Source organism: Acipenser ruthenus, chromosome 12, assembly GCF_902713425.1.
Source record: "Acipenser ruthenus chromosome 12, fAciRut3.2 maternal haplotype, whole genome shotgun sequence".
Lineage (NCBI taxonomy): Eukaryota > Metazoa > Chordata > Actinopteri > Acipenseriformes > Acipenseridae > Acipenser > Acipenser ruthenus.
Window position 1 is genome coordinate 6,816,454 of NC_081200.1, and position 72,089 is coordinate 6,888,542.

At 36.5% G+C, this 72,089-nt stretch overlaps 4 protein-coding genes and 1 long non-coding RNA gene across 6 annotated transcripts in view; 4 read left to right on the plus strand and 1 right to left on the minus strand.

Moving 5' to 3' along the window:
- Positions 1 to 622: 622 nt before the first annotated feature.
- LOC117416783 (succinate receptor 1-like) lies at positions 623 to 6,383 on the plus strand. Its single transcript, XM_059034202.1, has 2 exons — positions 623 to 785; positions 5,536 to 6,383. Exons 1-2 carry the CDS (start codon positions 623 to 625, stop codon positions 6,381 to 6,383), a joined length of 1,011 nt encoding a protein of 336 aa, XP_058890185.1.
- A 2,131-nt stretch (positions 6,384 to 8,514) lies between these two features.
- LOC117416449 (succinate receptor 1-like) lies at positions 8,515 to 10,985 on the plus strand. Its single transcript, XM_034027515.3, has 2 exons — positions 8,515 to 8,573; positions 9,003 to 10,985. The coding sequence occupies exons 1-2, from the start codon at positions 8,571 to 8,573 to the stop codon at positions 9,957 to 9,959; spliced, it is 960 nt and encodes a 319-aa protein (XP_033883406.1). The 5' UTR covers positions 8,515 to 8,570; the 3' UTR covers positions 9,960 to 10,985.
- An 8,938-nt stretch (positions 10,986 to 19,923) lies between these two features.
- Positions 19,924 to 49,764, minus strand: LOC117417401 (arylacetamide deacetylase-like). 2 transcript variants are annotated; one of them, XM_059034450.1, is made up of 5 exons: positions 49,697 to 49,764; positions 27,517 to 27,742; positions 25,670 to 25,739; positions 23,527 to 23,698; positions 19,924 to 22,924 (listed from the first exon to the last, which is right to left on the minus strand). In XM_059034450.1, the coding sequence occupies exons 2-5, from the start codon at positions 27,704 to 27,706 to the stop codon at positions 22,316 to 22,318; spliced, it is 1,041 nt and encodes a 346-aa protein (XP_058890433.1). In that variant the 5' UTR covers positions 27,707 to 27,742; positions 49,697 to 49,764; the 3' UTR covers positions 19,924 to 22,315. The 2 variants fall into 2 exon arrangements, with proteins under 2 accessions (XP_058890433.1, XP_033885434.1); XM_034029543.2 differs by lacking the exon at positions 49,697 to 49,764 and adding an exon at positions 31,022 to 31,305.
- Positions 31,334 to 33,013, plus strand: LOC131740051 (uncharacterized). The gene is made up of 2 exons (XR_009330671.1): positions 31,334 to 31,449; positions 32,347 to 33,013. It is a non-coding gene; the product is annotated as an uncharacterized LOC131740051 (long non-coding RNA).
- Positions 49,765 to 63,129: 13,365 nt separating the features above from the next.
- Positions 63,130 to 72,089, plus strand: part of LOC117416782 (immunoglobulin superfamily member 10-like) — a 13,694-nt gene continuing 4,734 nt past the window's right edge. Inside the window, exons 1-6 of the mRNA XM_034028171.3 lie at positions 63,130 to 63,252; positions 64,017 to 64,282; positions 64,991 to 65,120; positions 65,822 to 66,212; positions 66,676 to 71,478; positions 71,756 to 72,089. The exon at positions 71,756 to 72,089 is cut by the window's right edge and continues 570 nt beyond it. Of these exons, the coding sequence (XP_033884062.3) occupies positions 64,080 to 64,282; positions 64,991 to 65,120; positions 65,822 to 66,212; positions 66,676 to 71,478; positions 71,756 to 72,089 (5,861 nt within the window). The 5' untranslated portion in view covers positions 63,130 to 63,252; positions 64,017 to 64,079. The remainder of the gene's footprint in view (positions 63,253 to 64,016; positions 64,283 to 64,990; positions 65,121 to 65,821; positions 66,213 to 66,675; positions 71,479 to 71,755) is intronic.

A 72,089-nucleotide genomic window follows, 5' to 3' on the forward strand; every position in this document is an offset into this window, starting at 1 on the left:
CTATTAACAGAAACTGTTTGACAATGTGTGAATACTATAAATCACACATTAAATGTCACTCATATGCAAAATCTGATCTTTTGATTTGTATAATGCATATTACATAAGCAAAAGTTGTTAATAAAATCTGCTACCAAATTGTTATACATTACGGACAACTGGAGCAGGGTATAGTATCCAAAGCAGTGGGCTCGTACCTCTAGTGGTTGTAGTGCTTCAATATGTACTGAATACCTAGTGTACAAGACAGTGTAAGAGAAGTGCTATGGTAGAATATGTTTGAAACATACTAAATATATACTAACACTAAGAATTTTAATTTCGGAAACAGCACCGTCCACCCCTCTTGAAATGTTTATGGTGACAAATAGCTATGGCTTTGGAAGCGCTGGGGGTGGGGGGGGGGGGGGGGCTAAATGAGAAATACGAGCCATTGATAAATGTGATCGCAGTACGGTTGATCAAATATGTGATTTGTTGGTGGAACTGTATGGGGATAAAGTACCAACTGTGACTTTGCACCAGGTTTTTCAGTAGTACTCAAGAACACAAATCTGTACAAGCTTTTTCTCTTCGGCTTAGAGAACTGTTTTCCAGGTTGCAGCGCCGGGACCCTAAGGGAATGGATTACAAAGATGAGTTGCTGAGGGACCAGTTCATCAGTGGTTTACGGGAAGGGAGCCTCCGACAAGAACTACGTCGACAAGTAAGGCAGCGACCAACCATGATCTTTGCACAGGTCAAGGGGGGAACCGTTCCATGTGGTAGAGCAAGAGATGGAACAGGTAGGGATTTCAGCTTGCCAGGCTATTGCACACTATATACAGTACTGTGCAAAAGTTTTAGGCAGGTGTGAAAAAATGATGTAAAGTAAGAATGCTTTCAAAAATAGACATGTTAATAGATTATATTTATCAATTAACTAAATGCAAAGTGAGTGAACAGAAGAAAAATCTAAATCAAATCCATATTTGGTGTGACCACCCATTGCCTTCAAAACAGCATCAGTTCTTCTAGGTACACTTGCACAAAGTCAGGGATTTTGTAAGCATATAGTCAGGTGTCTGATTAAACAATTATACCAAACAGGTGCTAATGATCATCAATTCAATATGTAGGTTGGAACACAATCATTAACTGAAACAGCTGTGTAGGAGGAATAAAACTGGGTGAGGAACAGCCAAACTCAGCAAACAAGGTGAGGTTGCTGAAGACAGTTTACTGTCAAAAGTCATACACCATGGCAAGACTGAGCACAGCAACAAGACACAAGGTAGTTATACTGCATCAGCAAGGTCTCTCCCAGGCAGAAATTTCAAGGCAGACAGGGGTTTCCAGAATTGCTGTCCAAGCTCTTTTGAAGAAGCACAAAGAAACGGGCAATGTTGAGGACCGTAGACGCAGTGGTCAGCCAAGGAAACTTACTGCAGCAGATGAAAGACACATCATGCTTACTTCCCTTCGCAATCAGAAGATGTCCAGCAGTGCCATCAGCTCAGAATTGGCAGAAAACAGTGGGACCCTGGTACACCCATCTACTGTCCGGAGAAGTCTGGTCAGAAGTGGCCTTCATGGAAGACTTGCGGCCAAAAAGCCATACCTCCGACATGGAAACAAGGCCAAGCGACTCAACCATGCACGAAAACACAGGAACTGGGGTGCAGAAAAATGGCAGCAGGTGCTCTGGACTGATGAGTCAAAATTTGAAATATTTGGCTGTAGCAGAAGGCAGTTTGTTCGCCGAAGGGCTGGAGAGCGGTACACGAATGAGTGTCTGCAGGCAACAGTGAAGCATGGTGGAGGTTCCTTGCAAGTTTGGGGCTGCATTTCTGCAAATGGAGTTGGGGATTTGGTCAGAATTAATGGTCTCCTCAATGCTGAGAAGTACAGGCAGATACTTATCCATCATGCAGTACCATCAGGGAGGCATCTGATTGGCCCCAAATTTATTCTGCAGCATGACAACGACCCCAAACATACAGCGAAAGTCATTAAGAACTATCTTCAGCGTAAAGAAGAACAAGGAGTCCTGGAAGTGATGGTATGGCCCCCACAGAGCCCTGATCTCAACATCATCGAGTCTGTCTGGGATTACATGAAGAGAGAGAAGCAACTGAGGCTGCCTAAATCCACAGAAGAACTGTGGTTTGTTGATGTTTGGGCCAACCTACCTGCCGAGTTCCTTCAAAAACTGTGTGCAAGTGTACCTAGAAGAATTGATGCTGTTTTGAAGGCAAAGGGTGGTCACACCAAATATTGATTTGATGTAGATTTTTCTTCTGTTCACTCACTTTGCATTTTGTTAATTGATAAATATAAACTATTAACATGTCTATTTTTGAAGGCATTCTTATTTTACAGCATTTTTTCACACCTGCCTAAAACATTTGCACAGTACTGTATATATATACTGTACATAGTAGGGTGCTTTTTAACTAGGACAAGTAACTTTAATTTCTACACACAAAGAGCATATGAACCAGAAAAATACATAACTCAACACGCTTTATACAGCTGCTGAAATACGGCAGCGACCAAGAGCTTGCTTCGATAGATCTCAGCTGCAATCTCTTCATTCCTTTTTCACCATCAGCTTTCTCTTGCCCTGTCTGTGTCCGTTCTCCCTCTGTGGGTCTCTTTGCTCCAGTTTGTCTTTCTGTTCGTTTTCCTTTACATTTTTTTTCAGTTTGTTTTCCTTCCCCATTCGCTTTCCTTTCATTGGTTTAGTTTTTTGTTTTTTTGCTTCTCTCTCTCTGTTGACCTCTGATCTCTTGTCTTTTTAAGGTGATCGTCACTGCATACCTGTCAATTAACTCAAATGGCTAAATTGCCTGTTGGTGCATAGACTAGCTGGCACAAATGAAAATGCTGCTGCTGACACGAAACACAAATCGTGCACATGAAAAATAATTAAATCAATTTTGTAACATTAACACGTTTTTTTCCTCCTTTCATAAAATAGGAAATAGGTGGCTAATGAAAGAATGGTGGAAACACTTTGAAAGTAAGGCGCAAATACAAGGCTTGCAACTCTTGCAACTACTGTCACATAACTAGGAGCCTGCTGAATCCATCTTCTGAGAGTTGGACCACAAAACTATTCTAAATGTGTATAGATGCACAGTACATAATTCCAGCTATAGGATAAGGTGACCCAAACATAAGTCTAATATAATTACTTTTAATACAAGAATATTCTCTGAAACTGTCCGTTTTGATTTGTCGATTCACAGCGATTCATTTCTGAGGCGTAAATAACACATGCCGTGATTCACAGTGATAAGAGTGTAAGGGTGCAATGCAGTTCACTTTTCAAGTACCATGTTGTCTACGTGTTTCAGCTACCCTGTGCTCCCTGGCTAATTAACAAATGAACTGTTCCAGAAACATGCACTGCTCTCTTAAGGAAACATCCAATTATTTGTATCTATCAATTGAACATGACATTTTTGACATCTACAGTATGTAACAAACCAGGAAGTATAAAAACAACCTTTTCCAGCTTTTGTTTCAATAGATTTGCCAAAAACAGACATTGAAATAACAAGCTCCATTTAAAGGGTAAGTGCTCTTTTTTTTTGTTGTAAATGAAACAAACAAATAACAAAGTTTACTTCAGCAAATACTTTACTTTAATACAACATTACATTTGGTTTTAATTGCAAATTCTATCTTGAGAAAGAAAACAGTCATTTTAGTTAATAAAATACAGTATGTGACACTCCATTGTTTGTTTCCGGGCAACTTGTATATTTTTTATTTATATAAAACATTCATTTATCAAACCAGACTGTCTTTAAATAACTAATTAATGAGTTACATTTGACTGAACTGTGATAACTGTCACCTGTTGTTTCCTGGAATTATATATTTTTTGAATACTGTACTTATTGTTGCTAAGTAAGTCACAATGATATTGTACAATTTAATCTGTAGTTGATAACTTGTATGTAAATGACTGATAAGTTTAAACGATTTTAACATTTTGGGTAGCATTATTATTATTAAGAAAATGTAATTGACCTGTTATGTTATATTGAACTATATTTATTATTGCTATACTGTAGGTTTCATTTCTACTGATCCCATGGAACAATATATATAGTGCTTTGCCTCCCAGCATGACAGCCATCACAAGAAACGTTATACCGATCAAGTAAAATTAGTGTCAGCAATTGTTTTGTTGTTGAACTTAAATGAATCAATCGCAGCCTTTGGTTTTTTAATTGCCTTTAAACTTTTAGAAACCTGACTTGTATTCAAAGATAATAAAAGCTTAAACAAAAATAGTTGTTTCCCGAGTTTAGGGTTAACTTGTGAAAGGGTCTATGGGAAAAGTTAATAGATGCTCAATGGGATTTTTTGCATGCATCCCTTTAAAAGCAAACCTCTTATTGTGGTCATTGTGGATGCTTGACTTTTTCTCCTGTTATTTTCAGTATACTGTAGATGCCAAAGACAATTACTGTATGTAAGGTCTGCATAGTCAAAAATAATAATCAGTGTCAGACAAAAGGCTTTCTTTGGAGGTCTCACTTAGTGGGCTTAAATAATGGACTGTAGTTCATCTTAAACTGAAGGCCATTTGTATATTTGCTCTTTTTAATTATGAGCGCTAATGTTTGCAGTGTTTGCTTTGATAGAAATAAGAGTCCATTTAAATATGTTATTTGGCTTTACTGCTGCAGTATGGGCTAAGCTAATGGCACAAATGTACTGTAGTTTATGAATTTGTATACAGGACATTTTAAATTCGTAATATACCAGTACCTGGTCATTTTTGTGATCATTTATAGTAAATAAGATCCATGCAAACCAACATGCGTAAAAGTGCCTGGATGTTGTTATATTTTTGTCTTTAAAAGTCTATAAAGCAACAGGAATTACTCTACTGTGATAGAAATCGGTCATTGTTGATGAACAATGAGATGATGATCTGTGTATATTATATTAAGGACAATACACACTTGCATAAATAAAGTAACGCACTGTATGGAGTGTGGAGTAGTGGTTAGGGCTCTGGACTCTTGACTGGAGGGTTGTGGGTTCAATCCCAGGTGGGGGACACTGCTGCTGTACCCTTGAGCAAGGTACTTTACCTAGATTGCTCCAGTAAAAACCCAACTGTATAAATGGGTAATTGTATGTAAAAATAATGTGTAAAAAAAAAAAAATAATAATTATGTAATTGTATGTAAAAATAATGTGATATCTTATAACAATTGTAAGTTGCCCTGGATAAGAGCATCTGCTAAGAAATAAATAATAATAATATATCAACCTCTGTTGTACACATTTCTTTTTGAATTACCAATGCTGTAATGTTCTTTTTTTTGCAGGCTCCTTGGTAAATAATGCAGCTGAATTACTCTGATGCTTGGAATCACACAAATGCAACCAGCAGTGTAGAACCCTGCACAACTATTGATATCGTACTCAATGCCTATTATGTTCCATTTATTTACGGTACTACATTTGTATTGGGTTCCAGTCTTAACACAGTTGCTATTGTAGTGTATGTATTTGCCATGAAAGAGTGGAACCGAAGCAATATCTTTCTTTTCAATTTGCTCCTGGCTGATCTCCTTTATATCTTTAACTTGCCATTTTTAGTCTCTGTTTACATGAACAACGGCGTCTGGTACTATGGGCCATTGTATTGCAAAATAATGAGGTACCTCTACCATGCCAATCTTTACACCAGCATTCTGTTTCTCAGCTGCGTCAGCATGGATCGATACCTACTTATTGCACACCCAGTGAAGTCAGCCCAGCTGTTCAAGAAATGGCACGCAGTGCTTATAAGCATGCTAATATGGGTCATTGTCACCCTGGAGCTTTTGCCCATGTTTTTCTTAATCACTGTAGAAGGTATTTCAAACTCTACAGAATTAAAATGTCTCGACTATGCCAGTTCTGGGGACGTAGGAACCACTTTCATATTCAGTATGACGATGACTTTTACTGGCTTCCTAATTCCTTTTGGCATCCTTGTATATAGCTATGTCCTGGTAGTCCGCGTCCTAAAAGATATGCAGCAGAGGTTAAAAAAAACCTCAGAAAAGGCAGGCAAGCCTTTAACTCTGATTGTTTTTGCAATGGTTCTGTTTTCTGCCTCCTTCTTTCCATACCACGTCATGCGGAATGCCCGCATTGCCACCCGGATGTTCTACGAGCCTACGAGCTGCCCTCTCATCATCTGCAGAGTACTTTACAACATCACCAGGCCCCTGAGCAGCCTCAACAGCTGTCTGAATCCGGTCTTCTATTTTCTGGTTGGGGACAGTTTTAGAGATAAGTTACTGTTCTTTTTCAAAAGGAAACCAAAGAACAAAAAGCCTGAATCAATAACCTCAGTTAGCACCCCAGCAGAGCCCATATGAGTTTTAGTTCCATTGCTATTGGTTCACATCAGCTCAGATATAATAGCTGATGAAATGCACAGGTGTCATTATAGTGAGGGGTGGTATAGCAAGAGTACTGTGTTTTAATCCTCTATAAAATTGCTTTTAAATGATTTTAAATGTTAACATGTGAGTTCTTTTTATAAAAACATTTGTAAGTAATAAGCCGTATGTACTCTATGAGAAAATTAATCTTCAAAAATGAAAAATGGTTAGTGCTTTGACCATCCCTTTTCCTTACTTCTTTAGTAGGTGTAAAACAGCTGTGTGATTTGCATTAAACTGATTTCAGTATGCATACATATGTGGTATTTTACAGGAAATATGTTTTGAATGTAACAGATGTTCTCAAGAAAAAACGGATTCAATGATATTTTGTAATTATGTAAGACGACGCTGTGAGATAAGAAATAAAGTCATGCAGTTAATGTTCTGTAATTAGAACTGTGGTTTGGCTCCGTTTTCTGCAGTGTTTTCTGTTGTGTTTTATAACCATTGAATGCATAGATTTAAATGTGACTCAGTCGGCTTGCCTTTAACACCTAGAGGGTGGAATAACAGATCAGCAAAAATAACCAAGCATTTAGTATCAGCCATTACAGGCATTATCCTGTTGCTATGCGGAGATGTCATTGCCAAAAACACCACAACTGTATGGGTAAAAGAACTTGCAATTTGGGATTCATGAATGACCTGTAAGTGTGCAGTGATGGTAGCTTTATCAAGCCCAATCCACCACACCCATACCAGATTCTTCTGCCACATTTAGACTTTGCGTCTCTGGAATGACTACAGTTACAAAATGGTGCCAATTGACAACATCACAAATACCCAATTACACGGTTCCTCTCACTGACAGATGAGACCTTGTGGTTTTCATTTGAGAAGCAGACTTCAATATGCAACGCAATACTGTAAAAATCTGGTGTCACCTGAATTTTAAAAGGGGCCTCGTTTTTTCATAGTCGTACATCTTGATTTTACCTTTTAAATTCATTTCACATGCTTGCAGTATGATTGTGATAGTGTGCCAGTCAGCTTGTGGAAAGATGAGTATCTCAACTTACCAATATCCCATTTCAACATAAAAGCATTTCATCAAAGCATTTCATAACAGCAACAATATTACTACTACTGCGACTACTACTACTACTACTACTACTACTACTACTACTACTAATAATAATAATAATAATAATAATAATAATAATAATAATAATAATTCATATTTAAACAAAATCTGCACACATTTTTTTTAAAATTATTATTATTATTGGCTATCTGGTCTAAAGTGACGGATGAAACAGTCACCATTAGCAATCCAAAAAGACAGGGAAATGACAAAAGCAAATGGCGTTTTAAAAGCAGTTACAAACTAAAAGGGTATTATAATGAAATACTAAACAGCATGCTGAATTCCCCCTAGTCTCGTCCCTCAATCCACTAGCCTATACAGTACAGCTATGGACAAAAGTTTTGCATCACCCTATAGAATTAACTAATTTTGCTTCATAAAGTCAAGTGAAACCTGCTGAATAATGTTAAGTTAACATATTGAATTACATACTGCTTTGTAGTTTTCCATATAACAGACAAAATGTGACACTTTGAAACCTAACATGAAACACTGTACTACTATTAAGGCTCCTGATATCATTTTGTAGTTGCTTTGATTACATGATAATTAAATCAAATAAATTATGATCATATAGTTTTAAAAACAAATGATGTCTCAATCCTAAAATTCTATGTGATTCAAAATTCAGCTCCATTTAGCATTATTTCTGTTCCTATTCTGAAATCTTTGTGTGACACTTGACATCTGATTTTCACAGCTCTTTCTAGTGCCAGACACAGAGACATTTACAGGGAGGAATGGCTGTCTTCTCACCCACCTCTTAAGGCTCTCTAGCTTTCTATGCTTAGTTCATCGGTTCATCGTTCTACCAAAAAAAAAAAAAAAAAGGTTGTATGGCAAGACTTACAGGCCATAAACAAAATGCATGTTTGATGACAAACTTTCTTATCCATCAGACATTTGCCAAACAGAACTTCCCCTTTTAATGAAGTTTTTGCATAATGTGGCCAATGAGACAACTTCCCTCAGTCATCAGAATTCAGTTGATTGCCAGTCAAACAGAGAACGCAGCAATATTATTTTTTAAAATGGTAAGTGAAATCTTACTGTCTTAATATATATACTGTATATATATCTTTTTTTTGAGAAAATGTAGAAATAATACATAAATGTAGAAATAATGTTATAATATTTTCTCAATCAAACACTGAAATGCATTTTTATTTAGTACAAATTAAATTGTTAAACAGTGTATCAAAAAATGGTAGAAATGTAGACGTCAATAAAAATTGTGGCATGAAATATTTAATATAATAAATGTGTTTTATTTATTAGTTTGTCTCATGCCAGTTACTTGTACTGAGATGATAATCAGAACTGGTAATTTCTGTTGAAATAATTATCCTTTGAATACAAATTAAAGTTATTATATTAATTTTGAGCCTTTAAAACAGTTTTCTTTACTTGCTCCATTCTGAGTTTTATATTTGCCATATATTATTTAATTTATTTTCTTTCAGGCTAATAATACTGCATCAGATTGCATTGAGACAGACATCATTTTGGAAAACTATTACCTTCCGACAATGTACAGCATAGAATTTATTTTGGGGCTGGTTGGGAATGTAATTGCTATCTGTGGCTACATCTTCTGCCTGAAGGACTGGAAAAGTGGCAACATCTACCTCTTTAACCTGTCCCTGTCAGACCTGATCTTTCTATGCACCCTGCCCAGACTGGCGATGACCTATGCCAATAATAAGAAGACGGTGTCGTCTAGCTATTTCTCCCTCAGTAACAGGTACATCCTGCACCTAAACCTGTATTCAAGCATTCTCTTCCTTACCTGGATCAGCATTGACAGATACTTGCTTTTGAAGTTTCCAATGAGACAACATATTTTACAAAGAAGGAGTGCTGCAATTTGCATTTGCCTTTTAATTTGGGTACTGGTCACACTGCAAATAGTGCCAATCCTTACCTTTATTAATAACAATGATGGCAACAGTACAGAATTCAATGATTATGCAAGTTCCGGTGATCCATTTAAAAGTCTAATTTACAGTCTTTCTCTTACTGTCACTGGCTATCTTATTCCCCTGACCGTCTTGAGCATTTTCTATGTAAAGATAGCCACATTTCTGAAGATTAAAGACAGTCAGTTTCAGCATGCTGTGTCATTTCAACGACCCAGAGCACTTGTTTGTCTGGCGGTTGTTATTTTTCTCTTGCTCCTAACACCATATCATGTCATGAGAAATGTTCGAATTGCCTTAAGAATGAGAACAGACTACACAAAATGCACAGTGATTCTGATAAACAGCTTGTATATCATAACTCGACCGATTGCCTTCTTGCACAGTGTTATCAACCCCCTTTTCTATTTTTTGATGGGGGATCGTTTTAGAGAAGCACTGTTGAAAAAAATAAGAGGTGTTTTTGAAAGAAGCTCAGAAGTTGAAATGGAACAGATATAGAAAGGTGTAGCTTTCTTGTATATTTATTTAACAACAATACAGGTTGAACTCTGTCCTGCATGAGAGGCGATTCAGGCCACACTATTAGCATTCTTTTATGTCTCAGCCTGGTACATATCAAGGGAACCTGGAAATGTGCAAAGCTTGAATTTTTACTTTATGATGTCATTGGTTGAACTTCACACAGTACTGTAGTGATAAAACTGTAGCTGAAAGTAAAACCACAATTTTTGCATACTTTTTCTTTTACTTTGTTAACAGTGGAACTCATGATGTTCATAAATCATATTTGAATTTGTATGAGGTTATAATGTACACATCCATCAATGATAGAGCACATTCACAATGAACTAGAGCCATGGTGTTACATGGCAATGTAATGGCTCTACAGTTCCCATCTATAGGTAATTATCTTTTTTTTTTTTTTGTGACGGTCATATAGCAGTAAATCCTTAAGGATGGGTATCTCATACATGCAATATACAAAACTATTTGCATGCCCAGTGCTACAGAATATTACATATACAGCTGTAGTCAAAAGTTGACATACCCCAATGGAAAATTGTAATTTCTAGACATTTCTCGAAAACAAATAATTATAGGAAAAATCTTTTGTAGCAAAGTTTTGCTTTTGTGGACGAGGCAAAAAAGTTACAAGAAATAGATGTCTACAATTATTTATTTGAGCAATTGTTTTGCAAAACTCCAAAAAATGCAAATTCAAAAGTATTCATAACCTGACAAGGAAAATGAAATTAATAGCTAGTAGCTAGTTGAGGCACCTTTAGCAATAATAACCTCTTTTAACGATTAGGACATTTGTCAATGAGCTTTTGGTATGATTCTTTATTGATTTTTGATCATTCTTCAATGCAGAATTCCATTGGGGTATGTAAACTTTTGAGTACAGCTGTGTGTGTGTGTATATATATATATATATATATAATATTGTTACGTAACTGATTTATTAAAATGTTTGGATATACTGAAACTTGATTGATTACTGCCTTGTTCACAGTCATCATAAAATAATGTTAGAATATCTTTTGTTGGAAAATTAAAAACAAAAAAAAATTGTACTGCTGATGTATTTATTTGGCGGGGTCGGGTTACTTCAAGGTCTTACGCAAATTGCCACACTTTTTTATGCTATGGGGGCAAGGGGAAAATGCCACCTTGTATATTATAAACAGCAGCAAGCTTCCTTTGCATTCTAAAGAGAAATAATAATAACTAGAGTTGCCAGCAACTTTACGGCTTCCAGTATCAGTACCATTACCAGTAACAGTACCAAACACTTTAGCAAATAGTGCAGAATGCCAGTACCAGTACCAAGCACTTTAGCAAATAGTGCAGAATGCCAGTACCAGTACCAAACACTTTAGCAAATAGTGCAGAATGCATACATGGGTTACTATATGTTTTCCATAGTAACCATGACCCTATCTGCACTCTATTATGAGTTATAATCCAGTTTTACATTTGACTTTTAGGAGAGGTCAAAGATCACGGGCAATGATATTTTTTGATAGAGCATACATGGGTTACTATATGTATTTCATAGTAGCCATGGCCCTATCTGCACTCTAAAAGGAGCTATTAGCCAGTTTTGTATGTTGATGATGTCATCCAACGTGGCCGCCATGTTTTTTATTGTAGCAACTTCCCTTTAACATCCTTTAAAGACAACCACACTAAAGACAACCACACTACAACCACACTACCATTAAAGACAACCACACTACCACTGGGCTTGTTTCAATCAGACTAGCGGTTTGGGAGAAGAAGATCTTTGTAGTTTGTGATCATGACGTCTGTACATTGTGATTTTGATGTCATAAAGCATGACCGCCATACCACACAACCTATCAGCTTCTTACGAACACCAGTTTATCTTGGACTATCCCTCAACAACAATACCAACTTTCAGCACTCTACAAAAAGTCGTTTTCGAAAGACGAATTTTTACATTTAGGCAAAATGTTTTTTTCAATCCAATATGGCAGCCAAACCACGTGACTTAGACAAAAGTTCATTAGCACTTTCCCTCTAAGCCTAATAAGAAATAGTCACACAAAATAAAGTACTAACCTTTTAAAGAGAAGTTTTACAAAAATGTTACAGCAGAAACTACACCATAACATGATCTTGTCGATCAAGGAATATGCTTTGCCCATGTCGACGATTGCCATCCCTTCATACTACACAAATACTTATTGTCATTTAAGTCATTATAATAATCCTGTGTCTTCATACTTCATGAATACTTACTCAATTTCTATAAAGTAAAGCGATTTAAGATGGGTAGTTGTTTCTGTTGGCAAGTTGGCAAAACGTGACTGGTATGGCAGAACATTGGCACTGTATTTGATACTTGAGATAGAATGCAGACCTACTTTTATTATTATTTATTTCTTAGATGACGCCCTGTCACAAAGACGGCCGGAGTGGGTGGCGTCAGACCAGATGCAGGAAGTAACAAACAGACAGAGGTTTGGGTTTTGGTTAAGCTGAGCGCGTGATTGCGCTCAGCATTTAATACAGAAAATAAAAAGGTTTGCAACAAAACACAGGACACGGCACTTGAGCCAAAATAAACAGACAAACAAAACGGACTACACAGACAAACACGGTGAGCTTCTTTTACTACTTATTTTATTTTTACAATACCCTCCGTCTCCTAACCCGTTCTCCACTCACCGAACACCAACCCTGACTGAATGAAATGTGCGTCTATATATACTATTGTGCTGGTATTCAATTACTAATTAATTATTCACCTGAATCCCAGCACGTGAATTAATTCTGTGCAACCCCGTGCTCACATATTACATTTAACCAGCACGTGAAGTGATTTGTGCCCTCCTCGTGCCTAAATACAAATCTACACTTTTTAAATACACGTGAAACACAGACCCGTTTATATCCCGTGTACCAATCTATACACCAACATTAACACACGCAACACACAAATACACACAGGGGCGGGGCGCATTGCCACACGCCCTTATCCGGGGCGACTTACAATTGTTACAAGATATTACATTATTTTTTCATACAATTACCCATTTATATAGTTGGGTTTTTACTGGAGCAATCTAGGTGAAGTACCATGCTCTAGGGTACAGCAGCAGTGTCCCCACCAGGGATTGAACCCACAACCCTCTGGTCAAGAGTCCAGAGCCCTAACCACTACTCCACACTGCTGCTCTCCAGTTTCTGTTTGATCAAACATGAAGGCAGTGAGACTGTCATGCTGTGCATACATGCACAGAGGAGGAAGGATGGTGTTCAGAAGCTTGCTTAAGGTTCTGGTGTGGGCTATTTCCGACTAAGCATTTGTCAAGATACAGTAAAAAATATTTGCTTAGGAAATTAACACATTTCTTGACTACACATTTAGAACTTTCCCTATGGGCTATATACTATTTACTCCTGATGTAAAAACAGTCTAATTATATATTTACTGCATGCATTGCAAAAACAGGGCTAATTCCCAAAACAGGGCTATAGATTCCATATGCTGGGTAACTTTCCAAAAAAGGGACTATCGATTCCAAAAACTATAGACTGGGTGGTAAATAATTACAATACGAACAGGCAGTTGACTATTAGACTTTAAAGATAAGGATTCATGTGTATAATTATAATCTGCACAAAACATAGCAGCCAGTCCACCCCACCCCACCCCCACTCTCTTTGTATATGGGTATTGGCTTTTGTTGTTATAAACATGCCATTCAAATTTGTTTAAGATTAATTATTCTCAAACATCACCAGTATGTGCACAATGTTTTAAAGTAACCCCTATCAGTTTAACACAAGCTGCAAAAACAGAATACCATACTGATTTTTACTATCCTGTTGCAAAATATGATTGTATCATATCCTGTGGTTAGCAAAGCAAACAAATTTCAACAGCAGTTTTAAAAAAAAACAGGTAGTGTTCTGTATATGGAAACGTATCCCTGAAGCTATGAGCCAGAAAATACCCTATGGTATGTGTGAACTATGCATCAGCTGCAGAGTCACTTACAGTAACGTCTCATCTGAAAGACAGAGCACAAGGAGGTTAAGGACTTGCTCAAGGTCACACAGTGAGTCAGTGAAGGAGCCAGGATTTGAACCAGGAACATCCTGATTACAAGCCCTTTTCTTTAACCACCAGACCACACAGCCACCTACATAGCCTATATATTTTCCTCCTCAATATATAGTGGGATATAGTTTACTTCTCATAGAGAAATTGTTCAAAAAGACAAAGAAGACATGATAAAGTGATCATTGCTTTTACTTATATTTTCTGACTACATGTTGTAATCTTTTGTAGCTGTGGAAAGTACAACATTAAAATGTACTGTATTTTGGGATTATTTTAACAAATTCACATTCAAAATAAACCCAAAGAAGAAAAAAGAATGTGATTGGTTGTTTTAGATGACTTAGGAAATTGATGTGATCTTATATTTAAAAAAAAAAAACTCTTTTCTCACTGAAGATTAAAGGTAGTTTTGATCTTTATAAAAAAGATCCCTTGTATGGAACAATATTTGGTATAACAGTGGATGCTTATATCAAGGATAAAAGGAATAAGACAAGAAGTTTATAAATGTTGTTTGATAGATGTTAAAATTCAGGTATGCTTAAAGTAATTATTGAGTAGCTGTTTCATGTGTGTCTTTAATGTAATTATATTAGTATTACCAAGTTAGTACTTGTTAAAAACAGTGTAATTAATGTAATATTAGATATTTGTCAGAGAATTGCAATACTTGGCATTTACTATACTGTTACCATGTAAGTAATGTGAATGATTGTATTTAGCCTTCTTAAATCCCCTTAACCATCTCTCTCTCTCTCTCTCTCTCTCTCTCTCTCTCTCTCTCTCTCTCTCTCTCTCTCTCTCATGTTTTCATCCCAACCACACCCTCAATTTTATGATTTAAAATATGCAGTAGACCGAAATGCACAGACATTTTAAACTCTGCACTGTGTACGAATATAGCAAAGTTTGGCTAAGTCCAGGTATAACTTTATGCAGCGTGAAACACTCACTCTTATGCAGCTGTACCGAGACTCGATTGCTAATCAATCATTCAATTGAATTTCGGCACAGTCTGCACATGAACTAATTGTGCAATCCAGCCAAGATAAACATGTTTATTTACAGCTTTAATAAATGTGGTATCAATATAAGGCCTTAATTAAATACTCAAAAACATCAATAGTGAATCTAAAAGAATTCCAGTGCTCTCCAGGAATCCAAAGGAGTGTAAATATTATTATTTCTACAGACCAGCCAAGATATCGGAGAGAATTCATGCCTGCTTTTCTCAAATTACCAATTTGTGTTTCTAAAGCATCAATAGTAGCAATATGTATGTTTCTAAGAAATATAAAAATAAATATATATACAGTATATATATATAGTTTTCACACCTTTTAATGTTTTCTGTATCCAAACTGTAGCAAGGCTGAGGTACCAATACATTATAGGGTGGGAACACTGACCCCTACTGGTCATTTCTGGTAATTACATTTGCTGTGAGATTTGATGTGTTCTTTAGCACTGTGTACTGTCTTTCCGTAGTCATAGCCATGGGGCACAGTTTAGTGCTTGGTTGAGTTTAAGGACACCAGAACGACTGTGGAGTTAACTCTTTAGTTGACTGTTTTTATAAAACATTTTTACAAGTTTTTAAAATAGAATGTCTTTATATAGCAAAATAATCCCAGTGAAATAGACAAATAACTAGAAATACCTGAAGTACAAACAGCATTATAAAAGAAACTCCAAAATAGGGAATGTAATAACAATTGAAAGGTGATTTAAAAATGTGTCAAAAGTTATAACAAATCTTTTAACTTTTTATATGTGCCATTTACAACTTACCAAAGATTTGTACATACAGTACTAACAAGGTTTTAACATAACATGTGACCCATTTCTGACCCTCAACTGCCTGTGTGCGAATTGAATGGAATACATCTTGAATATGTCTCATAAACTAAGTTGTACCAGTGGCATATTCTTCTTTGAACTTTGTTTTGATCAACACAAAAAAGGCTTTTATCTGTTATATATTATTCAGGATTGACAGGTCCTTTTACCAAGCATAGGCACCTTAAATTGCTTGAAGTTCATTTATTAAGAAAAAAAGGGACTTCAGCGTCATTCAAAATCTTTCTAAAGTGCAGTTTTATAACTGAACTTCATTAATGTAATATAAAAGACACATTTTAATTCCAGTCCTGTCTATTGTATCAGGTTGTGTGTGTGTGAGACAGAGGTGAATGACTTTTAAAGGGTTATGAACTGCGCCAGCATAAAAAGAGAGATTTAGAAATCTGGATTAAACACACACGTTTGCTTAACTGTTAGGCTAGACTAAGAGAAACATGAAAGAATTGAATATACATGTACAGCAGATACAGTCAATAGAAGGTGTTCTATCATTGTGTTGTATTTGGTCACCCCTATTCTGTGCTGAAGAAACACAAAGAAGAACTCTATATTCTTATCAAACTTCCATTGATCCAAACACTGTAGAATAAATAGTTACAAAAATGTTGCAGATTAAAATAAGTATTGCAGTAGTAATCTAGTTTGGAGTGATTGGGTGAGTTCTGTTTCTGACTCTTTTCTGATCACGCATCCCTAAATCTAATATTACCTGGAAAGTATTTCACTGTGTAAGTGTTACAATAATGTTCTTGTTAAAAATCAGAAAGACCCACCCAGCTGAATAACTGAAATACCCAAGAATCCAAAATAATTCCTGGATCAGTAAAGTTTGCGGGCTCCCTTTCAAAGGTCCTAAACTAATTGCATCCCAGTTCATCTGACTCATTCAAACTATTTATTTGTGTGGTATTGTGAACACCTTGGCATCGAGTAACTAAAAACTGTGAAAAGCTGGCAACAAAAAAAATATGAAATGCTGACTCCTACAAACGACTAGACTGAGCACAGGTCCAGCAGAATCTTTCCACTATTTTGGCAGATCCAGAGAGACAGAACAAGAACACAGCACAACTCTATTTTGTTCACTGTTCTGGGCTAATGGCCCACTGTAAGAAAAATGCCCATTCATCAGGTGTCCTATAGAAAATATCATCCAAACACAATATACTGCCTATATTAACTTTAATTTTAATCCCATACCTTCACTTTAGGAAAAGCGGAAATAGCCACTGACATGGGACTTCATGAATTATAGCCTGGAGAAATCATTTCTGTTGTAAACAAAATCATGAATGGTCAATGTGTAGCCAATGACGATTACAAGCAAGTGGTTTATGCTGTGGTATACAGCATTGTTCATGTAATTGGCTTGGTGTCCAATTCGATTGCTCTTTTTGTATTCTGCCATATAGCTAAAAGGAAGCTAATGTCAAGTGCCTTTCTGATTACTGAACCACCTTGGAGTCAGAGGTTGGCCATTCCCTGAAACAGCTAGCCGATTCTCCAAATACATGTTTTACATGTACTGCAGCATTTTCTTCCTGACAGGCCTCAGGGTCTGCCGCTATCTTGTGATGGCTCGCTACTTGAGGTTTCAGAATGATTATTCACACACATGGGCTCTGGCTGTGTGTTTTGCAATGTGGATCTTTATCGGGGTGGGTGTAGCTATTTCTTTGTTCTTTGTAAGAACATGCTGAAGTCACAAGATGCTTTGGGCCCTCAAGTCTAGTCGCATGGAGGCGCCTTTATTATAGTCACACTCCCCTTTCTTACTGTTTTGATATGTTACATGCTGATGATTAAACACATAGTTCAAACCAAAAAGACTGGCAGAGACGTTGCAATGATCACCAAAGTGAGTGTGACCTGCAGGAGGTTTTACAGAAGACGGTGGTTGTCACGTTATGCTTGGCTGTTGTGAAAAGCTGTCTAGATCCACTGCTCTTTGTGTTTGTGGGTCAGGGTTTTAAGACACTGCTTAAGAATCTTTTTAAAAGATGCAACATTTCATCTGTTTCAGCCACTGATTCTTCCAGCTCATCAGCCTCTTCACGTAATGCTGATATAGAAATGTGTCAATAAGGACACAGAGCAGAGAAGCCCCTTGTTAAAGTTTGAACTGTAATATTTAGAATACAACGTGCAGCCCGTGTACCGTGCGTGCGACTGAGCTGCCTTGGGTTTATGCTGTTATGTATGGAACAATGCACATTTCTTATATAACTTAAACAGATCAAAATGATTCTGTTATGAATACCTGATAATCAGTCCTGTTATTGCTAAAAGATTTGTTTTTAAGTGGTTGTGTTCTGGGCAGAGAAGAGCATGAACGTGATGAAATCGAGATTGACTACTACTACTCTATAATTGTAGAAGTATAACTTCAGTCAGTTTAGTTGCATATGAAAAAAAATAAATACAATTGGGATCAGCTATCATGAAGACAAAATCTGTAAACTCAGTCTAGCCTCATTCACCAGAGTTTGAAGTCTGGTATAATGCCACACATTTGTTTAAAAATGTATTCAACCTTGGTAATACATTCCTACCACTGAGATTTATCCTGCAATTGCAATCCTCTGCCCAGATAAGATAAAATACTCTTCCCTGTGTTACGATTAAGACTGAATGCAAGAACAATTGTTCTGCACTTTTCTATGATTCAATGATTCATCAATCTTTTTTTCTTTTGACTGTCATTGAACAACTACGTTTTTGGGGGGCTAATTAAAATAATTTGTTTGTATTGCTGGTGTGCATTTTAACATTCACTTTGGTCTCAATATTACTTATTATAACGTAAAAAACTGAAAGAGGGAGCTACAAATGTGTAGCATCTGACTAGGTCATTTATTTGTCTGAAATTCCCAGCGTAGCTATTTTATTGCTAAAATACTGTACTGCATAATTATAGGTAGAGACACCACTGGATTAAAAAGCAGATATTGTCATGATTAAAAAATATGCTGTAATCCACATCACGCTAATGAAAGCTAATTCCCATTTTCTTTTTGCTTCATATTATTCCTTTCTCAGATCAAAAGAATTCAGGACTAGCATGTGACCATTATGAATAATAAGGCTTGCTTTTGCAGAATTGTGTAACAGATGGTTCACATTTCTCTGCTTGAAATTTGCAGATAAAGCTTGCAATCCCCCCTGGCTTTACAGTATCCCACTTTCCCTACTGTAACTTCTGACATCATGTTGATCGTTTTCTCTGACCTTGTAACAATTGTTAAGAAACTCGAAGAAAGACTCCTGCCAAAAACACACTCTAAGGAACTAAGAGACTGGTCACATGATTGTTTTCAGCATTCCAGAATAAATTACTAATCTGTGTTTTAATATTATGTAAAACGTGTCTCAGTATAGCTTTTCTCTGTGCGTCCCAAAGCCTTAAAACTGTTTGAGCATTCAAGGAACATTAGGTCCAGGTGGCAGCACTGTACACTTCAGTATGTGCTTGTTTATCACAGTACTTACAATTTGATTCTAGATTGCGAAATGCAATGAATATTTCTATTCACCTGTACAAGTACTTTTTGATTAAAGTCACTGGCACTGTTGTATAATGTATGAGTGGAAATATATCATTCGTATTGATTTAAAAATGTAAATGTAATCACTGGGTAAATCCGCTGTGCCATAATCTTGGTTACAGAGGTGATGATTATGATCTGAAGTGGATTACAGTATGTGTTGGATTCTTTGGCATTTTTCATGTTGCAAATGATGTATGCAATTTGAAATACCTGGAGTACAAAACAATTGGGTTGCTATCATGTCTTTGTATCTCTACCAAATGTGTTTGTTTTACAACTACAAATACTTTTGCTAGGACGTTAAGTGCTGTTTTATTATTTTCTGGGAATCTGTAATATTTGCAAGTTCATACATAAATAAACAAGAAAAGATAAACCAGATAAATAAGGGGGTAACATTTAAAAGAAAAGCAAATCATCACAGAAAATAAAGTTAGTGAACAAACAGGAATGAAGAAGTAAACATAAAACAGCATTTATTTCAATATGTGTAGCTGTACAACAAATGAAAACATCTGGCTATCGGTCTCTGGAAGTTGTTGCCCACCTACAGAGCTTACCGGCAGGAGTTCTAGAATGGGTTAGAAACCTCTTTCCAGAAAGTTTCTCAATGCAACAGAATACACAACAGGTCACATGAGCTCCACAATATTCCACATGTTTCTAACCTCCTCTGTTCTTGGGGTAGGCAGAACATTGACATGCTATTACTTTTAAACAGAGTATTTTCACTTAACATTAAACCCTGCCCAGCCAACCCCGGGTAAAAAAAAAAAAAAAAAACATCAGAAGAAAAACGTTCCCTGGTCCTAAGAAATCTGTACACACAAAATAAGGACCAAGTACTGTATAAAAAAAAAAAAAAACACATAAACAAAAGATGTGATACAACATTCAAAAATAGAAAAACAGCACATGTAAAATCTTAACGTCTCTTCGTGTGTTTGTGGATTTGACTAAGACTATTTGAAGATCCAAACAGGGGTAGATCTCAAGATCGTCTCTCTACACCACTGTAAGGCCACTCTAACATGGACTTTCCTATAAAGAATATTACAGTACCATCTCAAAACAGTACTGTATGCCGGGAAGCTACAGTGTTTTTGGACAGTACTGTAGCATTTTGTTTACTGAGTTTTCTTTCTGTATTTGTATGGGTGTAAAATTAAAGGGTCAAAAAATGACCAATGAAGCAAAGCACTAGTGTGTGTTTAGATCTACCTCTGTGTACATCATTAGATCAATAGAACACCACAGTTGCCACAGCTTGGGAATTTAGTTGAGCAGCTATAGCAATAATTTACAGCAGGGTAATGCGCAGCAAGGCTGTACAATGCCAAGTTGCACTGATTTTATTTTTTTAAACTAGTTTTTGTGCCCCTTCTGGCAATTCAGACAAATTTCTGAGACACAGACTTTCTAAATGTTTACAAACAATTCTGCAACAAAAATTATTTTAACAAAAATCCACGCCCCCATTTTGACGACAAACATTTTAGAACAAGCTTAGGGAAATCTTCAAATGTATCCTTGCTCTGGTAGTAGGCCCTAGCACCTTACAGGATCTTAAAGATGATGGGCACAAGAACATACATTACATCAACCGGTGGCAAAATCAGCAGGATAAATACTTCATCAAAAGCTTTTTATTGTCAACATTCCAGCTTTCTAATGGAACACAGTGAAAGACAGAGAGTTTAGGGCCTGAAGCAAGTCATAAATAACTTTTTGACAAACCCCTTCATCTCTAGCACTTACTCAAGAAGAAAGCCTAATTGTAATGGCAGCTCTGAATACTTTTTTAGATTAAACCGCAAGACACTCCAATTTCTGCTTATTTCACCACCAGTTCCCCCAGTTTAGGAAAAGTTAATGTGCTTTCTTGTACCCTTAATCTGGAAAAAATAAGGGAACTTGGGCCTAATAAGAACCCTGCAGTTTCCCACCACCCACATAAATAAACAAACTATTGTGTGGCCCAATGTTGTCACAAACCCATGGTGCAAAGTTCTATGTGATTAGCCCATTCTGGAGAATTTGAAGAGTTGGGCCAATAAGCAAAATCCGCTCATTCTTTTGCGCCCTTCTGTACATCTAAAATATTAGATCTGACAAGCGCTCAGACATTAAATATTTAATGATCACTGTTGTGTACGTAGGAAATTAATGGAGTGTAGTTTGGGGGCAGCATTCACATTCACTATGTGACAGCTTTGAAATCTGCATCGCTGGATAGAGAAGCACCTCAAAGTGTGACCTCACTGAGCCAACACCAAAGTTCACAGCCCATGTATACAGCAATATTGTATTTGCAAGAAGGAACTGGATTGCATGCCTGGCAAAGCTGCAGCAAATATATCTTTTTATTGTTTTGGAACATTCTCTTGTGTGTTTTATAATATACTGTATGCCATGAATTGTAATTAGAAAACATGGCAAAGTTATAGATAAAGCAAAACTACTGTATATGAATATTTAGGGCATCAGATTCTGATGAATTAGACATGCATACATTTTTAGTTTGAATTTGCTCTAATAGTGAAATATGTCACAAGCACATAGATGGAGGTGTCTAGCAAGTCTGTAAACTTCAACAAAAAAAGTATGAACCGCTGAAGAGATGGGTGGGTCATAGCTCCAAATAGGCTTGGTCCACTTTTTTTAGAGTAGACAACATTTGACCTGCAGTCTACATATTTTTATTTTGTTTGTTTTTTGTATGTAGCTTGATTTGAAAATTAAAAAATCCATTCCATGAACTGAGGGGTTTATTTTGGTTTATAGTTGTGCCATTTAGTAACAATAATTAATCTTCAGCAGAATTATTTTGAAACCGTTCTAGTTTATAGATTGTTATCTAACCACTTAATGTAACTGTTTACCATTCTGTGTCCAACTTCAAAGCTGGTTGGCCACGTAGTGAGCATCATCGCCCCGTGGAAGCCGTCTTTAAAATGTTCAAGCGTTACCTGCACTCCTGCTCTTCTTAGCCTTGTGGCATACATGATACCGTCATCCCTCAACACATCATACTCACAGGTCAGAATGTAGGCTTTGGGCAACACTTGCAATTTCACATCGTCAGCTAGCAGGGGAGAAGCTCTGGGGTCTGTGATGGATGAGATCGTTTCTGACGGGTCTGAGCTCTTGCGGCTTGGCATAGTATAATTGTACTTCAATCGGAAGATCTCAGGCAGGAAAACGCTCCAGTTTACAAACTTCAATAAATGAGCAGACTCCAAAGTGTTGTGGCTGTTACTCATCATTGCATGAAAGAGGGATAAATCAGAGGTGAAGTATTCACTCCAAAACCTGACCATTAATGTCTTTGGCAGTATAGGCATGTACTTATTCTGCTGGTACGAAGGTGTATTCATGTCCAGGGCCTGAAGCGCTGGGTACAGCAATACTTGTGCCTTCAGATCAACTTGGATTTCTGGATCTTCTTGAAGCTATAAGACATGAAACAAGCTTATCAGCAGCACTCATGTGAATATTGTGGTTGTTTTTAATTCTCTTATAGTATTTAATAATTCTAATAAATTACCCCTGGAGGTAAACACAAATTGCCTTAATATAGAGTAAAGAGTAAAAGAGCGGTATGGTAAAGATATTAAAAAAACATGACAAACCAGAGTAAACTAAGGTAAATGCACAGTATAACCATGGGAAAAGCATGATAAAACTGCATAAATACCATGCAAAGATACTGTGGTAAACTTTTATAAGGGATGCAACACAATCAATTCTTATCACTCTACCCTGTGTAAGTTTTACATTTATACAATCACTGATGAATTGGGATACAATAGATGTACTACAATTAATGATTGAACTGTTTCATGGCAAAATATATCTTATTTCAAATGAGACTTTTCAGTACCAAAAAAAAATAAACATAATAGATCTTTTTAACGCTTAACGTTCACATTTTTAAATAATGAATAAAAAAATGTCTTTGAAGAGTACAATCGGTCCCTACGAAGTGAAAGTTGTTGAAAGATAATCTTCAGTTACTAAAATTAAATGAGATCAATAAACATGACCAATTTACCTGTTGTGCTACTGCAGCAGCTAAATTTCCACCAGCGCTGTCTCCTGAAACAGCTATGCGGTTAACATCCACAGAGTACTGGCTCAAGACATGGTCTTGTACAATGTACTTTACCACATTATAAACACCGTCAAACTGAACAGGAAAATGGTACGCTGGAGCCAACCGGTAACTGTAAGACACACAATAACAAGACGTGTCAAGACCTGAGCACAACTATAAAGATTTTTTTTTGCTGAACTTTAATTGAAAGATTGGCTCCAGACAATTTACAGCCATCTCTTTATTTATTTATTGGTTCTGCCATCTGCAATTTTAAAACTGGGTTCTGTAAGATTCGAATACAAGGGTGCTATTCCAATAAAGGAAAACATTCTTTCATCTTTGAGAATCTCATCTTTTGATAAGGGTCCAAATCATTTATTTTAAAATCAGAGCGACTTGCTTTGATAAAAAAAAAATTACTGACACAGACATTTGCCAAAACATTTAGGGGTAGATGTACTAAGATGGGCCAGTCGCAGTGCAAACATACCACAGTTTGCATTTTTGTTATGACAATTCGCAAAGTGCACATTTTGTCGTACGTACTAAGAAAAAATATGTTAATGAAGAGAGCCGCAATATACTAATTTAAATATTATTTGCGTCATCTTAGCGAGATCTCCAGCGAGAGTTGTGCAACATTTTTTCAAATAAAATAGCAGCAGTTGAGTTGTGGTTTGCTGCAGCAGAGGGTGCCAGAAGGACAACATCTATCCATGCAAGGGTGCAAGAATCAAAATAACATTGTTTTTGTTAAATGTCATCTGTAAAATGCATTCTGTTCTGTCTTCATTTTACCTATTTTAATAGTGCTATATATATAAAAAATGAAAGGCAGTTTAATCCCATCAGATTCTATAGTGGGGCCCCAACCTTCACCCCCAAAAAGCTTTTCATAATCATACAGTAGCCCCTTGCTAAACCGGATACGTTTGTCCAACATAAGGAGATGTCTGGGTTTTAAAAAAATTTAATAAAATCACACACACATACAGTTCTCAATGTATTTTAAATATAAATCATTGCGCTGAAATAACACTAATGTGTTTTGGGTAGGCTACACATTACATTATGTAAAAATATAAATCTGTACAGTAGGCCTATACAGTATACAGTACCGTAGTAAAATCAAATGAATACCTAGTGCAGTTGTTTGCACTTTAGCCTACTGGTAACAAAATAAATCATGCTGTTTGTACATATTGGTGTACAAAGTGAATAAAAGATTTAAATTGAAATTTAAATTTTAGACAATTAACACACAATAGATCATAGTCCTATACAGATGCTCAGAATGAGCTGGAGGGGTTAGTGGCACATGTGTGCAGTCTATTGCTCCCAACATGCTGGGAAAACCAGAAATGTCAAAGAAATGTTTTCAAGGCTTGTAAGTACACCCTGACTTTAGTGAAAATTAGGTACTTGGGTGTTCGTCTCAAAAATGCATTGAGCACAACTAGCATGAGAAAAAGCAGACTGGGAAATGCCAGCAACAATTGCGACTGTTTAAAATATGCTTTTAAAAGTTCTTAACAAATTGATGCAATTCTAAGTGTCGCAATATTTTTGATCTCCACCCTGTTTTTGCGAATTTCTGCCAGAATTATATATTCATTTAAGGCTGAAGGGCAAATGAGAACTGCAAAGCTGCAAAGCATTTGTTAAAATTTGTTAAAATGATGCTAACAGCGTTGCGTTTGTTTAGTACATTGCTACACTTCAGACTGGTTTGCTTGTGGTTTGCAATGATTGCAACAGATGCAATACTTTAGTACATCTACCCCTTAGTGTTTAAAGTTATGATTGGCCCATAAATTTGTACAGAACCATAGAATTTAACTTAACTGCTTTGGAAGTTGCTTTTCTACTTTTAATTGTATCAGTACCCCAATGCCCCGAGCAAGCTAGTACAAAACAAGTACAAATAAAGATACTAAAATGCACAACATCTGTTCAAGCTTTTCAAAACTAAAATAAAAAATAAAATAAAAAACACTAAATCCGCCAAAAGCTTATGCCAGACCAAGGTACAGGCAGGATAGGTGAATGTATTGCACATATTAAACACATTACAATGGAATGTACTGTACAGTCTTACTCTACAGATACAACAACAGCATTCAGTTCCTTGGCAGTCCTTCTGGATAGAAGATCATAAGGTCCCATTCCTTAAAAAAAAAAAAAACATAAATCAAATTAGAGAAGGAAAATGGTAACTGCCAGCTGATGACTGCATTTTAAAGTTGCACACAAATTGATTTTATTGTTTTAGTATTTCTAACCCCTTGAAGCTGGAGCCATTTGTTTCTTGTCAGCATTCTGATTCTCCTAACACTTCAGAGTGTCGATTACAACTTGACTTTTACAGCAGTTATTTAAATTGTAGTTGCTTTCATATTCAGTATACTGTACATGCTGTATTTTGACACCTGCAACGCTAATGGAAATTGTAGATTAAATGATAAACAAATACCAGGTATATACCTAAGGCTTGGTGTTTGCACAACCTGTCTGTGTCATTAACATAAATTATTTTCATTTTGCTTTCACTACTTCCTGCTATAAGTCCAATCATGTTTTTGCAACGCCCCTTTTCCGACTGCATTATCTCTTGGGTTACTGGGAGAAAGGTGATGTTTGTAAACTGGGGAGGAAAGAAACAGCTTCTGAAAATAACAGAACTCCATATACTTGGTTTGTATGTTGGAGTGGCGCATTGTAAGTAAAGACTGGTTTATACTTCTCTCGCAGACAATAGCCGCACGTCCGCTGCAGACACATCTACGGGTGCCACCAGAAGGACTGAAGTATGGAGGGAGATCACTTTCTAGACTAAAGTCTGAGTTGACAAAATGTAATGGGATTGTGTGTAGACAGTTTGGTGCTCTAGTTGGAGGTGTTAGACCGAACTGAAGGGTCAAGGAGAGGATTCTCCACATACACAAGCTATTATTTTTAATAAATCCAGCATTGTACTGCAGCTAGCACTGACCCAGTGGCCTATTCACTCACATCATGCAAGAACAAATATATGTTTTGAATGCTGGGACAATGGGATAATCAGCAGGAAACTCAATAGAAGGCATATATATTGTTGAGGTTTTTTCAATGGGTTTTCAAGCTGATATTGTTTGCTTGCATAACCATTATTCAGGCATTCCAAATATTGTACATGTCTACTAGATTCATAGGTACAGGGAGCTGGTAACAGAGAAGTGGCGAGCAATTTAATTTGCTGCTACTATCTAGCAATGTTTTTTTTGTTTGTTTGTTTTGTAACAGTAGTGTCATAAATCTCTTTCTGTTTTTACCATCTATTTCTGTCATCGTAATCACCACATACTGTATAATGGCATTGGAAAATACAGAGCCTGACACAAGGGCTTGACGTTTATCAAGGCATTTTCTCCCAGTGTGCAATGTAAACCATTCTCCAAATAAAAGAAGTGAATCTTAAAAAGAACCATTTCTACATTTCTCCTGACAGAAATATTAAATAGATTGAGACCATTGATCTCAGTTTGAGAAAGGCCACCAATAGCAGCTTTGAGAAACATCTTCCAGGCTCAAACAGGAGCAGCTCTGAAATATGTATGTCATTGTTTTTCATGTTTCACAAAGGTGCAATATTGAAATATAGGGTGCTGTGCATTATAAGCTGATATCCATCCCATTAGTGTCAGAGCAGTTTTTCCACAAGTGGGATTTCTATACACACTGACTTTGAGTGGGGTGAACATTACCCTGCACTCTATACTCATATATATATATATATATATATATATATATATATATATATATATATATATATATATATTAAACAGTATAGCTAATCTTAATGTGACATCATTTCCATGATCTGATACAAATATACAAATACATTTTAGATGGCTGCATCACATCAAGCGCACATATTTATATTATTATATATTTTTTTAAACTTACTTGCACTGCCTAAACACCAGCCCCCACCATGTATAAAGATGACAGCCCTGTTGAGTTCCCCATTGTTTTTTCTCTTGGGTTCATATACAACAACCGGTACATCGTAAAACAAAGCATCTGTAACTTTCACATTGTCATCAGATGCTGGAACAACCTCTTCAGCTAAGGTGAGGAACATCATCACACCCATGTAATGCTTCAGACCAAGAAGCTCACTGATCTCTGCCTAAGAAAACACAAAGAAGAGAAGGTTTTACATGCTGCTATAAAATACAGATTAGAAGATGGAATTGAAACCTTAGGCAATGATGTGACAAGCAAGTATTACAAATATGTTGTTTTCATAGTCCTGTTGAAACGTGATGAAAAAAAATACAAGATAAATAAATCAGCCATAAAGTTTATGCCAGACCAAGGTACAGAGAGCAAAGATTAATTGTGATAAAAGGTTTTAAACATGACAATAAAGATGTAATTGGAACCTTTGGGCACTAACTTCTCAAACGCCATAGATTTCCCATAACTGTTTTAGAATTTCAACAAATTTAAAAACAAATGTGTCACGGAAGGGGATATTTAATTGATCTAAAAGGTGGTTGATCTAAATATGAAAAGCTAAAGAAGGTTAATATTTTAATGCTTTTAATTACAGAAGTATTTAGATCAGACACTGTTTAAATCCAGTGAATAGAGCCCAATGTGTTATATGCTGAAGAGATACAGCACTATTCCTCCAATATCAGGTACATCTTAAAATTACAAATTGAAGAGGCTGAGATGCTTCTGATAGCCTAAAGTCTGCATGTATTATCAGTCACATAATTTGTAGTCACCATCATATTACATTATCCATACATGTTTCTTTAGAAAACACTGCAACTTGTTGTGACCCCTGGCCTAAATGTCACTTAACAGAATTTGTTAGTTCTGGCTAACAGATGAAAAGATGATCCAGACTCAAAATGTCACTATTCATTTTTGTCTTTGTTCTTTTTAATTTGCACTGATGCAGCAATGTAGCTTTGTACTGCATTGTAGCTACTGCCTGATGAATGATCCTCCCTGTGGTTGTCCATCACAGCTTGGAAATAACCTGAGTCGACAAGCTGTTGAAAGGCCTCCTCTCTCAGGCAAGGGGTTAAGATAAGCCTCCCCCTCACTCAAAACTTAAAATCACTGACACATTTCAGTTTGAATTCACACCAATGAAAGTACTAGAGCTTTCAACCTCTCATCTCATCGACAGGGGGGACAGAATCTGTAAAAGCAGTGGATCACACAACAAAACTAGTCCAACAGACAAATACAGTTTTGAAAAATGAAATTTGCTATTCCCCAAAATGGAAAACCAGTAGCTCTAAATTCCACCTCCCATCTGAGTCACCTTAAGCCAGAGTTACCATATTGTGGTAGGTGAATACATCAATGATAAGAAAACGTTAGGTTACTTACCATAACCCTGGTTCCCTGAAAGAGAAGATGACCACCAACGACATTACGTATGGGATATGCCTCCCCATTGGGTAGGTATTGCTGAGCTCTCTATACCAGAGCTGCCGATAGGCCCCTTCCTGGGGTGACGCATTCGGTCCCGCCCACTGAGGGATTAAAACCATCATCCTGAGGAAGCCATTTCTCTTTCGTGAGGGCGACCGAAGCAACCTCGCGGTTGGTGGTCATCTTCTCTTTCAGGGAACCAGGGTTATGGTAAGTAACCTAACATTCCCTTTCAATTTGAAGACTTCCTGTGCTCTGGCTAATGGGAACATGAAAGTACGCATCCCGTAAATCCACGGTGGTGAACCAGTCGCCCGGCCAGATTGACTGGAGAATGTGATGGTGAGTCAGCATCTGGAACCTCCTCTCTTTTAAGAACCGCGGACTTACGGGATGCGTACTTTCACGTTCCCATTAGCCAGAGCACAGGAAGTCTTTGAATTGAAAGGGAATGTCAGGTTACTTACCATAACCCTGGTTTCCTGAAAGAGAAGATGACCACCAACCGCGAGGTCACATCGGTCGCCCTCACGGGTTTGCTGGAAAAAGAAAAATGGCTTGCTCAGGATGACGGTTTTAACCCCTCTGGGGGTGGGATCATCCCAGGAAGGGGCCTATCGGCAGCTCTGGTATAGAGAGCTCAGCAATACCTACCAGCAATACCTACCCAATGGGCAGGCATATTCCACACATAATGTCGTTGGTGGTCGTCTTCAAATTGAAAGGGAAAGTGTTAGACAAGCCCCTAATCCAAAGCAATACCTGTACATAAAAATACTTTTAGTCTAAGTGAAGAACTATGATGACCTTGAAAATGCTGACATTTTATCACAGTTTGAATCATATGGGAACTGAATTAGCAATCCTTTGCCTGTAGGGCTTCAATTAAAAAAAAAACACCTCTCTATAGCAAGACCAATTACACTGTGGTCGCCTAAAAGCATGATATGACTTCACCCTGATCGTCCTTCCACCATGGAGCATTAAATAGGAATTGAAAAAAGTAATTGCACTGTGTTGGTTCTTTAACCCCTATATTGCAAAGAGCGCATATGAAAAAAGCAAGGTTACTTCTGTGCAAATATTTTTAAACTAAATAAAATGGTTTCTATATGAAAATATCAATTACATGAATCTGTGATAGTCGACTTTGTTATTATTATTATTATTATTATTATTATTATTATTATTATTATTATGAAAATACATGTTCCGACTCGTAAAGTAGCCAAGACAAAACTAACTGCAGTTACCTGGCTCACATTAAACTCCAACAACAAAGTATATGAAATGGTACTGTAAATGGCTGGGAACGCTGCCTTGCCTATAAATAATGGCAGTTTTAATCGGATACTTCTATAAATACCATATAGTTTAAGAGTGAGCTTTTCATAATAACGCGGTCTATTATTAGCATTCAATAAGGACTACAACAGCAGGCTTATGAAAATCTGAGGTAATCTGCTCATGAAAGTATTGTCCGGTAGTATATTAGCCACGCAGTCCCGTGAAAAAACAAATGCGTCTGGCTTTTTAATAAATAAACATATCTGCTAGCAGAATGTATTTTTAAATACCTAATAATATTAATATCCACAGCAAGCACGCATGATTGATTCTCTGCAAATTAAAAGTAAAATAGTTGCATTATGTTTTACATATAAATTCAGCAGATTGCAATATCTAAGAACCCCGTATCTACTACTACTACGACTACTACTACTACTACTACTACTACTACTAATAATAATAATAATAATAATAATAATAATACATACATACATACATACATACATACATACATACATACATACATACATACATACATACAGTACAAATACCATCCAAAAAACAAGTTTCCTGTACGGTAGTATAAGGAATGATATTGATTTAGGACGGTACCGTCGGTACTGTAGTATTTTATGGAGAACGTCCCAAACAATTGACAAGTTCTGCAAATTGCCAATAAAAATAAAAATAAATTAAAAAAACGTTAAAATCAAATTACCAGGTTACTAAGACTTCTGAAGAAAGAATCTGTAATCATCAGCTTCCATCTCTCTTCAATATCATACGGAATTGGTGAATAAACATAATAAGCGACGAGGACTCCAGCTAGTATTAAGAGTATTCCTTTGGACCCCATTTTTGCATGTAAATGCTTTAGTGTGCAGAAATAATCTCTCTGTCCGCCTAACTGATTAACAAGTCACTCCTATCAGGGCAAAGTGTAAGCTCTGTTCATTTTGGTATGGTGCGAGAAAGATATGACAGCACGTGTTAATGTCATCTGATCATCAACATGCAAGTCTAAGCTTTAGTATGCGATGCACCCAGGTTTACTTCATCCTACTCCTTCTCGTTCATCTGGCTACAACTTCTAAAAGAAAAAGAAAACAATATTCTAGTGCGCTTTGTAACAACATAAATAAGCAGGTGTGGTTTTTTTTTCCTCTGAACGGTGAGTCCAGTGAAGTTGCGTGTGTGTATGAGAGAGAGAGAGAGAGAGAGAGAGAGAGAGAGAGAGAGAGAGAGAGAGAGAGAGAGAGAGAGAGAGAACATTGCATTGTAGAGGCAGAAGAGGCAGAGGAGACCCAAGTTCACTATGCAGGAGCAGCAAAGTGTCTGCTGCTGTTATCAAAGGTGCTTGAATAGGAATGACTTGAGTCAAGCAGACTGGAGAGTCCAGGTTTGAGTCTTGGCCCTGTAAAACTACAAACCTTGACCAGGGATCCCACAGGGAGCATCACAAAACCTCCCTGGCGTTATAGTACAGTACCATCTGGTAATAGTGAGGCTCTGCTATAACAAAGTATTTATGTGACTTGAGCTTGTTCAATATATATTTTTTGACTTACATGGTAATCCAGTTTTTGCTGTCAGCCCAAAATACTTGTGCACCACCCAAGTTTTTTTTTTCTTGTCATTTCTTGGTGTATTTGAAAACACTCATATACGCACATTTGTGTTAATCTACCTGGGAGAGTCATACAGTTTATTTCAGAATAAGATTATTCTCCAGGGCTTTGTTCCCCCAGAGCAACAAGCTAATTGTATGTGTGGGAAGGGCATTCAGGTGTAACCGTGACAACCCTAGGCTTCAGACGCTGCCCGCGGCTTTATTGTTAATATTACTGTGATTAATGCTTGAATGTTTGCATTCATTATTGAGGAGACTGACTTGCCTAAATAGTTGGAGCGGGGGAGTTAAATACAAAATGCTTGCTTGCTTTAATACTTGCAAGCTGTCGGCTAATATTAATAAGCAAGAATTAAAATGAGTGCCTAATTATTTTCCCCTCCATTTTCCCCCTAATTTTCTCCTCACCGCAGCAAATCCCCACACAGCTCAAGAACTGAAGTTTCAGTGGACGTCTTCCAATCCCACGACTAGGCCATCTTCCTATTCTACAATTAGGAACTCGAGAGCAGATGTCAGTGAGCTATGGGCCTCTGGAGAACAAGGGCCAGCCCTGTAGGTGTCTGTCTGAGCTCACTGGGTGCATGGCCGGTAAGGTCCGCTCAGGGACCCTCTCCCCCTAAAAACGTGACACATTGTGACCTTTACGTGACCTTGGATGAGGATAAGAATGAGAATCTTTGAAGTTAAAAATATCTGATGGTAACTTAAGCTGAGATTTTATTTTAAAACATGTTATGTAAGCAGTGTCAGTTTTCTTGTATGTTGACAAGCTAATTAACACACAATATCCCTACTGACCAGGTGTATTAATTAAAGAGTGCTGCCCTCCAGGGCAGCCATTCAAAGAATGGCCAGACATGACATTAGGTAGCTGTTCATTCATTCACCCATTCTAGCTCTTGTATTCTGTTTTTTTAAATCAGCATATTTCTGCCTGCAGAGGGTAACAACATGCCTTTCAGCCTTACATAGCCACATGCTAGGCCAGTCAATTCAGTACATCGCGTTCTTAGCATTTAAACTAACATGGTATGTGAAGAGTTATAATTGACAGTCTTTATTAAAAGATTCAATGTTCCCAATATGTCTTTTTTTCCACCGCTCAGGCACTGGTATCTTTCTACTTATGAAATGGTTGTTATTTTGTGGGTGATATAGTGGTATAGTGGTTAGAACACACATTGCACATTGGTGACGCGTTTGAATCTCATAGACAGATGGGAAATAGGATACATTTCATGATATTTATATGCATTTTATTCAACACTTTCTTACATTTCTCAATAGCTACCAATCAGGATACGCCTTGGTTATTTAAAGAGAACATCTTCGTTTCACTGTTTCCCTGAAGCACCGCTAGACAGTAACACTAGACTTTAAGATGCATTCTGGCAAAGAGCCACATACCCTGTATGATGTAAGTCATTGAGCAACTTGTCAGGCTCACAAACAACACATACTGCAGACAGGTGAAAAGAAGGTTAATAATGAAAAAAACTACCAATACTTATTTTATAACCTGTGCTCAAAAGGGTGATCCTCTGAGATGAAAGCATGGTGGTGTATAGTATTTCCAAAAAGCTGCAAGGGAACAGTATACCAAATTGAACTGCCACTGAACTAATTATTATTATTATTATTATTATTATTATTATTATTATTATTATTATTGTTATTATTAATTTTGTCATTTAGCAGATGCTTTTATCCAAAGCGACCTACAGACTAGGGGTGAACTCTGCATCAACAACAACAACTGCTGCAGAGTCACTTACAAAAGGACCTTGGTTTTACATCTCCTCCAAAGGACTGAGCACAAGGAGATTAAGTGACTTGCTCAAGGTCACACACAGTGAGTCAATGGCTGGGATTGAAGCTGGAACCTCCTGGTAACAAGCCCCTTTCTTTAACCACTGGCCCACCAAGCAGTAAAGCAGGCATTTGTTTTCTGTGCACATTAAGGGTTGTTTAGAAAGACACACTAAATCGAGTTTAATCTCTTTGGCTGGTTGAAACCCATATAAACAAAAAGTGACACTGTAGCATGCTTCACTTCAATAGTCCAGTGTAAACTGTCACATTGCATCTCTGCATGTGTGAGTTTATCAGCTAATCATCATTAGCAAACACCTTAACAGCTTGTTTTATCTGCTTCTACAGCTATGGCCAAAAGTTTCGCACCACCTAGAATTTTAGGATTGAAACATAATCAAAATAAAAATAAACTATATGAACATAATTTAGATATTTTATTTAACATCATGTAATCAAAGAAACTGCAAAAATGATATTGCAAATGTCTACCGAAAGCCATAATAGTAGTAAAGAATTTCATGTTAGATTTGTGTCACATTTTTCAATTTTTGTCAGTTTTTCATTAGATATATGGAAAACTACAAAAGCGCTATGTAATTCAATATGTTAATGCAACATTATTCAGCAGGTTTCATTCGACTTTATGAAACAAAATGAGTTAATTCTATAGGGTGATGCAAAACAGTTGGCCATCGCTGTAAATATTGAAGATGTTTGGATCTACCTGTAATCACAGCTACAGCACTGGAGCACTCCCCTCTAGTGCCACTGAGCTCAGGTATTGTTCTCATTGTAAGTGTTGTGAAAGAAAACGCACCTGTGTGCTGAAAAGCCAAATCCATGAGTGCCTTATCTGAAGTCAAACAGATTTGAAAGCTGGTGATGTTTTTTGCCATTTTTAGTATATTGGCTTGACCTGCCCCCTGATGCACCTAATGAGTCAGTGAACCTCTGCGGCTGCACTGTACACTGCAATGGCAAAAAGCAACATGTTTCAGACGTGTATAATTAGGGACATTACAAATTATGGAGCATGATTAGGATTTGAGCTTGGTTCAGTTTTTTTTTTTTAATTTAGCAATTTAGTTAATCCTGTTTTCCTCCCAAATTGAAATGCCCAATTGTATTTAGGCTCAGCCCACCGCTACCACCCCTGCGCTGACTTGGGAGCAGCGAAGACAAACACACGCTGTCCTCCATAGCGTGAGCTGTCAGCCGACCGCTTCTTTTCACTCTGCAGGCCCACCATGCAGCCAACCCAGAGCTACAGCGTCGGAGGACAACGCAGCTCTGGGCAGCTTACAGGCAAGCCCGCAGGCTCACGGCCAGTCTACAGGGGTCGCTGGTGCATGGTGAGCCGAGGACACCCTGTCCGACCTAGGCCCTCCACCCCCCCCTCCCAGGTGGCGCTCAGCCAGTTGTGAGCCGCCCCCTGGGAGCTCCCGTCCACGGTTTGCAGGGGAATAGTCTGGACTCTGCTGCCATCTGCAAATAGATCAAATCTGTGGTGCTGCATACAGTGCAAGGAAACCAGCACTGCAGTGTTCTCTGTGCCAGTGGGTGATTTATTGGAGGTCTTCTGGTGCCTAATTAACCCCTTCATTGTGTCATCACTATTGGTTGCAGATGTAGTTTGCGCTTCATTTTGACATCATCATAATGCATATTGTAAATTAAACTATCCAAACTAAATGTTTTAGAAATAACAAAATAAAAACAAAGGAATCTACCATAGCAGAAATAAGGTCTTAAATTAACCTTAAAGCGATATTGTTGTAGCAATAATACAGACCGTGCTATGTTGTATATTGGTGGTGTTTGTGTCTGCTAATACATCTTTCATATCAGGAAAATGAGGGTGACATTTTAGTTATTAAATCTAATAACCACAAAAACAGACTGCAGTTACAGGACTGCTAGAGGCATCATAATTCCCTCAGTACCACTGTGTTGACATGCAGTGTCTAGGAAATCAACTAAAATTAAATAAAAACACACACACAAAAAACAACAATTTAAAAACATATTATAAAGGGATATTAAAATGAGTACTGTATTGCATAAATTCAACTCTATTGCCAGGCAAATAACTTGAAATGTAATGCAGGTTTAAGTCCTAAAAGAACAACTGCATTTGCTGCTATTTGCTGCTTGTGGCATAAACAAATGTTGTTATTGAACTGTAGTTACCATACTATAGTATTAGCTCCTCAAGATGGCGCCAGATGTCTTGAAATGCAACCTGCAACTGGAAGCCATGTGAACTTATATTCAGTACAGTACTGTAAATGCAGTATAGACTTTTTTTTTTTTTTTTTTTTAAACATTTTTATTATTTAGCGCTATAGAATATGAAATATACATTGGCATCTTCACAGGAAGAAGATTAGATTTATCTTTCATTCAAATGTTGAAGATGCATGAGCCAAGAAATCAATGTATTTTATTGCAGCAGGAAAGGAATTGTTTTTGGAAAATTGTATTTGTGCAATTTCCAAAGCCAGCGTGGAACAATATTTAAAAATGGCTTTTAAATCATGCACTTGAGATTATAAAGCCAGCTGTTTGTCATTGAAAGTCCCAGTGAATATACTGTACATCTAGCTGATTTACATACAGTTTTTCAATTTCAACAATCTAGATAATGAACAAGTATCTTCTTAGTAATACTTAGAAAGTATTATTATTTTCCAAATAAAAAAGGAAAACTAATAGGCAGTGCACTTTGTCAACTTTAGCACACTGTTCATTTGCAGAGCAGTGAGCAAGATTTAACACTATGGCAAACCAAATTATCATATAGAGATATCGCGAAATGCATTTCAAGATATCTTAAATTGAATTGCAGACATCTCAAACTAACTCAAATTCAATTCGAGATCTCTCAAATTCAATATCTCAAAATTAGTTTGCAAAAATCGCGAAATCGAGTTAGTTTGAGATGTCTGCAATTCAATTTAAGATATCTTGAAATGCATTTCGAGATATCTCTAAATGATCATTTGGCTTATAGTAACACACCTTAATACAATCCAGACTTCTTTTGAAATGTGTTCACGTGATTCATTTACTAGCACTGTAGTATCTCTACAGGGAGGTGGTGTTTCGTAAGAGAGCTTCAACCTCTGTTTTTATAGGTCCTACTGTAATATAAACAGTACAATATATTCATTTGAATACTTTCTGGATGTTTACCTACCTGCTGTAGCTTGCTTTCTGTGCACTGAAAAGTCTTGTGTAAGAACTGACTTAGAGCTAGGAGGGCATAAACTCTTTCTTAATAAGGTAGAGAGTCCCATACTTTTTTTTATTTTAATTATCGTTATATATTTTTTAATTGTTACCTGTATAGCAAAAAACATTATTTGGAAAAAGTAATTACTCATACCCCACCGTTTTTTATTCGTTCCTGAGGTATGATTAAGTTGAACATGCAACTGAGAAAAATACCAGTAGGAAATGAAAACAGGATGGTCAATATAGGCTGTCATTCAATAAAAGTGTCAACAGAAGGCTATGTCTGAACGCATTGACTACCACATTGACTGAGTTTTATTTTAATATTTAGAAAGTATTTAGAAATAACTGTTTAGCACATACATATATTACAAATAAATGGCATATTAAAAAGCACTGTGCCACGAAATTGAAAAAAAAAAATTCTAAAATGCAAACCTATAAAATATGTGGTCATCTTTACTAAGAGACATAAATTGTACAATGATGTGTTAAAGATGCAGCAAATGGGGAAAAATGCCTGAGTTGTATCTGAAGAAGTACACAGGGAGCTGTAAAGTGCACAGACATGCTTTCTGGATTTGTTTTAAGGGGGCCCTAGGTAGAAGTAAACCACTGGAATATCAGCTGGTTTTGAATCAATATGAGCATTACACAGCCATTGGTGGTACTCAGTACATACAGTTACAATTACCAGGGACGAAGTGAAGGAAACAGCAGCTATACATCTCCCATGACAAGTTACAAACATTTGTGATAAACACATTTAGGAGGAGATGCACTACAGTTTTTCAGCCTTGGTTTTTCATGCCAAATTCATAACCGTGTCAGCTGAATAAATAACTGGTATGTAACTTAATGACGTTAACTGAAATGATTATATAAAGGGATGAATTTTTTTTTTTGTTTGTTTTTCATATCGTTTTAGTTTAACCCTTTATTGCATGCATTTGTATCCTATCTCCCAAAAACACAGGAATTCTGCAGAAGGCTGAACTAGGGAGCAGTTTTTGGATATTGGCAGGTGTTTCCTATCCATTGCATTATAATGCTAAACAGAACTAAAAAAATAAATAAATAAAAAGGATTAATTTAAGGTTCCACCTTAAATGTTAAACCCTTACTGCTGAATGTAGTGAGGTCAAAATGTTGGACAGTTGGAACTTCTGTTGCTAAAGAAGGTCATTTGGAACCTTAGTAGGGATTACCAAGCTAAGGTCACCCCACAAGGAGTGAGGCCTTTGTTTTATATTCTTGAAGAGTGGTGAATACCAGGGTATGAAATGGACCATAAAAGGGAGTGGTGGGAAAAGCAAGAATACAAATAAAATAATGAAATGGGAAGATCTGTTCTGGATATTAGGTTAAGGGTGCAGCAATATATTTTTGGTAGGAACTGACCTGGAAACGTGCATGGTTACCCTGTCAGCTCAGTGGAATGTGATAGATATCCTTGTGATCGATCACATGGATGCTTATCAGCATCTTTTTCTGCTCTTGGCAAAACCCTAGGTCACAGGCTTAATGGAGCAACACTTCTAAAAGGATACAGGGCTCTGCATGAGTGACAGTACTGACCTACCGGCCACATACAGGTAATAAGTTTCACACATGGCTCTGACAACACCTGGCTTCAGACTTATTGAATCATGTCTGTAACACTGTCATTTTGACCAAGAACCTCTTGTAGATACATTCCTGGAACATGTTGAAACAACAACGCTGCAAAAGAGTGAAGGGGGCAATCAACTTTCATTGCAGGGTTCTGTGCAGACACGTTTAGTTCATCTTGTCAATACCAGCCAGAGGTTATTTCTAGTAGCCAGAACCCTTCTGCCATCATTCATAAAGCATTAGAGTGCCAGCAAATGTGTTTCAGCCCTCTGTATACCAGCATGTTAGCGTTTTTTTGTTTTTTTTTTCTAATATAGCTCTTCTTCTAATAAAGCTTTTTTTCCACACATTGGAGATGTCAAATCTTACATAATATAATACAATAACATCTTCTATCTGGAATGTATAGGATATAGATATAAAAAAAAGAGAGAATGCTGAACTGGTCAATTTCTAGTGGCAGCTTATTTAAATTCCTAAGCCTTTGTGACAAGATACGTATGATGTCAGTATTTTTTAATTGTATCACTTGGTGAAATCTAAAATAAACCCTACCCAATTAGTCTACATTTCAGTTATGTTAGCGTTTCAAAGGTTCGCACTCATACAAAAACTCAAAAATGAAGTTTCTTCATCGCGCAATTTGTATTCTCTATTCATTAATTACGGAGGTTAAAAGTTAAAAACGAACATGTTTCGACCACAAGCAGCTGTCCTCAGCGTTAAAAGGGGTGACATGATTTTAAAAGCAGCCGTATTTTCCACTGATTATCTGATTCTCTCATTAATGAGCGTACATGCATTTATCTCCATCCACGGTGTCACCTGGTGGAATAAATGTTCTGGACCGAGATCAAATGGAGAGCAGCCGAGCATGTTCCCAAAGTATTGTCCGCGGGCTCGCAGGCATGGGGAATATATATTTAATGGGCATAATTCATGGTGCCTGCAAGGGAATGTCACACGCACATTCAAAAGCAGTAAATTGTGCGCAAGGGTTTTTTTTTTTTTTTTGACTTCCTTAATCTGTTGGGAATTTAATAAATAGTGCAATTATTATTTTTCTGTGTGGTTTTTGTTTGTCCTTTTTTTTAACACTTAACCACCCCTTTAACTACAGTGACTATATATTAAACAATTAGCACCTGTGTGTTCAATGACCATATGCTGCAATTTTGTTTTAAAAAATTAAAAAGAACAGATGGAATGATTGCTTTTACTAGTTAGAGTGTTTACATTAATCTTGTATCAAGCTGCTATTTTAATAACATGTTATTTAACAAAATATTTTTGCCTGCTAATGCTTTATGAATACAATCCATATTGTTCTCACTCATACAGGTAAAATACTGCATGCTGCAGTGTGGACAAATGGAATGAAAAAGGTATGGGCCAGGAAAAGGAAATATTTTCGCATGTAGATAAATGAGCCTCAGTAGACTGTGAAAAACTGATCGCTGAGACAGACTAACTACTTTAAGGGTTAAGATCAATGCTGCACAGCACAAAGCTGTTGTGACTTAAAAAGCAGTTTCTTGATTTAAGAGCCCAGCAGCACATTCCTCTATTTTTTAAGACATTGAAATAAAAAATATTTTGTTTTCTTTTCTACTTATGCTATTCATTTTAAATGCTCTGTTTCAGTTTAACACTGTATTGGAATTCCCCCATGCTCACACTGTAAGGTATTGTGTTTCATTAAAACAGCTTGTATAGATCAAAGACACTAATAAAATGCACATGCCATAACATTCATAACCTGCAGCAATTAAAGAGAAATATTAACAAATGAACAAATTGATGAACCACTAGTAGCAGCTAATAATTACAATATATTATTTCTCATTTATAATAATTTATAAGTTATTAACTCAAAATTGTCATTATCGCAATTGCATTTCTAAAAAAACAACAACAAAAAAATTGTGACTAAAAGTTTTGTGACTCTAGCCCTGAACTGTCCGAACAATAAAGCCTGCTGATATGACTTCTGATGAGTAATACCTAAATGTACCTTCGTTTAAGTGTTCAGTTCAATCTTCTATTGTATAAAGATTTAAGTTTGTAAAGTTACATTGCTATCCATATGTGATTACACTATTGTTAAAGGTTAAACTGTTTATAAGTCTACGAGGCATTGCAAAAGTAGGACACACTGTTGGCTTCTTGCAATACCCAATGGCCTGACATCATTGGCTTCCCACTGACAATACTATAAATGTATTATTGGGTAATAAGTTAACAAATAAGGATGCTCAGATTTTCCACAGAGTTACGAATGTGCATTCGGGCAAAGCCAAAACATCTGGAGAAAGAGAGGATAAAATAAATAATGTAGTAAGACAATATAAAATAAAACTGATAAAGCCCCTGCTGAACCGTCCAATGCAAATAACAGATGTTTCAGTATGCTAAATAAGTATTTTGTTAATTTTGACTGTTGCCATGGAACTCGCTAAATCATTTATGACAACAGTTAAATCTCTCAGGTCTCTACATAAACAGGTAATTTGTTAATTCAAGCTCTGTGGTTTAACATGCTACCGATGATACAATTACTGTAGGCTTGAACACGCACGCACACACACGCACACACACATGTTTAAAAATCGTGATTATTTCAAACACTGCAGATGCAGAAGTTGAAGAAGTCAACTGAAGAGCAAAAATACCTGGGAAATACTATTACGTGATCAACAGGGGAACAGAAACAAAAAAAATAAACACTCTCTCCAAACCTTTCGCCAGACCCCAAAGATGCACAGAGAGGTAAATCCACCACTATTCAACCCCTGTTAACAAGCATCAATTAACAAGTTACAACCAGCTCATTTAGCATACATAGGCATTGATTGCAATTCCCTGCGCCAACTCATTCAACTCAAAATCCTCAGGGAGCATCATGATCCTATTCACACCTTCACATTCTCGTCCCATTTCTAACACTTGTTATATTTGGGTAAATACAAATCCCAATGAATATCTTAATAACTGCCCCCTTTTTCTTCTTTCTGCTTCATTATTTTACCAAAATAAGCCAAGGACAATAACCATTGTGTCTATACATAAGTATAAATAGGCTGGTTAAATAGCTGGTTATTTAAAGGGGCAATGGTTTTTAGTTTTTTTAATTTTATTTTAATTATGTAATGCACCAGTTCACATTAGTTGTGTTTATTTTAATAGTAAATGGTAACTGAACTGAACTGTCCAACCTTTTTGACTGCAAGAGCCATAAGAAACAAAACAAAAAATAACAAAGGAACAAACAAAAAAGGTAAACTTTGCTACACACTGATTCAATATTTGCTGTGCCAATTAAAAGCTACTGAGCGTCGAGCCATATTGTGGAGCCATCTATTGGTCAGCCCTGGTATATTATTATTATTATTATTATTATTATTATTATTATTATTATTATTATTATTATTATTATTATTTATTTCTTATACAGTCTCTCCTCATGTAACGCAGCATCATGTCTCTGCATGCAATACGTTTATATATTTGCTCTTATCTGCCTTTATTTGCTCTTATCTGCCCCCTATTTTGCTGCATTTAATCCTGTACTTCAGAGTACTGTAATCTGCCATATGTTTAATCTGTAGTATTTTGTATTTAATCATATCCTGATGTAACTATCACTGTCACTGTTATCTGCTGTATTATTGAATTGTATTTTGTCACACTTGTACTTGCTTGAACCAAAGTCATTGTATTTATCTTGCTCTTATTGTATTATTACTTGTACTGTAACACTTGAAATGTATTTGCTTACGATTGTAAGTCGCCCTGGATAAGGGCGTCTGCTAAGAAATAAATAATAATAATAATAATAATAATAATAATAATAATAATAATAATAATAATAATAATAATAATACTGCGATTGATTAATTTCTGGAAAAATACAAGTTCCCCAGGCCATTGGGTGGTTCTTGTAAAAGCTGTACATTCTTCCAGTATTGCTCAGCCCCAAATCTACCAATGCCTGTCTGTCAGAGACATGTCTGTCTCGCCTCAGATCCCAAGAGAGAAGAGCACTGCTCTATAACAGTAGTTTATACTAGTATATATTAAATTCAGCATGGTCCCTTAAGAATAGTAAATACACATAAAGTCACTAGATTGTTTTCCCATGTTAGTTTTTTTTTTTTTTTTAAATCACTATGGAATGACAAATACATCTGATTTATTCCAACACCTGCGCTTAAGAATTATGAACAGAATCTGTATCAATGCAAATGACATTGCTTCATTGCTTAGCATCACCTGCTCCCGTAGTGTATAATTAGCCATTTGGCATCGGACAGTGAAGTCAATGCAGCTCTGTCTGGATCTCTGATGTGATATACATTGCATTTTTTTTTTTTTTTTTAATAATGTGTGATACAAGTTCTTCTCATGTACATTCTCAAAGTTTTTCCATGTGTGCTGTACACAGCAATTCAAAGGAGATGATTGTTCCTGGACTTGATTTCAGGAACAAAAAAGGGGTTATGATAAACCACAGGGATGTTTATGTTGCTATAGATTGTTTTCATTAGAAATTTCTGTTTTAATTTATTTTTCTGTTAGGCAACCTTTTCCCATAGTAGCTGCCAATGAATTTCTGTTTAATCTGTTTTTAATCCCGACAATAAAGAAGACAGCATTACCACAGCACTTGAACTTTTCTGATTTATTTATTGAAACCATGCGCAATTTCCCCTTAATCTGTTTGTCAAACAGTGTTGCAATATGGTTGATGCTAGTGTAAGAAGCTCAAGCTTACCATGGGGTGCATATCCAGTATCACTGAGGAATTGTGTTATGTGAGCACCATGCATTAAGTGTAGAAAAAGAGTAAAAGGCTAATACTGTGACAAGAGAGCAACTAGTTAAGCATTGTTTGGAAGACTCATAAAACTAACAGCTTTTTTTGTCAGGAGGGGGGTTATGACTCAGTAAAGACCAGGTCGACTAACATCACCAAATCCAGTAAACAGCTTGCTGTTTACGATGTTACAATCCCATTCCAGTCTCTTTCTAAAATGACAAATCACTACGTGACCCTCAGAAACCAACAAGCAAGCCGAGTATCAGGAATGCCTTATCTCACAGCTGCCTGTGAAACGCAACGTTTCAGTATTCATGAACATGTCTTTATTATTATTATTATTATTATTATTATTATTATTATTATTATTATTATTATTAATTACTGTACAAGTTGGATTTTAGAAATAAATGCTACAAACCTGAGGAAATAAAACAAAAAATACTAACTGCCGTATGTTACATTTCCTCTTTTTCACCTAGAATTTGTTTTATAAAATGAGCACTAGGCTCAAATATAGTAACTAGATATCCATTCAGATTTGTGAGTGCAGGTTCACATGTTTACCATTTTGTATTCAATTTCTATACATCCATACTGAGATGTGTTGTCACTGACGGACGTTTATTTTAATAAGCTGGTTTTTGATTATATGTACTGTATGGTATCTATCTTCTGTTTTTGAAACAGACTTGGCTACCAGAAATGTAGACACTTCTTTACTGCTGTAGCTTAAATAATCACCACTACAGCTATGGCCAAAAGTTTTGCATCACCTAGAATTGTAGGATTGAGATATAATTAAAAAAAAAACTATACGAAGATAATTTAGATCTTTTATTTAACATCTTGTAATCAAAGAAACTACAACATGGTATTGCAAAAGTTCACATTTTTTCAATGTTTGTCAGTTTTTCATTAAGTATATGGAAAACTGCAAAGCAGTATGTATTTCAGTGTCAACATACCATTATTCAGCAGGTTTCATTCGACTTTATGAAGTAAAATTTGTTAATTCTGTAGTGATGCTAAATTTTTGGCCACAGCTGTAAAGCCACCGTCTTGCAACAGATTTTAAACCATTCATTTAATAACAAAATGTGTACATATATCAATATTCATCTAACAGATGGTCTCTAATATAAGGCTAATTTAAGGTATTCGTTTAACTTTTACAAAATGTAGAAGTATTCAGTGTAACACTTAATTTTATATTCAAAACCATCTTGAATAACGTATGGGTTAAGGTTTTGTGACAAAGGCCCAATGTTACTATAAATAACAGGGATTATTTACATTATTCGTTATTTTATGAACTAACACCGGCTTTACACAGATGTGCATTTGCCTTTGTGACCAGCACCAGAAAGGAGATTGTAGCTGTAGTCTTTCATCATGTTTATCCGAAATGACATCCACCATCCACATGCTGACTGCTCACCCTCTGAGCTATTAACCTCTAACGTCTCATAAATGTCATTTGAATAAGTGTGAGGACAACCCTAGAAAGTATTTCATGTGTCTACTCCACTGGAATCTTCTTTTCTTTTTCTTTAATATCATTAAAAGTTGTAACTCAACACTGGAGTAGGTCCATTCACTTGCAAGCACACATTAAATACAAACAGATTTTCTGGATCACTGTTTATCTCATTCCAAAACCAGACAGATAGAGTCTACTACACTCCAAAATGGATACCATACTAGCTTAAAAAGTCTGGTTGCATTTCCACCTTTCTAAACTTGTACGTTTTGAAAGCATTTAAAAAAAAAAAGGTTTATATCTACAGTTCATTTGAGAGGCAGGTGTATGAAAACAAGGCAATAGATTATAATTATTTAGGTTTTTATTTGTATTTGTTCTGGATCAGCTATTGGTTCTCCATTAAAAAAGAGAGAGAAAGAAATGTTCAAGTCCATCTTACTGGAAGTGTGGTTCAATGCTGAAACAAATGTAATACTGGAATGAAAGACATTTCTAAAACTTACGACAAATTGCAGCTTGCTAACATTTTGATAAAAATGGTTCACTGTAAGCAGCTTTCAATATGTGGCACGTTAACCGTAAATTGAAGCTAGTCATTTACATGAACACTATTGCCTCTTTAGACCACAGTGTATGGACATGTAGATCAAGTCTGTTGTAACATGAATAAGCAGTCATAATTGAATCACTCAGCCGTATTCTTTTACAATGAAACTACTTTTATAACGTTTCTTAGAGCAATGGAGATCCAAGGTGATTATTTTACACTGTCATGGGGATTATTGAATTATGTGCCAAATTGCAACTCTTTATTTTGCAATAAAGTTTTTAGAGGTTTTACTTGATAAGCCTCAATAAACTATACATCTTAAAACTGTTACAGCCCACTATAAATACTTGAAATATAGCCTACCAAAAATATAGAACAGCATTATTACATTTATGTGCCTGTGACATGGAAAGCACATTGCCCTTGGCCTAAGTCAAAAACCTGTAACTCAATTTATTTATTTATTTCTTAGCAGACACCCTTATCCAGGGCGACTTACAATTGTTACAAGATATCACATTCTTTTTACATACAATTACCCATTTATACCGTTGGGTTTTTACTGGAGCAACCTAGGTAAAGTACCTTGCTCAAGGGTACAGCAGCAGTGTTCTCCACCGGGGATTGAACCCACGACCCTCCGGTCAAGAGTCCAGAGCCCTAACCACTACTCCACACTGCTGCAATACATGCAATAGTCAGCAGGTTTGGGTTTTATAGTCTTCACTAAGTAAAAGAGCCTTTTGAAGACACTGCCAGTTACTGCAGATTTGGAAGACAAAATGACACACATGCGAGTCTGTATGTATTCATCGACCACCATGGTAGTACCCGAATACGGATCCATACCCCTGTATCACACCGACTCAAACAAGATATCTGTTCCCAAAGGATGGGAGAGTAGTTATTGCTTGTGGTTTGGTTTGGCTTTTAATACAGTATATTTTTAAAACTTCAAAACACTCAGTGGTAGGTGTACTAAGATGGCCCAGTCGCAGCACAAAAATACCACAATTTGCATTTTCATTGCGACACTTGGCAAAGTAGACATTTTGTCGTATATATACAAAGAGAAAATATGTTAATTTACTAATTTAAATATTTGTTGCGCCTTCTTAGCAAGATCTCTATTGCGAGAGTCGTGCGACATTGTTCAAATAAATGGCGGGAGTTGAGTTGTGGTTTGCTGCTGCAGAGGGAGCCTGAAGGATAACGAGAAGGTGCAGGCTTTGGAGGCAGGGGAGCGTAGAGGAGGTAGAGCCAGTCTTCTAGTGCAGGCGAAGCGGAGAGGTCGAGTGGGGGTCTAGGGAGAGATGAGGGTCTGGAGGTAGCTGGGTGCAGTCTGGTCAAGGCATCTGTAGGCTAGTACAAGAGTCTTGAACTGGATGCGAGTGGTGATCGGGAGCCAGTGGAGTGAGCGGAGTAGTGGATTTGCATGGGAGAAGCGAGGCAGAGAGAACACCAGGCGAGCAGCGGAGTTCTGGATGAGCTGCAGTGGACGGGTGGCGGACGCAGGGAGGCCAGCCAGGAGGGAGTTGCAGTAGTCTAGGCGGGAGAGTACCAATTTTGTACAGTACAGTAGTAAAATCAACTGAACACCTAGCGCACTTTCTTTTTCCTTTAGCGTTTCCTTTAACTTGGCAGCCTAAACAATTAACATAAAATAGATCATGGTTCCGCATTGACAAGTTATGATACTTACAGGAGGACAGTCAATTCTCATTAACACAAATTTTTCAAAGGACCACGAAATGTGTTTTCAAGGCTTGTAAGTAGACCCTGCTTTTAGGGAAAAATACAATAGGTATTTGGCTGTTCGCCTCAAAAATGCATTGAGCACAACTGGCAACCCACAAGAAAAATCAGGCTAGGAAATGCCAGCAACAATTGTGACTGTTTAAAAAATGTTTTCAAAAGTTCTTAAAAATGGATGCAATTGTAAGTGTCGCAATTGCCTGCAGCCTTCGTACATCTCATAATAATATTTGAGAACCCTCATTTGTTCATAGAATTTAATTGAATTTGTACGTTGTACGTTTTTGTTTGATATTTGTTATGTAATTAGGAGTAATCAGCAGTATCCACAACCATTTTGGTCAGTCTTGGAAATCAATAAGAAAAGTACAGAAAGCGGAAAAGCACAGGTAATGCAAGTGAAATAGAAAATTATTCTAGAAAAGTATTTTGGCAACTCAGGCGCTGTCACTGTTTTCTCAGATGTATTTATTTTGTATTATTATGTGTTTTTTATTGGTTTCCTTTTTAATGTTTCCACATGTACTCTCATGCAGTACAAACAGATTGTAGAAGTCATACCAGCATTCCTTTTCTTTCATTTGTAATATGGCGCCCAGCTGATGAAGTGAAATGCAGATGTCTGTCACCGTCATACTGTCTCTTTTTAGGCATTTTAAGTAAAACATTTGCCAAGAGACATTCTCATCCATCAAAATAAATGTAAAAAAGGCCTGCTGTTTAATTTCTTTTTTTACAATTGTATTTACCGCTGTTATTAGATGATTAAATCAGACCTTTGTGGAAGAACCTCATTTATTGTTTTGTTTTCTTTCTCCCTTTCTTTTGTATATGACAACATGCTATTGTGTAAAATATGACATTAGACACCTGATTTATATATATTTTTCTTACATCCAAACTGCACTTAAAAAAAAAAAAAAAATCGCTACCTCCCAGCTGCAAACCAATTACTGATCAGGAGGACTGCAGACCAATGGGTGATATTCATTCCCTCGCCTCATCAATTGTCTGAACCAAGAGAATACAAAGGCAAACGCAGCACTCCCTGCTCCCGGCAACTTGGTGTGAACAAGATTGGAAGCACCCTCGTATGACCCTGCCTGCAATCCAAGTGGCTGAGCTTTTACTAGGTGACCACTGGGGACCCCCTTTTAAAATACTCTACTTGAGCAGATGGTTGAAATTGTAACTGATCCCAATTACAATAAGTAGGTGCTGTTAAATTGTGCAACCTCTGGAGCAAAGCTTCAGCACTTCACGCTGTTGAAATAATGTTAAGGGCTTGAGTTTAAATCCATTTGAAGTTCCATTTCATTAAATGTAATTGTGTATCCATGAAGAGAGAATTTAATGCAAGAATAATAAAACACACCGCACAGCAGTCTCTCAGTGCTAAAGGTTCATTTAACGCAGCCCTGTCTAAGTTCTGTCTAAATGAACACAAGGGTTCAAAAGACCAGGAGAATTCCTTCAGTACTCCACGTCACAAGAAACGGGAAGTCTACTGACACGTGTTCGGAGCCCTTTCTAAAAGTGTGCCAATGAGCAGTTACGTTTGCCATGGTCATCTGAGAAGAACATGCTGCCCAGTTTAAAAGTTGCATAATTGTTCAAAGATGATGAGTTAAATGTACACTTAACCCTAATAAAATACTGGTACCAGTGGAAACAGTGTATAGTGCTGATAAAACAGACCCTCAGAAAACAAAACAAATAAACCCACATTCATATTCTTTATATATATATATATATATATATATATATATATATATATATATATATATATATAATATATATATATATATATATATATATATATATATATAAACACAGCTTGAAAAAAATAAATAAATAAATAAATAAAATAAGTGCACCAGCAAGAGTAGACACATGGGAACAGCTAAATGAAACAGAAAAAAACAAAGATTGAAAAAAACACAAACAAACAACAACAACAAAAACTACAGCATGGACTGGTTAATGTACTTAAAATAAATAAATATTGACATTAATTTTATGGAAATAAGTCCAAAAAATCTCAACAACATAAGGGAATTTTATGCCAGTGCAAGAAGTTCAGATGGGTACCAGTATTCAGTCTCCAGTTTTATAACGTTGAGCTGGACTAAATACATATTTTAACAGTAGAAGTTTTAACATCTCTGCTGACAGCGAGTTTAAAACCAGCAATAATGTATTCCTGTTAGTCATGAAAACTCTTAGAAAAGCAGGTAACGACAAGGCCAGACACCACCCCCCAAATTACCGGCCTGGATCGAAAGTGTCTGCAGGAAACTGAGGTACTGTCCCCTGACACCGCAGTCTGATTCGTGCATAAAATCTGGTTCGATTGTCAACTTAATCTGACACGACTCGGACGCGTGGGTGTCCTACAACTAACAAAAACATCTTTTGAGATCCAAAAGGATGAAAACATACAAGAATATGTGTGCCTCGCATATAACAAGCTCACAAACTCACTTCAAGATCCGGCTTCAGTCTCCGTCACAGTTGTTCCCTTTACTTCCTTTAGTGTCATTTGAAACTCCGCCCATCATCACAACTTGTACTCAGTCCTCCAGTTTCTAGTGAGATGGCACTTTCGATGCAGAAATTCACAATAAACAAACGTGTGCAATTTATTTTTAATAAGCGAACAATGAATAAAATTAAATTAAATTTGGGACTATATTACACTGCGGATTTATACACAATAAAAGTTTCTAGTTTTGTCTTAATTTAAATGTGTTTTTATACCATATCTATCTATCTATCTATCTATCTATCTATCTATCTATCTATCTATCTATCTATCTATATATATATATATATATATATATATATATATATATATATATATATATATACATACATATATACACACACACACATACATACACACACACATTAACATGCAATACGTTTGCTGTATTCCAGACATCATGACTTACAAGCTTAGCTGTATTATTATTATTATTATTATTATTATTATTATTATTATTATTATTTGTTTATTTAGCAGACACCTTTATCCAAGGTGACTTACAGAGACTAGGGTATGTTAACTATGCATCAGTTGTAGAGTCACTTACAACAACGTCTCACCTGAAAGATGGAACACAAGGAGGTTAAGTGACTTGCTCAGGGTCACACAATGAGTCAGACCTCCTGGTTACTATAGTAAAGCACTCTGTTGACTTTAAAAACAAAGTAAAATTCTGCTAGGGGATTATAGTACCAGAACAATGGCATGACCTATAACCCTAGACTGTAAAGAAGTTACTGTAGAACCTTATGGTTTGCGGTTTGTGCTCAGCCCTTGCCTTTCCATTCAATTCAGTGGGCTGAGATAGCAATTCATTACAACTAGCTGAACTTAGAGTACTTGGAACACACAGTGTTCTCTTCAAAAACCATCTTCTGAAGCGCAAAAATGTACAGCAAAGTACGTTGTTAAGCCAAAAATTAAGCAGACACATACTTGGAAATAAAGAACCATAAACAATTATTTGCTTTCATGGCTGACTGATAGTTGGTTCAGAAATAAACATGGCAAATTTACTTTTTTTTTATCATAACACGATAATCTTATGGACACCACGTGGTAAGAGTTTTGCTATAGAAAACAGACTGAAAGACTCCATCTGCTCCCTTTGCTAAGATGCAATTGCCATGAAGGTAAACACCATTTCTAAGTGTAGAGATGTTCATAATCATGTCATTTATTTCTACTTTATTGATGCAAAACCATATTTTCTAAACTAATAATACTGGCACTAATTGTCTTACTTTTGTGCTTTATATTAAGGTTATGATGGCGGGTAAATAGTTTTTAGTCCACTTATAACTCAGAAGCTTGATAAGTAAAACATAAAAAGATTCAGATCTCAGCCATGCAAAACTCATGTTGAGCTGAAGTTAGCGTCAGTTTAAACTTGTCCCTCGTGCACCTGACTTCACTAACTGAGCCAACCATTTTTTTACACACCTTAAAGTCTTTGCTGAAAGTGCAGACAGATTGGGTAATGAAGATGAACTGCCTCCTTAGCCCAACAGGAAACAGAACTCTTGTGAATACTTGTACTGCAGCCACCCATACCTTCACTTCCAGCCACCCCTGCTGTACCCTACCTCCCTGCTGTGCCTTCAAAATCACCCACAATGTACCTTTTAAATAATAATAAAAAAATGTCTATAGTCAACTGTGGCAGAGTGGTTGCAGCACGCAGGCATGTGGTGACGTCACGGACCAGGAAACAGGACATAAACAAAAAGGTATGGGGCTGAAACGGCCATTGCCGTATATTTATTAAATTAAATACAAATAAAAAAAACACTGTTTATAAAACACAAAACGAAACGGCACATTGGCCAAAACAAAGACAGAACCGAAGTATACTCAAGTATATGTTATTATAGCAATTGCTATATTTCACGGACTCACGTCTTGTCTCTCCTCCAACACCCTCTCCTCTGGGAGCTGGGAGTGGATCTTTTGTTCCTGTGGCTGGAGCCTTAACTACCCATTAATAAATTACCTCATTAAGGCTCCGGCCACATTCCCACGGGTTTATTTAAGGATGGGAAGTAACCCCATCCTTGCCAAACAATAACAATACTGTCGGCTTTTCACCGGCCAATAATAATAAACATTAACGGACGGCTTTCGTCCATCCGCACACAAACACAATTTATTAATAATAATAATAACAATAATAATAATAATAATAATAATAATAATAATAATAATAATAATAATAATAATACATACATACATACATATATACATACATAAATACATACATAAATACATACATACATACATACATACATACATACATACATACATACATACATACATCCTGTCACCCTGTCACATCAACAAGGTAGTACAATACAATTCAGCCATTTCCATCCCAAAACAATATTGTCTCTGTATTAATAAGTACTGCAGTATACTATAGGAAACTATAGGTATTTTGGACAGTAGAGTATTTTATTTATTTCTTTATTTGTTTATTTTTTTGATGGGGATTAATGCACCCCTTTCTGGATACCATGATTATTATTATTATTATTATTATTTATTTCTTAGCAGACACCCTTATCCAGGGCGACTTACCATGCTCCTTTCCAAATCAATTTGTGAGTGTTTTGCTAGCGCTTACATTGTACTGAAACCAGGAAATATTACAAAAGAAAACAGAATGATGAATTAAAGACCGCTGACTGCTCCAGTGTATTTTATTTAATAGAGTAGTCGCAGTGTAACTGGTTACCTCAGTGCTTGGTACACAGTTTCTTGAGGAAATACAAACTAAACAGATACGTTTTGGTACCCTGAAAATATATATATATTAATCATAAATTCATACCATGTAAAACAAGACTGCACAGTGATTCATATTACACTCCCACCTTACTTGTAAATACCCTCAGGGTAGCATACATGATTTTGGTTATTCGCTTGGAAAGGCTTCGTGGTGCAATATCTCAAAGAGCTACAGTAAATTTACTTTGTTATATTAATATTTCCATATTGGAAAGTTTAGGTTAGATCCAGTTGTGGTGTAAATCAGGCCAGGTTAGTAAGGTTGTAATGACACAGCATGCATTTCTCAACTCCTTTCCTAGTTCTAACACAAATTGACTGAGACTGATTACGAATCCCTTTATCATCAGAATGATCTATTTCATATAATTCCAGTGTGTTTCTTTTACTTCAACAGATTTGCCGGCAGAGTCTGGGCTAAAATCCAGAACAATAAACTTTCCATCTCAATTTCTTAACTACCATACAAAAGAGACGCTTCTATAGCTGAAGAATTGTACCAACCCTCACTGCTTCTTTAACCCTGAAACACCTGAACCCCAGGACTTTACAATATAAAGTATATGCAGACAGGCTTTCCACTGGTTTGTAACAACTATTTAACTGTAATGGAATATGTGTGTATGTACCACAAAAATATTTCCAGTGGGGCCACTCAGTAAAATGGGGGCAATAAATCTGCCTGATATTGCCAAGTGCAAGCCGCCTCTCAAAGTATATTTTTTTGCGAACTGAATTGAACTACTCTTGAACTTTTCCTTTGTGTAATAAAAAGAAAATTGCCAGAAGACATGGGCTTCAACTAGCAGCAAGGAACATTTGTATGCACTCAGTATGTAATTTGTTGTAATAAATCAGAAACTTTGACTCTGCTTTATGTGACTAGCTCTGGACAATGCACAGGAATACGTGACTGTTCCAACTTTGAAAATCATGATCTTTAAAAATATCAAAAAATATTATTTCTGGTGCAAACACTGGGTTGCAATGTGTGCATAATTTGTGAATAGCTTTGAAATGCATCCATCCTGAAATATGCAGAGGCTGAACTACCTCCCATCCTCTCAGTTGGGAATTCATGAGTCCAACAGTCTGGGGGGGGGAAGGTCCCGTCAATCAACATGGCTTTCAACAACAATAAGACAAATGTTTGTGATGGTCCTGGGAGCTGTACTCGTTGTTTTTACAGTGCTTAAAAAGAAATCAATCATATAAAGGTATATAGTAAATTGTTCCTGAAATGCATTACTGTCGGCTTAGTCTCTATCAGATGGTTGCTTATGAAAGAAAAGTGCATTTGATTTTTTGAGTGCATTAGCAGCAGCTTCTTCTGAGGAATCATGAGGGAGTCACATCACTTATAGAGGATGTAGTGATTGGAATGTTCCCAGCAGCCTTTAGGATTTCATCACACAGAATCAATAAACAATGTTAGTAAATGCGATGTTAGCTTTAAGTCTAACCTCCCTTACTATATAAAACAGCTTATTTGTTTTACAGGTAGAAATACATCCATTTAGTGGGGTGTTCTGTGACAAACTTGTGTGGGCTTTAGCCAACAATTCACACACACACAACATCATTTGTGCGTACTCTTCTTGTGAATCTATTCCCTGTGGATATTTTGCAGAAAAGTAGCTTGGAGAAGCAAAGACACCACGGAGCACAGACCTGCATTAGATGCAGCAAAGATTGATGCCATCTACAGTGAGATTTTGTTAATCCTTTTCAATATTGATAAATTACATTTTAGAGTCTGCTAGTTAGCATACATTCTTCCTCTCTTTAATATGGTTTGCAATATTACACTTGTGGCATTGGTATTTACTGACAATATATTTTTTACAATGTTACCTATTTCATAATTGCCTTTTCAAAAGCATGGACAAAAACTGAAAACATTGATTTCTAGAAATCCTTGTGTAATATTTGGTTTATTTTTGTTATGGTTTTAATTGTCATATGCTTGCTTTTTAAGGAGCAACTTTGCAGAAGTGGCTTAATACCCTACAGCAGGGGTCTCCAACCCTGGTCCTGTAGAGTTACTGGGTCTTCTGGTTTTCGTTTTAACCAAGCTCTCACTTACTTAATTGCACCAATTATTGGCTTAATTAGTCAAGATTAACAGGTGTTCCAGATCTTTAGCCAGTGATGATGTAAAGACACCTATAAAACCTGCAGGATTGGGGCTCTCCAGGACCAGGGTTGGAGACCCCTGACCTACAGGCTCAACAATCAATGGCAAGTTGACTGAACTGTGCAATAAAAGTAAACACAAACTAGAGCATACGTGGACTCAACAAAGTGAGGGAGATGTCAACACCGAATGAGAATGTGATAATGCAGCCTTAGGAATACAAATACTCAAATGTTTTAAGTTCTTACAGTTCCAATTCATGTTTTGCAAATGACATGTAAGTAGTTAGTTAGGAGTTTGTGTATTCATAATGAAGTATTTTATAAACAATTTCAATCTGTTTTTGCAAGTGTTTACAAATATATGGGAAAATGTACACCATTGTTAACTTGGCTATTTTGTAAAAGCTTTTCCAACATGATTTGCTAACATGTTTTTGTCAAGTTAGGCTGCTTGTTTTTCTTCTTGGAGATTGGATTTTTTTTTTCAAAACTTTTTTGACATCGTAAAGCAGTATTAGAAGAGAAGCCCTTTAGGTTTTTATGACATGCAGCATCATCTCTGAGCTCATATTTAACAGCCATGGCCAAAAGTGTGCATACCCTTGGCAATGATGTCAATATTTTAATTGTTGCAAATCTGATTAACACAAAACAACAATGAAGAGACTAATATAGTGGTTTCTTACTATAAATGGAACAAATGTGTCTATGGCAAGTTTTCAAAAATACATAATGTCTCTTTGTTTAGTATGCTTATTCCTTTTGCTGATATTCATTTTATTACAGTCAGATTGCTATTGGCCACATTATTTGCAAAGGGTGTGCAAGGGTGGGTGTGTAAAACTGAACAATCATATAAGAACAATATAATGTTTATAACTGTAAGTAACATACACATCTTTACATATCATATTTGCTTTATATGGCTCATATAATAATTATATATATATATATACTAAACTATTTAATTTTGTATATAGGTATCATCCCTATGGCACATTGTGGAAGGGTAGTGCTGTGGTCAAGGAAAGCAGCAGGAACAGTAGCAGGAAACAGGAGATTGCAGTTTTTAAAAAGGGCTTCTCACACATTTTTATTATCTAAAATAAACAAAAGGTTTAAACAATCCAAATAAACTAAATACAAAACAAAGATGCACCCAAGCTGTGCTATCACAGTGCAGTGCCAGGGAGCACAAACTGCTGGTTCTGGTCCTTTCCCTAAACTAAACAGCCCAGAAGAAAGGATCTGTCTCTTTTAAACCATGTGGCTGGCTTAACTGACCACCAATTAATCAATTAGGACCCAGACAAATTCTGCACATGGCTTTGGCAAGGATAGGATTTTAACCCCATCCCTGCCAAACGTACATTCGAAATAACAAAATGACTTAATTTGAAAAAAACACAATATTTACAAGTAGAGGGCCTCAGCCCTGCCACACACATAATTGCAATATCTGATGAAGATAACATGAACAGCTGGTTGCTTGACAATATGCTGTGTGTGTTTGCAGAACACATGGTTACAGGGGATTCTTTATCACATTGCCCCTTATAGGTACAACTGCTTTATAGACTATTGTTAATTAGTTTAAAGCAATCTTTGCTTCAAACTGGGCTCACATCTAGTCTGTAAGAAGCACAACAAGTTGTGGATGTTTCTAGAGCTATTCCAAACAGTGACAGACCAGGCAGCATGGAGCAGTCAGCTCAAGCCACTTGCTAGCTGTTTTCCTGGCTGTTTGCTGTGGTTGCATGTGGTTACAATGGCTGAACAACTTTTAGTGCATCTGGTTACACAGCAATACTTCTAATTTAAGAAGCTGTTAAAACATGTTTTTAATGAGCTTACAAGAGCCAAATAGCATTGTTGATATTTATGCCACTTGTTGCTTAAGGCTAAGCAACAAAAGAGAAGATGTATCATTCTCTGTAATAGGATCTTTAAAATAGTTTAAAGGTCTCAAGGCCACACTTCTGTCAGTTTGAAGACTCTTAATATATATGACCAGACAGCTTCTAATTTAAAGCTGTGTAAGATGACAGCTAAATATGTTAGCTAATAAAACATATTTATATCCTATCTTTTCATCTATCCTTTTTTAATTTATTTTGCTTTTTGGGTTTATTAAATGGTTCAAAGAATTATACTAAAATGGAAACCTAAACCTGTAGTGACTTGACAATCTTTTAGTAGTTAGTGGCTGAATACGTGAATTGCATAAACTGTCAGTTTAAATAGAGTTCCGTCTTCTGCATGAAGATGCAGCCAGGGATGGGTCACTGCAGTGTGGTTGTAAGAACTCTTTGCCATGCTACGATTCTCAGAAGCCTTTTTTTAGCACACTGCTGTTGATTGAACTGCAGAGTAACCTCAGTAAAATCAAAAAAATTACTGCTAACATTGGCAAACTTGAAACCTCCTGTTGTCCCCCACACCCAACCAACTCACCTGCCTTTAACATGGCTTCTTGCCAACACCATATTTATTCGTGGAATCCTAATGTGTTACCAAGGACCTGTGAATTTTAACATTAATCCTAACACCACAATCTTCCTGGCAAGGAGAGAAAATATTTACATATTGAATTCTGTAGTGTCATCCACCTTACCCAGGCTTTGCACTCACATAACTCTGAAACGTGAATATGAATTCTCAATAAAGTGCAGTGCTGCTGGTAATGAACTGCCTCACACCATGAGCTGTCACTAACAGTTTGCAATTCATGAGAAATACTTCACACACAGTTAAAAACCCTGGCTGTTTTAAAAAGAAGAGACAAAAGTCGTTTTGTACTTTGGTGGGGCTTCAGATTTCTCTGTAAATGTATTAGGGACACAGTTGGAATTTAAAATGTGTGAGGGTTGTTTTAATATTTTTGTTATTGATTCTTTATCACAGGAATGGGAATTCCAGGACTAATCAGATGAGCCACATGAAACCCAGCTCTGGGTTGTTTGTCATATAGGACAATTTCATTTCATATTTTTTGTTTTTATACAAACTGTTATAGTTCAGCTTTAATTGCATGCATGTACATGCAGATGAGTGTAGGGAAAGGAGTGTTTACAAGATCAATAACACGACATGCTTTTTAAAAAACAAAAAAACTTAATATACAGCATTCATTCAATGAACAGAAATTGTATTTAAATCCCAGAATAAATCCTGCAGCAATATAATACATTGTCAAAAATAATGAACCAGTCTTGAATTCGCTAAAACCGAGAAACATTCAGGCTTATTGTCCGGTAGGAGCCTTTTGCCCTGCAGCATTTTTAATAAAAAATAAGAAATTGAGAAAATATATGATAATTCATCAATGACTACTATAACTGACATTTTAAATAAAATCCCATTAATCTTCTCGCTGTTTTTTTTTGGCTACAGGAATAGCAGAAAATGAACTACAAGTATATTTCCTGTACAGTAGTAACTTTCATCTGGATAACATTATGTGTAAATGGAAACAATGTATTTTACAGAAATGTTAGCCAGAGAGAAAATTATGTCCATTACATGGAATTCCTTCAAATGAAACAAATAATGGATTAATCAACATCCCTAAGAAATTATATGTGTGTTTATGTTAGTGAAATGAGAATATAAATCTCTGTTAGTGGCTATGACGAATTGAAAAATGTAAATACAGTATATGTATTTTGTGTGTATAAAATAGTGCCTCTGGGCATGCATAAAAACACAAGCTGAGATGCATTAAGGGTGGAATGCATGAAGATAATTGGAAAACAAACGTAACAAATATAAAAAAAAAAAGTTTGCTGTGAAACTGGCAAAACTGTGAAAGTTCATCATTCGTTGCCATAGCAGGAATCCCGGTTTTGTTTTCAGTATGACTTCATTTTATATGAATTATTTGCCTAAAAAAAATAACATCCTTTTTCACTTTTAGATTTGACTGTTCAACCCATCTTACAGAGTTTAGTTGCTCGTGTCACTCAAATGAACCCTAAACCTCAGTCATCTTGAACAACACTTCAGTGCGAGATCATGTTTCCTTCCTTCTGTTCATATATATCTATATCTATCTATCTATCTATCTATCTATCTATCTATCTATATATATATATATATATATATATATATATATATATATATATATATATATATATATATATATATATATATACACACAGTACTCTTCCAGCTGTGCTCAAAGCTTCTAGAAATTATATGGTAGCCATCAAACTTAAAAAAAAAACACAAAGATAAACTAACACTGCAGGCATTTATTATATTTCATATCAGCCCTACGGCTCAACTTTCTGTTTAGAGAAAATATGTCAATAAGCATGGGGGTACCTTGTTTACAACCTAATTAGAATACGTTCCAGATGTTACATCACCAAACATAGTGGAGTGCCGTGTAAATCTTTGCACATGCTTCTGACTGCTAGATGAACGTGCACAGGAGGACTTCTCCCTGTCTAGAGAGACCACACACTTTCGGCCTGTCTGTAGTAACTGTATCTCCTTCTTTGAACTTAACATGGGCCTTCTGGAACATGCTGCCAAACCCTGGTTACCTAAATAAAGCCTGTGGAGAAATTGAGCAGAACTGTATATTTAGAAAATTATATTCATCTGTCAAGAATAAATAGGGGCTTCAAAGTTTGTATCCTACGGAAGCCCTGAACTGCATGGTGAAAACAATTGAAATACTGGTGTGATGTGTAGGCATGTAAAAATTCCACTGTATTCCCAGAACCTACTTATTTTTCTCATTGGTTTTCTCCACTAAGACTTCAATGGATTATTACTAAAGTTACATCTGGTTCTGGTTGAATTTTCAGCTGCAGATAGCTGGAATAGTCACGTTTGTCTTTGATGTATTTAGTCATAGATTGGACTGGATGACACTGGATGACACATGCAATTGTTGCCTATGACATTAATATGCGTGCCTCAAAATATAATATTCTTATTTGCCTTATAATTATAATATTAGTACAGTGTAACTGTTATTATTATTACTATAATTTACCATTATATACTACAATACTAGAATCTCAATCAGAGCATACAATTGGAATGGTCGATACCAACTAATTTGGAATTCATTTTAATCCAGCAGCACTGAGACCACATGAAGAGAGCATCTGAACAGAGTTTGATGTACTGATTTCAGTGAAAAATGTTCACTTCCGATTAGGAAGGGAACTGATCTTACTACCTACCTACCTACAAATGTGTCTTCAAATGATCGGTATTGGTTTTGCATGTGCATGAAGAAACGCTGTATTGTAGCATGAGTTCCATAATGAAAGAAAGTGATATCGCTAAAGAGAGCTTTAAAATGTTAAATCTAATTTAAATTGTAATTCACACATGCTATAATTTAAGAGGTCTTGGACTTATGGTATGGATCCTTTAGTGTTGCTTATTTTTCTTAACGGTTGTTCAGCTCAATATATTATAGACTTCTTTTGATGGCAAATCCAAATATGGAACAAAACAAATTCATTTAAGCTGCTATCTCTCAGAGGAGCCTCATTCTATTTCCAATGAAACACTGGGAAACTCAAAACAAATGGCTTAATCTCATAAGAAAATTCAGTTTTCAAGCTATAGATTTTCCTCCATAACTGGCTAAGTACATCCAGACTTTGGCTTGCCTAGGCCAAGACACAGGATCATAGTCACTGATGTTTTCCAGAAAAACAGCAAGGAGCACATGGTTTAATTTACACTCAAATGTGGATTTAATTACAGCCAAACTGCCTCAGGGAAAAGCCAGTGGCCATACACAATCTCATGGTGTTCCAGTTTTACCAAGATAGCAGAGTCATAATGAAATGGTCAAACTGTGCTACTGGATGGAATTCATTTGCTGGAAATGTTTTAAAACTGTTTGACAATATTTAACTTCAAATAAGTAATCAACAGGTGGGGGCAGTGTATATTTACTCCGGTAATACAATTCTTAAAACACACACACACAAAAAACGTAACATGTATACAGCAAGTTTTTAATGGGGGAGAACATAGTGTGCTCTATTTATTGAATGCCTATACAATTTGAAACAGAATGCATGTCATATTAGATTATTTAATTGAACTTTTCTTTTTTTTACATAGAAATGATCATACAAATACATGTAAAGTAGTTTTTTGGGGAAATAAAAAGGGTTTATTTAAAAGAAAATAGGGTTACATTTCATCCCCTTTTGGTCTCCATACTTCAGCATATATACCTTTGTCCCCTGCTCTTAGTCATGTCTCCATTTTTTTTTCACATGCATAATCTTCATTTCTATGTGAACATAGATACGTGTGGTCTGTCTGCATACATGTGCCTGTTCATCAGCCTGCTATCTGCTGTTAATCTGGTCATCCCATTACTTATTGTTGGTTCATAGAACAGTATTACTGCATTCTAACATTCTAGTTTCCTCTGAAAAAAATACCAAGGGGCAATAATGCTGCTGGCCAACAATTTGAACCCTGACCTCAACAGGAAACACTGCTCATTTATCCAGTGATGGTCTCTTTATAGCTTTACGTATATGGATAGAATATTTTTGGACAAAGTGCAGTGAACTTTCTTTATTGAATATATTTGAGCAGAAATGGGCCATTTGGGGGGTTGTAGTTTTTTCAGGGATCATAAATTGGGTCCCTACAGCATGCTTCTTTCATGCAATCTTGTTGTTTGCCAAACATTTGAGATTAATATTAGACAGGTGATCACAGCCAAAATCATTTCCCTTTTCTTTGTTTGTTTGTTTGTTCCTGGGTACAGTGCAGATTTCCCAATTTAGAAAATAACCCATGTTTCCATTAGGTTAATTGCACTTCCCTATGTTTAATACTTTCACAATGAACAAATGCACGGTACCATTTCTTTCTTTCAATGATAGAAAAGATGCATGATCTGTTTTACTTGTATTTATCATGTTCATTTCATGAAGTAGCATCTGTACAGCAGATGGTACGACCAGCAAGACTATTATGATATATGGCTCTAGATATCATACAGTATGCTTATTGACTTTACCTGTACACCTTTTCATATTATTTCAGTAGTAACGAAATTTTAAGGTATGAAATCAATGGCTGTATTATTTATTGCAGCACACTATGCCAAAATTGTGCTCTCTTTAGAATGCATTGTCCCTTAATCAGATACAGCATGGAGGATAACACCCAGATGAGACGCCCTGAAGAAATAACAGGCCAATGTTGTGAGAATGAATGACTTCCTTAAGACAGACAGAAAGAACTGTGTTGTATTCTTAAGAAAACGTTGGATATGTGTAAGCGCTTAAATCCAGGATACGGGTATTTTCATAAGGGCTTCCAGGTCGGCAAAGTCTGAAGAAATATTTATCCACAACACATACAGTAACACAAGTTAGTTAGTGTTCTAAAGATAGACCCCTAAATCATTTTAATTCCCATATGCTAGTATATACTGTATAAGAAGGGCTTTATGTACATATAGAAAAATATTTTTTTTTTCTTCATTTTTGTACACTGAAGTTATAGGCCTCCTTTCAAACCTACAGTATATGTATGTATGTATAACAAAGATAATTATTTACAAAACGTTTTAGAACTGTACATAAACTAGTCTTTTGTTTATATTCAAGTATATTAAAGTGTGCAATTTACACTTTGGTGTAATTTTTATTACATATAGCAAATATATATTTTATGAAGAGGTTCTGCCCAGCTACTGTAAATTAATATATATACAGGGATTAACCAAAGTGGTAACTATCAACATTTCACTGTATAATAGAAATATGAATTGTTCTGTTTATAAATATTTGAAGAGCAATTGTTCCATTTAGAATGACCAGGTATCCTATTTTATAAGAGTGTATCTTATTGTAGACAGATAGGTCATTATCAATACTGTCATCACACTCCCCACACTGCATTGTGATCAATACAAAATGTGGATTCCTACTACTTTTATGTATGCTGGTATATTTCCAAATCCTTTCAGAAACTAAAAAATGGGCTCTTCCATTCTTTTCGAACTTGAGTGCGAAAGGGAGGGAGAGAGTGAGGACGAGGGAGACGGAGAGAGGGGGGCAGAGAGATTTTCGAGGAAGTGTAAAACAGAATGGAGCGGAATAGTCTCTTTGCACAGATTATTGCATCAAATAAAGAAAATTAGAAGAAAAAAAAAACTAAGTGACCAGCGGAATCACAAAGATGATGGAAAGATACATGTGGATAAACTTGTAAACGAACAGAAATTGTAGCTAATTTAACTAACTAAAATTAACTTTGAAAGATATTTTAACGGCGTTGCGAAGTGTCTGGACCATACCCCAGCAACATGAGCATGAATTGGAACAGACGAGAGACTGGAGTGGGTGGGAACTAACTGACAGAGAAACCCTACTCACATCTTTAAGCATTTATTGCTCGTTGCACTTAACATATAGCTGGGGTAACCTTGTCATTTCCAGTAAAACGGGTGTTTGCATTGGTCCTGGAGTTTTGAAAGTGTTTCCTCATCACAAGAAAATTGTATTTTTATTAAAGGATGCTGACATTGTTAGCCATCTGGCAACTCTGCAAAACTGTAAGTAACCCTTCTATTACTGTTTTCGTGATCTATATTTTTTTTTCTTTCTAAAAAAAAAAACTGCTGATGACGTTATCTGAAAACAAAGTTTACTGCAATATACTATAACTTATTTTAAAAATGCCTAATGTTGTAGTACTAAATTATTATTATTATTATTATTATTATTATTATTATTATTATTATTATTAATAATATTATTATTAAAATACCAATAGGTCAGTGTCTCTCTGAAACACTTTTTATAGGACATAATTACAAACGCGCATACTGTTGCAAATGTTTCACTCGGGAGACTTATCTGATGGATAAATTCTAATGGATTCATTCTGGCAGATGAGTACTGTTTGTAACACTTTGTGCAGTAACTCGATGTGGCACTCTTGCATTCAGTAATCTCACATGGTATCAACACCGGACACTAAATACCGCCATATAGAGATCATTAAAAGAACAGACCCATATTTTCTTCATTGTGTTTGTGTGTGTGTGTGTTTGTGTTTTTTTTAATGTATCAGAGAGGGGCATTTTTTTAAATGTGTATATAAACAGTTGCATTGGGGTATTTAAATATCCAGTTTAGAATTCCAGCAACCAGCATTGATCTAGCCTGGCCAGCTTTTTCTTAGTTCATAGCGGTCATGTTAGTTCTTATCAGTTTCGCTCTAAATGCCAAGAGTGAACCCCTAACCATGTCAATTATTGTGTTCTTTTAAAAGTGCATTTTTTTTACACCTATTCTTTTTTCTTTTAACCACAAGGTTACACTGTTACTTGGCAATGTAAATACTGTCTAATGGTGATCTAAAAGACCTTTCACCAGGATGAATGTTTTCAGCAAAAGAGGTTTCTGCTTGTGGTGGAGGTTGCTGGCGTTCTTATGTTTCTGGGCTGGGATACTTCCAAAAAGCAGCGCCTGCCCCAAGTCATGTGCTTGTTACGTTGCAACTGAAGTGCACTGTACATTTAGATATTTGACATCCATACCTGAGGAAATTCAGCCAAACGTGGAGCGCGTCAACCTTGGGTAAGTCCAGCTTCAGTAGAATATAATTATTGTAGGTATTGATTATTGACTTCACTTTTTGTGAAGGCTAGTGTCTTCTCTAACAAATAAAGCGCCTTTTGTTTGCTTTATGATTCAATGTCGAGTTTCTGGGAAGTTACTGGATTAGCAGCACTGGAGACTGAAGTCTTCTCTGTTTATTCACAATGTAGATTTAGCACAGGCAGTGGCAAGGTCAGGTTCTCCACATTACCCCGAGAGAATGCCTCAAACCTTGAGCAACATCAGGGAGCAGTTCCTTCTGCATTCACACGCAGTCATTGGCGTCTTTCTGAGACTGCCAGCCAATGTTCAATACCATTTGTGATTAATTAGGTGGTGGTTTTGTGATGTGGTTTATTGCACTTTGAAAACGTTTTGGGACCTATTTGGAGTTTAGAAAATAAATCTAAAAAAAAAAAAAGAATAGCAAGAAAACTGAATTTCAGTAAAGAAAAAACTGTATATTATCTAGCTTTATATTGTTATTAGAATATTGTTAAATTATTTTAGTATCTCTCTGAAAAATTGCTTTTGCTTTTCACTTCAAATTAGGATTGGTTTCTTTTGATGTGTTTACCATATAGTATAAATATATTGTATTATATACAAATGCATTGTCTTTATTTGTTTGCTTTTGTGTGTTAATATACAATGTAAAATAATCATATTTATAATATTTTCTTTCAGGTACAACAGTTTAATACAATTAAACGAAAATGATTTTTCTGGACTTAAGCATCTGGAATTGTTAATGCTGCACAGTAATGCAATCCAAACGATAGCCGACAAGGCGTTCAGTGATCTACAGTCATTACAGGTAATATATATATATATATATATATATATATATATATATATATATATATATATATATATATACTGTCCCTTGAGCAGTCTCTTATATATTCTCTTATATATTATACTTTAGCCTTGGCATATATCAAGGAGGCAGAGCCTACCAAATTAAATGGAGCCCCTGTTTGTATCCAATTTGAGCATTTGTTTTGTCACATTTAGCCATCCTTCCCTAAATTTATAGGCAGGAACATCATTTTCTTGTTCCTAGGCATACAAACTAAAAAATACTGACCATAGGTCTATTGGTTCAAGAAAAAAAAACAAAAAACATGAATACTGTTTTATGTGTATTTTATAATACAGTAAGTTAGGTTTGGGTACACCACAGAAAGAGTGAACATTTCTGTAATGAAATCCAACATTAACTCCATTAAAGTAGCAATAAACTGAAAGAAACAGAATAGCATTAACAAAATTGGCTGTCAAATTAGTATATTTGTCCATGCCTAAATGAGGAGAGATTTGTATGATAAAACATGAGAAAAAGCATCATGAAGCCAATTGTTGTAGCCAAGTTGCGTTTGTCTGCCATATTACTTGACCATATGTCATCCAGTGTAAAATAAATAAGTATGCATGTACTGTTAATTGAGTATTAAAAATAAATGCATGTTTCAATTAAACCTCTTGTTTAAACAATGTTGTATTTTATTATTTCAGATCCTGAAGATGAGTTACAACAAAGTCAAAGAACTGAACAAGTATACTTTCCATGGTCTTCAAGGCCTAATAAGGCTCCAAATGGATCACAACAACATTGAGTTTATTAATCCTGAAGCCTTCTACGGACTTACATCATTAAAACTGGTTCACCTGGAAGGGAATGCGATCCAACAGCTTCACCCTGATACCTTTGTTACCCTGCGTTACATTCAGATCTTCAAAACATCTTCCATCAAAAACATTTACCTCTCAGACAACGCCCTGAGCAGCCTACCGCCTGAAATCTTTTCTTACACTCCAGACCTCGAGAGTGTCTATCTACATGGAAACCCATGGGCCTGTCACTGTAACATGGAATGGTTTGTGAAATGGATGGAAGAAAAACCAGGTAAAACTGAAAATGAAAGTAATTTTCTTAAGCATGAGGAAAATAAGGATGATAATTTAATAAGGTTATTTCTTATTAGGGCAGATCATTTGTGACGCACACCAAGTAGTTGTTTAAGTAATTCATTTCGCTTGGGGCAATAATGTGTTAAACAGCCAGTAGATGGTGGTGTTTTATATACTTATTTGTGTTCAGTTGGTACTGTAGGTATGTAGGAATGTGGTTAGATATATGCGTGAGGTGGGTGTAGGAGAGGGTTTGTGTGGAGAGGGGGAGGAGTAGTTGCAGGGTAAATGCTAAATCATTGGTGGAGCTCGGATTCTAATCCAGCCAAAATAATGTTAAAGGTTGTCAAAACCTGGGCTGTAATCCCCGGGGAGCAGAGAACCAATTAAAGCTGTTAAAAAGGCTGTTTCCATTTCCTCTGTGATACAATTACATTTTATTTTTTTTTCCTTTTTAGGACTGCTGAAGTGCAAACGAGACAGATCATATGCAAGTGGTTTTCAGTGTCCCATATGTGAAACACCTGTTGCATCTAAAGGCAAAGATATGTCACGTCTTCCCTTGTCAGCTTTGGCCTGCTTCAAACCTGAGATAGATCCTCACCTTAAACAGAAGAATATTTCCTTAGATGAAGGAGACTTCACGCCAATTTCTTCCAATGACTTTATTGCACCAATTGGGTCTATGGTCCTGAATATGACAGATCAGTCAGAGAATGATGCAAGTGTGGTCTGCTCTGTCCAAAGACCCAGGGCATTAAAAGGGGTATCCGTAGACAAGAAGGATGATGTCATATTTTTAAGTGCATCTTTCTCCACGTATTTGGTTTGTAATATTGACTATGAGCACATCCAGCAGCTCTGGAGGATACTGGCCATGTACAGTGACTTACCCATGACGCTTTCAAGAGGTTTGATGCTTACTAAAACACCATATATAAGTTACAAGTATCAACAAAAAGAAGATGATGATGAAGCCGCCTTTAGTGGCATAGAAGCAGAAGTCAAAGCAGATCCTATATGGCTGATGCAAGGACAGTTTACATTGCAATTAGACAGGACAACGACTACATTCAGTACACTTCATATCAAATATGCAAGTGACATTCAAATGAACATCGAAAATAAACCCCACAAATACACTTGGGCCATGATAAAGAAAGATAATACTACAAAAACAGAGCACTCGGTTTTGATAGGTGGCACAGCGGAACTGGACTGCCAAGCCTTTGGGGAACCCAAGCCTGCAATTGAATGGATTATGCCCGATGGTAGCAAAGTGCGTGCACCTTACAGTAGTGAAGACGGGAGGATTATAATTACTACGTCTGGCAGATTTACATTAAAGGCAGCGGACAGTTCTGAGACAGGACTGTATCGCTGCATAGCAACAAATTACCTAGATGCAGATGTGCTTGCCTTTAGGATTACCGTTTTGAATCCAGATGTGGAAGAGATAGATGTCAATGGTGCTCAGATGTCCAGAGCTCTTGGAGAAAGTCTGTTTCTTCCATGTGGATCTGTTGGTATTCCTGAAGCATCTATTAACTGGATATTACCAGATCATACTGTGCTAGACAAGTCATTAGGAAATAAAAAACTTTATCAAAATGGCACATTAGGAATTCAGGGGATAACTGAAAGAGACCGTGGTTTTTATAGATGCCTTGCATCAAATCACTATGGAGTTGACATTTTGTCTTCCAAAATATTGCTTGCAGACATTCCTAGCCGGGAAACTACATTGAAGGTGGATAATAAATATCTATCAGAAGAAGGCGAGGGGTCAGGAAATGAGGGTGATCCTGCCTCAGAGGAAACCCAAACAGATTATAAGGAACTATCTCCAAGCACATCCCTTAAAACCAGGCAAGAATCTAGAACTTTAACTTCAAACCGAGTGTATCCTACACAAAGGAAAACACAAGACAGGACTTCACTTCACAGGAAAAACGGCTTGTCAAGCAATAGGAGACTCTGGGGAAACAGGAGGACATTTAATAATTCAGCCAGGAAAGTAGACCCTCAGCGGTTTGCACAATTCATGGCAAAAGCTAAAAATAATAAAGCAGCCCAAAGTCAAAATGAGAAAATGACAGACAAGCCATCTACAAAGAGCTATTCAAACATATCAGGGGATGGAGAAGAAGAAACCTCAGGAGATGTCTTAGCTGAGGATGAGCTTTTAATAATTACAACAAAGATGCCCAGCAGTGTTTTAACTACCATAGAAACTAATTCTGAGGAGACAACTGTTGTGTATCCTGAAATACATGAACTGTCAATAGAGTTGCCAAGCACCTCTATGACAACAAGTAGTTATGTAAATGAGAATAATGCACATACTTCTTCAAAGTCAACATCGTACACAACAACACCATACACAACTATCATTCCTAAAGTAAATAAATTATATACATATGGGCAAAACAATGAAAGACCCTTATCTCAACCTGCCACAGTGGAATCCATAATAACAGACTCCAGTTCTGAAGTGCAATCAGCATTTTCAGGTGGACCAAATAAATATCTCAAAACCTCAACTTCTGTTCAGCCTTTATTAAGTAGAAAGGCACACGATACCAGAATACCAGAATTAACTATTGCAAAGCCTGGACCTTTGCCAGAAACTCCAGTTCAAGTTTCAACAGAATCTAATCAGCAAAAATCTGTCACAGCCATCACAACTGCTCAAGGTGAACGAGACGAGATAACGTTTCATACCACACAGAAGATAACATCCCCTCGACTGCCTGGAGGATCTACGATCATCTCCCATCAACAGATTCAGATCATTAGAGGTGACACTTCGAATCCTTCTGGAAGTAAGCAGCGTACTGGCAAAGTAAGAAAGTTCCCTGGTAGGCGCAGAATTATCAGACCAAACAAAATTCCAGATATACATGCATACTTGCATAAATTTGTGAAGCCAAACAAAGGGTCCACAATATCTGAAAAAGATAATGCTACCACTCCTATATCCATTGAGCTAACTACAAAATGTGAGTATCATATAACCAATGCTCCACCGGGGATTGTTCAACCAGGTCCTGAAAAAACTGGAACCAATACCACTGAAGCTAGTAGAAAGGCTAAAGAGCCTATCAGTGTGGTCAAACCCTCAACAAAAAATGATAGACAGTATAATTCTGTATACAATAAATCTAGGCACTCAGTAGGGTTAGGTAAACAAACACCTACAGTCACTTCACAAACAGGGTTTAGGACACCCTTAACTCAGGCTGCCACTAAAGACTTCTTGGTGATCACAAAAACTACAACTACTACCAAATCTACAACTACCAAACCAACAGAACCACAAAGATCACTTATAACACCTACCTTTACTCCACCTGACCGAACCAAAGAATCTGTTATGACATCAGTCAGTACCAGCAAAGCTGACAGACTCTACCCCACCACCACCCAAGCTACCACAACATCCTCTAGGGTTATTAGAGGGAAAATTCCTTGGAATAAACTTTTTGGAAACAGACATAGTCAAAAGGAACTGCTTAAGAGATTGCGCAAACCAGTACGACCAGTGACCACCACAACAATGACACCAGCAAAAACCACCATTACCACAGCACCAGCAAAAATGACAATCGCTCTGCCCACAAGTAAGACCCTAGCCTCACCTTTTACAACTTTGACGACAGCTATTGACCAGAGTGCAGTCATTGAGTCTTCAGCAACCTCCTCAGATTATGCTTCCGGGTCTTCTTTTACCACTGAAAGTCAACCATCAATTAAAGTCCAAGCCCCGCCTTTGACAACTTTGTCCCCTGTTATTGATAATAGTGCTGCCGTTCAATCTTCACCTTTCTTGCCTGATTACACTTTGGGGGTTCCAACAACAACTGAAACACCACCAGCAACTAGAATCCTAGCTTCACCGTCACCAACAATGTCAGGAGCTATTGATCATACTACTGTGATTCAATCCACCGCATCCTTGCCTTATTATTCTCTTGGGTCTTCTATGACTACAGAAATACAGCCGGCAACCAGAGTCATTGCTTCACCTTTGTCAAAGACTGCAGTCATGGAGTCTTCAGCAACCTCATCTGACTTTTCTTCAGGGTCTTCTTCTACCACTGAAGAACAGACAGTCTTAGAGCTGCTCCCAGCTGTTACCTCTCTAAAGACTACCGCCGCAATATCCAAGCCCAAAACCACTTCAACCACCACCAGAAAGCAAGTTGTACCTTTTAGAAGAAAGGGACTTCGTCGCCGAAGACCAAATAAAAAGACAATAATGACCCAACACACCACAGCAGATCCATTTAGGAAAAAAGAGGCTCCCACCACAATGAAAACTACCACCACCAGCAGCAACAGATCTCCCAAGGCATATTTTACTACAACTACTGTGAAACCCACAACTACGACCAAAACTACAACTACAGTCCAAACAACAACGTCTACCAAGCCTACAACAACTACTACCAAACCTACTACAACTACCAAACCTGCTACTACAACTACTAAACCTACAACTACTACCATACCTACTACAACTACCAAACCTGCTACTACAACTACTAAACCTACAACTACTACCAAACCTACTACAACTGCCAAACCTACAACTACAACTACTAAACCTACTACTACAACTGCAAAACCTACAACTACTACTAAATCTACAACAGCTACTATCAAAACAACAAGTGCTCCTGAAACTACAACTCGTGCTGTCAAAACTATTTTAGGAATCCCATCTACTAAATCAACAAAAACCACACAAAGTTCACGCTTTATAAAACCCAGGCCAAATCAATTTACAGCTACTTTTATAGAAACAAAATCTCTTGATGGAAGTGGGAGTTATTTCCCTCAGTCACATATACAGAAACCTACTCCTTCTCCATCAACAAAAGTGACAGAGTCCCCACGGTGGACTAGCAGGTTCTGGCAGAAACCACTTCCTGAGGCCACAGACAGAGGAAAGACTTTAACTATTAACACGCTGACGATACTAAAGGCCCCTCAGAGGTATACAAAAGCCCCACCTACCTTTAGCAGTGACATGGAAAATGCCATAGCTAATGGACATAAGAAACACACTGAATTGGAAGCATCAACGTCTAATGTCATAGACTTGGAACCTTTGCCAAAGAACCATCCATCAAAGCCCAGAATAGTGGGTGGGAATGCAGCCAGCTTCACTGTTCTTTCCAACTCTGATGCCTTTGTACCATGTGAAGCTTCAGGAAATCCTATTCCTACAATAACCTGGACCAAAGTTTCTTCAGGTATAGAACAACACGCATGCCATCTTTACATTAATTTAATTTGATATGCTCACCAAATTAATCAATTTTGTTTTAATAGCTTATATTTGTTATTTGATTGAGTGGGTTATTGGATATGATTTCCAGTTATTAAAGTGGAACTGTTCATGAAGCTATGTCCACCCTTACTAATCATCTTAAAAAAATAGTAACTTAATAACTTGCTTGTTATTTGAAAATTGTTAAAAAAAAGATTAATTTTAATCTTGTTTTGTTATCTCTTTAAACTCTCCTTTAGGTACTACATTAACTATGAAGGCCAAACGGGGGAACAGATTTGAAGTTTTTAAAAATGGGACATTGTCTATCCAGAATGTTAATGTTCAGGACCGTGGACAGTACCTTTGTACAGCAGAAAACCAGCATGGATCTGACAAACTTCTTGTAACACTGTCTGTAGTGGCTTATCCTTCACGAATCCTGGAGCCTAAACTGAGAGAAATGAAATCTCATTCTGGAAACACTGTGATAATAAAATGCAAAGCAGAAGGAAGACCACCGCCTATTGTCTCATGGATTCTTGCAAACAAAACGTTTGTCAGGGGTCCCGTTTCAGAAAACAGCAGAGTTTC

Coding starts and splice junctions, on each gene's coding strand:
- LOC117416783 (XM_059034202.1), top strand. CDS start 623: ATGGATTACAAAGATGAGTTGCTGAGGGACCAGTTCATCAGTGGTTTA. Junction 786..5,535: donor TAGAGCAAGAGATGGAACAG/GTAGGGATTTCA, acceptor TTGCCATGAAAG/AGTGGAACCGAAGCAATATC.
- LOC117417401 (XM_034029543.2), bottom strand. CDS start 31,159: ATGGGGTCCAAAGGAATACTCTTAATACTAGCTGGAGTCCTCGTCGCT. Junction 25,740..27,516: donor CTGGTGTTTAGGCAGTGCAA/GTAAGTTTAAAA, acceptor TTTTTTTTTAAG/GAATGGGACCTTATGATCTT. Junction 23,699..25,669: donor GCTGTTGTTGTATCTGTAGA/GTAAGACTGTAC, acceptor TGTGTCTTACAG/TTACCGGTTGGCTCCAGCGT.